The 72,089-nt window shown below is 43.3% G+C and overlaps 2 protein-coding genes across 2 annotated transcripts; both read left to right on the forward strand.

Annotated features, from left to right (window-relative positions):
* The first annotated feature begins 31,736 nt into the window (after positions 1–31,736).
* Positions 31,737–33,439, forward strand: LOC123450863 (luminal-binding protein 5-like). Its single transcript, XM_045127918.1, has 4 exons — positions 31,737–31,788; positions 31,872–32,197; positions 32,280–32,787; positions 32,854–33,439. The coding sequence occupies exons 1-4, from the start codon at positions 31,737–31,739 to the stop codon at positions 33,381–33,383; spliced, it is 1,416 nt and encodes a 471-aa protein (XP_044983853.1). The 3' UTR covers positions 33,384–33,439.
* A 19,553-nt stretch (positions 33,440–52,992) lies between these two features.
* On the forward strand, positions 52,993–56,583 carry LOC123450864. The gene is made up of 6 exons (XM_045127919.1): positions 52,993–53,135; positions 54,332–54,427; positions 54,529–54,591; positions 55,547–55,887; positions 55,968–56,189; positions 56,284–56,583. The coding sequence occupies exons 1-6, from the start codon at positions 52,993–52,995 to the stop codon at positions 56,340–56,342; spliced, it is 924 nt and encodes a 307-aa protein (XP_044983854.1). The 3' UTR covers positions 56,343–56,583.
* The last annotated feature ends 15,506 nt before the right edge of the window (positions 56,584–72,089 follow it).

Raw genomic sequence — 72,089 nt, forward strand, 5'->3', positions numbered from 1 at the left:
AAGATTCAATAGGAGTCACACCAAGCACTTTAAGATCTTCGTGATTCTCACCACGACAACACGCCTTTTTAAGCCATTCATGTCTAGCACGAATTTTGGCGGTTCTTTCTTGGCTCTCAATCATGGAAACACGCATAGCTTTCAAAGTTTCATCCACGTTGATTTTGGGAGGAGCGCATCTAACTTCCAAAGCATCAACATCACAAGAAATTCTATAAACGCTCTTAGCGAAATCGTCAAATTTGAGTAGTTTTTCCTCTATGGACGCATTGAAAATATTTTGAGAGTTGATGAACTCTTTGATATTACTCTCTAGATCAGAGGGTAATCTATTGTAATTTCCATGAGTATTTTTGTAGGAATTGCCAAAGTTATTAGAGGAGTTACTAGGAAAAGGCTTAGGAACATAGTTTCCTCTAAAAGCATTGTTGTTGCCAAAGTTATTCCTACCAACAAAATTAACGTCCAAGCTAGCGTTGCTACTCTCAATCAAGTAAGAAAAGGGCATATCATTAGGATCCAAAGGAGCACTTCTATTAGCAACCAAATTCATTAACTCATCCATCTTAGCACTGAGCGAGTTAATTTCTTCTATAGCGTGTACCTTCTTACTAGTAGGCGACCTTTCAGTGTGCCACTGAGAGTAGTTTGTCATGATGTTGTCTAAGAGCTTTGTGGCTTCCCCTAACATGATTTCCATGAACGTTCCATCTGAAGCGGAGTCCAAGATATTTCTAGAAGCGAAATTCAAGCCAGCGTAAAAGATTTGAATAATCATCCAAGTCTCAAGCCATGAGTGGGACAATTTCTAATCATTAATTTCATTCTCTCCCAAGATTGTGCAACATGTTCATGATCAAGTTGCTTGAAATTCATGATATTACGGAGAGAGATGAGCTTAGCCGGCGGAAAAACACTTGGATATATAAGCATCTTTGCACTTATCCCAAGAATCGATACTATTTTTGGGCAAAGAAGAAAACCAAGTTTTTGCACGATCTCGCAACGAGAAAGGAAAAAGCTTCAATTTAATCACGTCATTATCCACATATTTTTTTTGTTTTGCATATCGCAAACCTCAATGAAGGTATTGAGATGGGATGCGGCATCTTCACTAGGAAGGCCAGAGAATTGCTCTTTCATAACAAGATTCTGCAAAGCGGCATTGATTTCGTATGACTCCGCACTAGTGGCGGGAGCAATCGGAGTACTAATAAAATCATTATTATTAGTATTCAAGAAGTCACAAAGTTTGGTGTTTTCGTTCATGGTGACTTCGGCAAGCAAGCAAGCACACAAGCAAACAAAGAGCAGGCGAGAAAAAGGGCAAACGAAAAGGCAAACGAAAAAGAAAATTGGTGAAGTGGGGGAGAGGAAAACGAGAGGCAACTAGCAAACAAAGTAAATGCAAGAGATAAGTTTGCGACACCTACTTGGATGAGTTCTTGACTTGATCTACCTCCCCCGCAACGGCGCGAGAAATTCTTCTGCTATCCCATGATACGTCCATTTTGCATCATGCTTTCTTGTTGATATTTATTGCTTTTTGGGCTGTTATATTACTTGTGGTACCATATTTATGCCTTTTCTCTCTTATTTTGCAAGGTTTATTTGAAGAAGGAGAATTCAGGCAGCTGGAATTCTCGACTGGAAAAGGAGCAAATCCTAGTCCACTACTCTGCACATCTCAAAATGCCCTGAAAAGTTACGTGGATTTTTTTGGGATTATATAAAAAATACTGGGCGAAAGAACTACCGGAGGGGGGCTGCCAGGGCACCACAATCCCTGACACCGCCACCCCCCATGGTGGCGGAGTGGGGGCTTGTGGGCTCCCTGACGGCCCACTAGCCCCCCTCTTTTGCTATATGAAGCGTCCTGGTCCAGAAAAAAAATCAGAAGGGAGCTTTTTCGTGGTTTCGCCGCCGCTACGAGGCGGAACTTGAGCAGATCCAATCTAGAGCTCCGACAGGACGATCCTGCCGGGGAAACTTCCCTCCCGGAGGGGGAAATCGTCGCCATCGTCATCACCAACACTCCTCTCGTCGGAGGGGAGGCATCTTTATCAACATCTTCATCAACACCATTTCTTCTCCAATCCCTAGTTCATCTCTTGTAACCAATCTTCGTCTCATGACTCCGATTGGTACTTGTAAGGTTACTAGTAGTGTTGTTTACTCTTTGTAGTTGATGCTAGTTGGATTACTTGGTGGAAGAGATTATGTTCATATCCTTGATGCTATTCATTACACCTCTGATCATGATTATGATTATGCTTTGTGAGTAGTTACTTTTGTTCCTGAGGACATGGGATAAGTCATGTTAATAATAGTCATGTGAATTTGATATTCATTCGGTATTTCGATATGTTGTCTGTTGTCTTTTCCTCTAGTGGTGTTATGTGAACGTCGACTACATAACACTTCACCATATTTGGGCCTAGAGGAAGGCATTGGGAAGTAGTAAGTAGATGATGGGTTGCTTGAGTGACAGAAGCTTAAACCCCAGTCTATGTGTTGCTTCGTGAGGGGTTGATTTGGATCCACTAGTTTAATGCTATGGTTAGACTTTGTCTTAATTCTTCTTTTGTAGTTGCGGATACTTGCGAGAGAGGTTAATCATACGTGGGATGCTTGTCCAAGTAAGGGCAGTACCCAAGCGCTGGTCCACCCACATATCAAACTATCAAAGTAACGAACGCGAACTATATGAACATGATGAAACTAGCATGACAGAAATTCCCGTGTGTCCTCGGGAGCGTTTTTCCTCTTATAATACTTTGTTCACGCTTGTCCCTTGCTACAAAAGGAATTGGGCCACTTGCTGTACCGTTGCTACTACTTGTTACTTGTTACTTTTTGCTTGCTACGTTTCACCTCGCTACACAATCACTTGTTAACGCTACTTTCAGTGCTTGAAGTTATTACCTTGGTGAAATCCGTTTATCAGAGCCTTCTGCTCCTCGTTGGGTTCGACACTCTTACTTATCGAAATGACTACGATTGATCCCCTACACTTGTGGGTCATCAAGACTCTTTTCTGGCGCCGTTGCCGGGGAGTGAAGTGCCTTTGGTAAGTGGAAATTGGTAAGGAAACATTTATATGTTGTACTGAAATTTATTGTCACTTGTCACTATGGAAACTGTTCCTTTCAGGAGTTTGTTCGGGGTATCTTCACCACGAACGGAAGCACGAGGAGTTGCTCCTCAACCTGAGGTACCTACTGAAAATATATTTTATGAGATTCCTTCGGGTATGCTTGAGAAACTGCTGGCTAATCCTTTCACAGGAGATGGATCTTCACATCCAGACTTGCATCTGATCTATGTAGATGAAGTTTGTGGTTTATTTAAGCTTGCAGGTTTGCCCGAGGATGAGGTAAAGAAGAAAGTCTTTCCTTTATCTTTGAAGGATAAGGCATTGACATGGTATAGGCTATGTGATGATACTGGATTATGGGAGCTAGTGTTAGTGCAATACCCCGTTCTCTATATGATGAAATCAAAGATGGGATTGCACCTGCTGAGTTAGAACCCATTGATGTCACTATTACGCTAGCTAATAGAGACACTATCTGCCCTCTGGGAATTGTGAGAGATGTAGAAGTCCTGTGTGGTAAGACGAAGTACCCTACTGATTTCCTCGTCCTTGGTACTGCACAAGATAGCTTTTGTCCCATCATATTTGGTAGACCCTTTCTCAACACTGTCAATGCTCACATTGATTGCATTAAGTAGACCATCACAGTTAGTTTCGAGGGTGTGTCTCATGAGTTCAACTTCTCCAAGTTTGGAAGACAACCCCATGAAAGAGAGTCGTCTGGTAGGGATGAAATTATTGCTCTTGCCTCTATTGTCGTACCTCCTACGGATCCTTTAGAGCAATATCTTCTTGAGCATGAAAATGATATGCATATGGAGGAGAGAGATGAGATAGATATAATTGTCTTAGAACAATATCCTATTCTCAAGAATAATCTACCTATTGAACTGCTTGGGGATCCTCCCCCGCCAAAGGGTGATCCTGTGTTCGAGCTTAAACAGTTGCCTGATACTATTAAGTATGCCTATCTTGATGAGAAGGAGATATATCCTGTCATTATTAGCGCTCTCCTCTCACAGCACGAAGAGAAGAAGTTACTATGGACTCTGAGGAAGCACCGCGCTGCTATTGGATATACTCTTGATGATCTTGAGGGTATTAGTCCTACTCTATGTCAGCACAAGATTAAAACCAATCTTGTCTTTAAACCAGTTGCTGATCATCAAAGGAGATTAAATCCTAAGATGAAAGAGGTCGTTAGAAAAGAAATATTAAAGCTTCTGGAAGCATGAATCATTTATCCTGTTGCTCATAGTGATTGGGTAAGTCCAGTACATTGCGTACCTAAGAAGGGAGGTATCACCGTCGTTCCTAATGATAAGGATGAACTAATCCCACAAAGGATTATTACTGGCTATAGGATGGTGATAGACTTCCGGAAACTGAACAAGGGAACCAGGAAAGATCATTATCCTTTGTCGTTTATCGACCAAATGCTAGAAAGGCTATCAAAACACACGGACTTCTGCTTTCTAGACGGTTATTCAGGTTTCTCGCAAATACCTGTTGCACAATCTGATCAAGAGAAAACCACTTTCACCTGCCCTTTCGGTACTTTTGCCTATAGACGTATGCCTTTTGGCTTATGTAATGCACCTGCCACCTTTCAAAGATGTATGATGGCTATATTCTCTGACTTCTGTGAAAAGATCGTCGAGGTTTTCATGGATGACTTCTCTGTTTATGGGTCTTCCTTTGATGGTTGCATCAGCAACCTTGATCGAGTCTTACAGATATGCGAAGAAAACAACCTCGTCTTGAATTGGGAGAAGTGCCACTTTATGGTTAATGAAGGTATCGTCTTAGGACACAAAATCTCTGAAAGAGGCACTGAAGTTGATAAGGCTAAGGTTGATGCAATTGAGAAAATGCCTTGCCCCACAGATATCAGAGGTATACGAAGTTTCCTAGGTCATGCTGGTTTCCATAGAAGGTTCATTAAAGACTTCTCTAAGATTTCTAGGCCTCTTACCAACCTCTTGCAGAAGGATGTTCCTTTTGTTTTTGATGAGGATTGTGAGGAAGCCTTCGAAATACTTAAGAAGGCTTTGATAACCGCACCAATTGTTCAACCACCTGACTGGAACTTGCCGTTTGAAATCATGTGTGACGCTAGTGATTATGCTGTTGGTGCTGTTCTAGGATAAAGAGTTGACAAGAAGTTTAATGTCATTCACTACGCTAGTAAAACTCTAGACAGTGCCCAAAGAAACTATGCCACTACGGAGAAGGAATTTTTAGCAGTCGCGTTTGCATGTGAAAAGTTTAGATCTTACATAGTGGACTCCAAAGTCACTATTCACTCTGATCATGCTGCTATGGAGTACCTCATGGAGAAGAAGGACGCTAAGCCTAGGCTGATCAAATGGTTTCTCCTGCTACATGAATTTGATTTGCACGTTGTTGACCGAAAGGGTGCTGATAACGCTGTAGCAGATAACTTGTCTAGGCTAGAGAATGTCCTTGATGACCCACTACCTATTGATGATAGCTTTCCTGATGAGCAATTAAATGTCATCCGCACTTCACATAGTGCACCGTGGTATGCAGATTATGCAAACTATATCGTAGCCAAATACATACCACCCAGTTTCACCTATCAGCAAAAGAAGAAATTCTTCTTTCATTTGAGACATTACTTTTGGGATGATCCTCACCTTTATAAGGAATGAGTAGATGGTGTTATTAGACGTTGTGTGCCTGAACATGAACAGGGACATATCTTGCACAAGTGTCATTCCGAAGCCTACGGAGGACACCACGTTGGAGATAGAACTGCCCATAAGGTATTGCAATCAGGTTTCTATTGGCCCACTCTCTTCAAGGATTCCCGTAAGTTTGTCTTGTCTTGTGAAGAATGCCAAAGAATAGGGAACATCAGTAAGCGTCAGGAAATGCCTATGAACTATTCACTTGTCATTGAACCATTTGATCTCTCGGGCTCTGATTATATGGGACCCTTCCCGAGTTCCAATGGGTACACTCACATCTTAGTTGTTGTGGATTACGTTACTAAGTGGGTAGAGGCTATCCCCACTAAATATGTTGATCACCACACCTCTATTAAGATGCTTAAAGAAGTCATATTCCCAAGATTTGGAGTCCCTAGATACTTGATGACTGATGGCGGTTCACACTTCATTCATGGTGTTTTCCGCAAGATGCTCGCTAAGTATGATGTCAACCATAGAGTTGCATCTCCTTATCATCCTCAGTCTAGCGGTCAAGTGGAGTTGAGTAATAGGGAGATCAAGTTGATCCTACAAAAGACCGTCAATAGATCTCGAAAGAACTGGTCTAGCAAACTTGACGATGCACTATGGGCTTATAGGACTGCTTATAAGAATCCCATGGGCATGTTACCGTATAAAATGGTTTACGGTAAAGCCTGCCATTTACCTCTTGAGCTGGAACACAAAGCTTATTGGGCAATCAAAGAGCTCAACTTTGATTTCAAACTTGCCGGTGAGAAGCGGTTGTTTGATATTAGCTCGTTAGATGAAAGGAGAACCCATGCATACGAGAATGCCAAGTTGTTCAAGGAAAAGGTTAAGAGATGGCACGACAAATGAAGACAGAAACGAGAGTTCAATGTAGGTGATTACGTCTTGCTATATAATTCTTGTTTGAGATTCTTTGGAGGCAAGCTTCTCTCTAAATAGGAAGGTCCCTATGTAATAGAGGAAGTATATCGTTCCGGTGCCATCAAAATCAATAACATGGAAGGAAATTTTCCTAGAGTGGTAAATGGGCAAAGAATCAAGCATTACATCTCTGGTACTCCCTTAAATGTTGAGACCAATATCATCAATGTCATAACTCCAGAGGAGTACATAAGGGATGTTTATCAGCCTGTTTCAGACCTTGAAAACGAAGATGTGTCTGTTTCGGTAAGAAATTGGACTCCGATTGTTTTCCAATAGGAAATTTCTTCCGTTTTGGAATTTTTGGAAAATTAGAAAAATAAAAGGCAGTCCGGAGAGCGAACGAGGCGGCCACAAGCCCTGCCACCGCCCCCTACCCCCTGGTGGTGGAGGGAAAGCTTGTGGGCACCTCGTGTGCCTCCCAGAATCCGTTTACTTGCGGAGGAATCCTTCTGGGCTAGAAAAAATCAATATATACTCGCCCGAAGGTTTTGATCTCCGTATCGCGTAGTTTTCCTCTGTTTTCGTCTCGAGCTTGTTATCTGCCGCAGATTTGGAGCAAAGATGTCTCAGGAATCTGTTGGGGAGAATGATCTTCACCAAGTTCATGAGGAAGTCGATGCTGATCTAAAAAGAGTAGAAGTCACGGAAGCCAGGGACCAAGCTAAGGAGAAAACCCAAGCTAGGGAGGAAGTTGAACCTATGTTCAACATTGAAGACGTTGAAGGAGTAGATTTTATCCAACCCTTCCTCCACGTGTTGTCTCCATCCTTGATTGAACTCTTGAGGTTTTGCAAAACAACTCGTGCTCGCAATATTTCTCTTTCTCGTGAAGTTGTTTTGCTGGAAAACCATGTCACATATCTCAAAGGTATAAATCAAAGATTGATAGCTCTCTTGGAATCAAAGGCGACAATAACACCACCATCCCCATCGAAGGAAGACAACTAAGCATTGGTATGGGCAATCCCCTTGGCTTCGGCCAAGCTTGGGGGAGTTGCCCTGGTATCGTATCACCTTTATATCTTTTGCTTTTACCTTTGTTTCAGTTATTTCCTTTTCAGTTTTTATTTCTTCTCTTAGAGGAATAAGTCTTTAGTGTTTAGTTTGAGTCTTTTGCTTTTCTCTCTCTCCCGATGTATTCAAGCTTACGAGCTATATAATAAAGAGTGTCTTAGTCAAGGGCTTTGCTTTGTGCCATGATCAAAAGTATGAAAAGAACGATAGCATGAAAGATCATCAGATGATCTTATGGAAAGAGATAACTTCACGTATGACACGTATGATGATTGAAACTTGTTGAGAATAAATCAACATAGACCTCAGTCATTGTTGCAATTAATAAGAAGTAATAAGGAAAGAGAGGTTCACATATAAATATATCCTCTTAGACACTTTTTACAATTGTGAGCACTCACCAAACTATTACATGCCTAGGAGTAGATGTTGGACAAGGAAGACAACATAATGAATTGTGTTTGCTTGGTTCCAAACAATGTTCTATGATTAGAGATCCCTTAGCATGTGACGGTTGCTTCCATCTCATATTAGCCAAAACTCCCGAACCAAGTAGAGATACTACTTGTGCATTGATACGTCTCAAACGTATCTATAATTTTTGATGTTTTCACGCTATTATCTTGCCTTCTTTGCATGTTTTATGTACCTTTTTATATCTTTTTGGGACTAACTTATTAATTCAGTGCCAAGTGCCAGTTCTTGTTTTTTCCGTGTTTTTGACTCTTTTCAGATCTGATTTTGGAACGGAGTCCAAACGGAAGAAAAACCCCGAAATGATTTTTTCCCGAACGGAAGAAGTCCATGGGGTTTTTGGGCCAAGCCAGGTGGGCTCCACGGAGCCCACAAGCCCCACTCCGCCACCAGGGAGGAGGCGGCGGTGGGCAGGCTTGTGGCCTCCCTGGTCGGCCCCTGTCCTAGGTCTTTGGCCTATAAATTCCCAAATATTCCACAAAAAATCAGGGGAGCCTCGAAAATACTTTTCCGCCGCCGCAAGCTTCCGTTTCCGTGAGATCTCATCTGGAGACCCTTCCCGGCGCCCTGCCGGAGGGGACTTTGGAGTTGGAGGGCTTCTTCATCATCATCATCGCCCCTCCAATGACTCGTGAGTAGTTCACTTCAGACCTACGGGTCCGTAGTTAGTAGCTAGATGGCTTCTTCTCTCTCTTGGATCTTCAAGACAAAGTTCCCCATGATCTTCATGGAGATCTATCCGATGTAATCTTCTTTGGCGGTGTGTTTGTCGAGATCCGATGAATTGTGGACTTGTGATCATATTATCTATGATATATATTTGAGTCTTTGTTGATTTCTTATATGCATGATTTGATATCCTTGTAAGTCTCTCCGAGTCTTGAGTTTTGTTTGGCCAACTAGATCTATGATTCTTGCAATGGGAGAAGTGCTTGGTTTTGGGTTCTGCCATGTGGTGACCTTTCCCAGTGACAGTAGGGGCAGCAAGGCACACATCAAGCAGTTGCCATCAAGGGTAAAAAGATGGGTTTTTTATCATTGGTTTGAGGTTATCCCTCTACATCATGTCATCTTGCTTAAGGCATTACTCTGTTCTTATGGACTTAATACACTAGATGCATGCTGGATAGCGGTCGACGTGTGGAGTAATAGTAGTGATGCAGAAAGTATCGGTCTACTTGTTTCGGACGTGATGCCTATAGAAATAATCATTGCATAGATATCGTCACGACTCTGCACAGTTCTATCAATTGCTCGACAGTAATTTGTTCACCCACCGTCTACTTGCTTTCATGAGAGAAGCCACTAGTAAACACTACGGCCCCCGGGTCTATTCACATCCATCGTTTACAACTCCGCTTTTACTTTGCTTTTTTTACTTTGTTGCTTTCAGTTCTCACTTGGCAAACAATCTATAAGGGATTGACAACCCCTTTATAGCGTTGGGTGCAAGTTTTTGTGTTTGTGCAGGATCTTGAGATACTCCACCGCCGGATTGATACCTTGGTTATCAAACTGAGGGAAATACTTACCTCCGCTGTGATACATCATCCTCTCCGCTTCGAGGGAATACCAACGCAGAAGGATTCCTGGTGCCGTCAACGTGCCCATTTCTGGCGCCACCAGAAGGTCTCTTGTGAAGTAGCATAACGGACATCAGAAGCATTTCTGGCGCTGTTGCCGGGGAGGAGAAATAAAGATCTATCCAAGTAGGTCTCACAAACTCTTCTCTTGCATTTACTTTTGTTGCCAGTTGCCTCTCGTTTTCCTCTCCCCCACTTCACATTTACCGTTTTCATTCGCCTTTCTCCTTCGCCGTTTTCTCTTGCCCTTGCTGTTTTCCTTTGCCGGTTTCTTGCTTGCTTGTGTGCTTGTTTGTTTGTTTGTTGAAGACATCATGTCTGAAAACACCAAAGTTTGCGACTTCTCGAGCATTAATAATAATGAATTTATTAGTACTCCGATTGCTCCCACCACTAGTGCGGAATCGTATGAAATCAACACAGCTTTGCTGAATCTTGTTATGAAAGAGCAATAATCTGGCCTTCCTAGTGAAGATGTCGCATCCCATCTTAATACCTTCATTGAGCTTTGTGATATGCAAAAGAAAAGAGATGTGGATAATAACGTGATTAAGTTGAAACTTTTTCCTTTCTCGTTGCGAGATCACGCAAAAACTTGGTTTTCTTCTTTGCCTAAAAATAGTATCGATTGTTGGGATAGGTGAAAGGATGCTTACATATCCAAGTATTTTCCGCCGGCTAAGATCATCTCCTTACGTAATGATATCATGAATTTCAAGCAACTTGATCATGAACACGTTGCACAATCTTGGGAGAGGATGAAGCTTATGATTAGAAATTGTCCTGCTCATGGCTTGAGTTTGTGGATGATTATACAAATCTTTTACGTTGGCTTGAATTTCGCTTCTCGCAATATCTTGGACTCCGCCTCAGGTGGAACGTTCATGAAAATCACGTTAGGAGACGTTACAAAACTCCTAGACAATATCATGACCAACTACTCTCAGTGGCACACTGAAAGGTCGCCTGCTAGCAAAAAGGTGCACGATATAGAAGAGATTAACTCGCTTAGTGCTAAGATGGACGAGTTGATGAATTTGGTTGCTAGTAGAAATGCTACCGTAGATCCTAATGACATGCCACTATCTTCTTTGATTGAGAGTAGCAACGCTAGTTTGGACGTGAATTTTGTTGGTAGGAACAATTTTGGCAACAACAATGCTTTTAGAGGAAACTATGTTCCTAGGCCTTTTCCTAGTAACTCCTGTAACAATTATGGCAATTCCTACGACAACACTTATGGAAATCACAACAAATTACCCTCTGATCTAGAGAGTAATATCAAAGAGTTCATCAACTCTAAACAGATTTTCAATGCGTCCATAGAGGAAAAACTACTCAAAATAGACGATTTGGCTAAGATCGTTGATAGGATGTCTTGTGATATTGATGCTTTGAAAGTTAGATGCGCTCCTCCCAAGATCAACTTGGATGAAACTTTGAAAGCTATGCGTATCTCCATGAATGAGAGCAAAGAAAGAACCGCCCAAATTCGCGCTAGACATGAATGGTTTAAAAGGGTGCGTTCTAGTGATGCAAATCACGAAGATCTTAAAGTGCTTGGTGTGTCTCCTCTTGAATCTTTGTTTTCGCTTGTCAAACCTATTTATGGAGGGGCTGGATATGAATCCACTTTGGGTGAAAAACGCCCCGATGATTCGGAGTCCACCTATCTTGATGATAAAGGTGTGGAGAGTGGAGTAGAAGTCAAAATTTTGGGTAGTAATGAAACTCCCACTTTGGATTTCAAGGATTCAATTATGATAATTGCTCCTTGTTTGAATGCACTTCTTTGATGCAATCCATTGCAAACTCTCCACATGCTTATAGCCAAAGTAAAGCCTTTACCGCACATATCGTAGATGTTATGATGAAATCTCTTGAAGGGAAGCTCGAACTAGAAGTCTCTATACCTAGAAAACTTCATGATGAGTGGGAACCTACTATCAAAATCAAGATCAAAAACTATGAGTGCAATGCTTTGTGTGATTTGGGTGCTAGTGTTTCCGCGATTCCAAAGTCTTTATGTGATATTCTTGGTTTTCATGAGATTGAACAGTGTTCTCTTAATTTGCATCTTGCGGATTCTACTGTCAAGAAACCCATGGGGAGGATCGATGATGTTCTTATTGTTGCGAATAAGAACTATGTACCCGTGGATTTCATTGTACTTGACATAGATTGCAATCCTTCATGTCCCATTATTCTTGGTAGACCTTTCCTAAGGACTATTGGTGCTATCATCGATATGAAGGAAGGGAATATTAGATTTCAATTTCCCTTAAAGAAGGGCATGGAGCACTTTCCTAGAAAGAAAATAAGATTGCCTTATGAATCTATGATGAGGGCTACTTATGGTTTGAGCACCAAAGATGACTATACGTGATTCCATCACTTGCGCCTAGCTAAGGGCGTTAAACAAAAGCGCTTGTTGGGAGGCAACCCAACAAATCTATCCTTTTTCTTTCCGTTTTGTGTTTTCCACACTTTCAAAATTATGTTATTATTGTGTTTTTTATGCTTCTTTTTGCGTTTGTGCCAAGCAAAACCATTATGATTAGTCTTGAGGATGATCGTTTGGTCATGCTGGAAAAGACAGAAACTTTCTGCTCACGAAAAGAATTTTCATTTTTTTCTGTAAGAGCTTTTGAGTTTATTCTTTTTTGCTTATGATTTCTATGCAAATTCTTCAGATTGTAGTAACTTTTCAGAATTTTTGAAGTACCATAGGTATACGAAATATACAGATTGCTACAGACTAGTCTGCTGTTAACAGATTCTGTTTTTGTTGTGTTGGTTGCTTATTTTGATGAAACTATGGATAGAATCGGGGGGTATTAGCCATGGAAGATTGAAAGTACAGTAACCCAACATCAGCACAAGTAGAATTTAAGTTTGCTACAGTACCTAAGGAAGTGGTGGTTTGCTTTCTTGTACTAATGTTATCACGAGTTTCTGTTTAAGTTTCGTGTTGTGAAGTTTTCTAGTTTTGGATGAAGTTCTTATGGACAAAGAGATAAAGAGTGGCAAGAGCTCAAGCTTGGGGATTCCGAAGGAACCCCAAGAGATTCAAGGATGTCGTAATAGCCTAAGCTTGGGGATGCCCCGGGAAGGCATCCCCTCTCTCGTCTTCAATCCATCGGTAACGTTACTTGGGGCTATATTTTTATTCACCACATGTTATGTGTTTTTGCTTGGAGCATCTTGTATCGTAAGAGTCTTTTATTTTTGTTGTGACACAATCATCCTTGCTGCACGCCTAGAGAGACAGACATGCACACACTGTGATTGTGTCGAGCTTCACTTATATCTTTTGGTAGACAATTCAGCTTACATGTGCTTCACTTATATCTTTTGAGCTAAATACTTTTGCTCTATGTGCTTAACTTATATATTTTAGAGCATAGCGGTGCGTGGCTTGGTAGTTGATCTATGCTTTGAAAGTAGTCTCAAAAGGGGTAGTTATCCAAAGGGATACGAAAACTTCCACCTTCATGTGCATTGAATAGTTAGAGAAGTTTGATTCATGTCAATTAGTTTTGAGTTGTGGTTATGGTAATATTGAAGTCATGCTAGTAAGGTGCTGTGGATCTAGAAATACTTGTGTTGAAGTTAGTGATTCCCGTAGCATGCACGTATGGTGAACCGCTATGTGATGAAATCTGAGCATGATTAGTACATTGATTGTCATCCTTTGTGTGGCGGTCGGGATCGCGCGATGGTTTATACCTACCAACCCTTCCCCTAGGAGTATGCGTTGAATGTTTTGTTTCGATTACTAATAAAACTTTTGCAACAAGTATATGAGTTATTCATGACTAATGTTGAGTCCATGGTTTAGATGCACTTTCATCTACCACCATCACTATCTTCTTAGTGTCGTGCAACTTTCGCCGGTGCACAAAACCCACCATTAGCCTCCCTCAAAACAGCCACCATACCTACCTACTATGGCTTTTTCAAAAGTCATTCCGAGATATATTGCCATGCAACTACCACCATGACATGTGCCACCACGTCTACTTTGCCTTTGCATGATTGTAAGATAGATAGCATGATGTTTCCATTGATGTCTATGCCATGCTAGATCATTGCCACGGTACACTACCGAAGGCATTCCATATAGAGTCATAGTTGCTCTAAGTTTTGAGTTGAAAGTGTGATGATCATCATTATTGGAGCATTGTCCCATGTGAGGAAATAAAAGAGGCCAAAGAGCCCACCAAAATAAAATAAAAAAATGAGAGAAAAAGAGAGAAGGGACAATGCTACCACTTTTTCCACACTTGTGCATATTAAGCACCATGATCTTCATGATTGAGAGTCTCTCCTTTTGTCACCACCATATAGCTAGTGGGAAATTTTCATTATATAACTTGGCTTGTATATTCCAATGATAGGCTTCCTCAAAATTGCCTTAGGTCTTCGTGAGCAAGCAAGTTGGATGCACACCCACTAGTTTTCTTTAAGAGCTTTCACATACTTGTACCTCTAGTGCATCATTTGTATGGCAATCCCTACTCATTCACATTGATATCTATTGATGAGCATCTCCACAGCTCATTGATATGCCTAGTTAATGTGACTATCTTCTCCTTTTTGTCTTGCAACCTCCACCATATTCCACACCATCTATAGTGCTATAACCATGGTTCACGCTCATGTATTGCGTGAGAGTTGAAAATGTTTGAGAAAGTAAAGGTGTGAAACAATTACTTGGCCAATACCGGGGTTGTGCATGATTTAAATTCGTTGTGCAATGATGATAGAGCATAGCCAGACTATATGCTTTTGTGGGGATAACTTTCTTTTGGCCTTGTTATTTTGAAAGTTCATGATTACTTAGCTAGTTTGCTTGAATTATTATTGTTTCCACGTCAATAGCCAACTATTGTTTTGAATCTAATGGATATGAAAATTCACGTCACATAAGAGGAATTACAAAGGACACCCATGCTAGGTAGCATGAAAGCATAAAAAAATCATTCTTATCACTTCCCTACTCGAGGACGAGCAGGAGTTAAGCTTGGGGATGCTTGATACGTCTCAAACGTATCTATAATTTTTGATGTTTTCACGCTGTTATCTTGCCTTCTTTGTATGTTTTATGTACCTTTTTATATCTTTTTGGGACTAACTTATTAATTCAGTGCCAAGTGCCACTTCCTGTTTTTTCTGTGTTTTTGACTCTTTTCAGATCTAATTTTGGAACGGAGTCCAAACGGAAGAAAAACCCCGAAATGTTTTTTCCCGAACGAAAGAAGTCCAGGGGGCTTTTGGGCCAAGCCAGGTGGGCTCGAGGGATCCCACAAGCCCCCACTCTGCCACCAGGGGGGAGGCGGCGGTGGGCAGGATTGTGGCCTCCCTGGCCGCCCCCTGACCTAGGTCTTTGGCCTATAAATTCCCAAATATTCTGCAAAAAATCAGGGGAGCCTCGAAAATACTTTTCCGGCGCCGCAAGCTTCCATTTCCGCGAGATCTCATGTGGAGACCCTTCCCGGCGCCCTGTCGGACGGGACTTTAGAGTTGGAGGGCTTCTTCATCATCATCGTCGCCCCTCAATGACTCGTGAGTAGTTCACTTCAGACCTACGGGTCCGTAGTTAGTAGCTAGATGGCTTCTTCTCTCTCTTGGATCTTCAATATACAAAGTTCTCCATGATCTTCATGGAGATCTATCCGATGTAATCTTCTTTGGCGGTGTGTTTGTCGAGATCCGATGAATTGTGGACTTGTGATCAAATTATCTATGATATATATTTGAGTCTTTGCTGATTTCTTATATGCATGATTTGATATCCTTGTAAGTCTCTCCGAGTCTTGGGTTTTGTTTGGCCAACTAGATCTATGATTCTTGCAATGGGAGAAGTGCTTGTTTTTGGGTTCTGCCATGTGGTGACCTTTCCCAGTGACAGTAGGGGCAGCAAGGCACACATCAAGTAGATGCCATCAAGGGTAAAAAGATGGGGTTTTATCATTGGTTTGAGGTTATCCCTCTACATCATGTCATCTTGCTTAAGGCGTTACTCTGTTCTTATGGACTTAATACACTAGATGCATGCTAGATAGCGGTCGACGAGTGGAGTAATAGTAGTGATGCAGAAAGTATCGGTCTACTTGTTTCGGACGTGATGCCTATAGAAATAATCATTGCACAGATATCGTCACGACTCTGCACAGTTCTATCAATTGCTCGACAGTAATTTGTTCACCCACCGTCTACTTGCTTTCATGAGAGAAGCCACTAGTAAACACTACGACCCCGGGTCTATTCACATCCATCATTTACAACTCCGCTTTTACTTTGCTTTGTTACTTTGTTGCTTTCAGTTCTGACTTGGCAAACAATCTATAAGGGATTGACAACCCCTTCATAGCGTTGGGTGCAAGTTTTTGTGTTTGTGCAGGATCTTGAGATACTCCTCCGCCGGATTGATACCTTGGTTCTCAAACTGACGGAAATACTTACCTCCGTTGTGCTACATAATCCTCTCCGCTTCGACGGAATACCAACGCAGAAGGATTCCTGGTGCCGTCAACATGCCCATTTCTGGCGCCCCCGAAAGTTCTTTTGTGCAGTAGCATAACGGACATCATGCATCCATAAACCTCCAACCAGTTTTTCCATGAGAGTCCACCATACCTACCTATGGCTTGAATAAGATCCTTCAAGTAAGTTGTCATCGGTGCAAGCAATAAAAATTGCTCTCTAATATGTATGATCTATTAGTGTGTGGAAAATAAACTTTGTACGAACCTGTGATGAGGAAGACATAAAAGCGAAAGACTGCATAATAAAGTTCTTTATCACAGGAGGCAATATAAAGTGACGTTCCTCCGCACTAAGAGGACACGCATTCAAACCTCAAAAGCGCATGAAAACCTTTGCTTCCCTTTATGAAGGGCCTATGTTGCACCTTTACTTTTTTTCCTTGTAAGAGTCATGGTGATCATCACCAATTCCCTACTTTTGCCTTTGCCATCACTACCGTCACATGCTTGGGAAAGATCTATATTCTTATACCAACTTGGAGTTGAGTACTTATGCTTTATTGTTGTTGACTTTACCTTTGAGGTAAATGGTTGGGAGGAAAAACTATAAGCCCCTATCTTCCTCTGTGTCCAGCTGGAACTTTGACACCATGAGTACCACGTGAGTTGTAACAATTGTGGAAAACAAAAGAGATGATTGAGTATGTGGGTTTGCCTTACAAGCTCTTATTTGACTCTTTCTGATGTTGTGATAAATTGCAATTGCTTCAATGACTATGGTTTATTGTTGGTTACTTCTTGGTAAGGTTTTTGCTTCATGCTTTGCTTTGTGAAGGTATTGTTACTTTACCATAAGAATCTTTATGATGTATTGTTGTCCTATGTGTGATCATGATGCCATCATGTCCGTATTATGTTTTATCGACACCTTCGTCCCTCAACATGTGGACAAGCGAGGTCTAAGCTTGGGGGAGTTGATACGTCAATTTTGCATCATGCTTTCATGTTGATATTTATTGCTTTTTTGGGATGTTATATTATTTGTGGTACCATATTTATGCCTTTTGTCTCTTATTTTGCAAGGTTTATTTGAAGAAGGAGAATTCAGGCACTTGGAATTCTGGACTGGAAAAGGAGCAAATCCTAGTCCACTATTCTGCACATCTCCAAATGCCGTGAAAAGTTACATGGATTTTTTTGGGATTGTATAAAAAATACTGGGCGAAAGAACTACCGGAGGGGGGCTGCCAGGGCGCCACAAGCCCTGACACCGCCACCCACTGGTGGCGGAGTGGGGGCTTGTGGGCTCCCTGATGGCCCACTAGCCCCCCTCTTTTGCTATATGAAGCGTCCCCGTCCATAAAAAATCAGAAGGGAGCTTTTTCGTGGTTTCACCACCGCCACGAGGCAGAACTTGAGCAGATCCAATCTAGAGCTCCGGCAGGACGATCCTGCCAGGGAAACTTCCCTCCCGGAGGTGGGAATCGTCGCCATCGTCATCACCAACACTCCTCTCGTCGGAGGGGAGGCATCTTCATCAACATCTTCATCAGCACCATCTCTTCTCCAATCCCTAGTTCATCTCTTGTAACCAATCTTCGTCTCATGACTCCGATTGGTACTTGTAAGGTTACTAGTAGTGTTGATTACTCTTTGTAGTTGATGCTAGTTGGATTACTTGGTTGAAGAGTTTATGTTCAGATCCTTGATGCTATTCATTACACCTTTGATCATGATTATGATTAGGCTTTGTGAGTAGTTACTTTCGTTCCTGAGGACATGGGATAAGTCATGTTAATAATAGTCATGTGAATTTGATATTCGTTCGGTATTTTGATAGGCTGTATGTTGTCTTTTCCTCTAGTGGTGTTATGTGAACGTCGACTACATAACACTTCACCATATTTGGGCCTAGAGGAAGGCATTGGGAACTAGTAAGTAGATGATGGGTTGCTGGAGTGATAGAAGCTTAAACTCGAGTCTATGCGTTGCTTCGTGAGGGGCTGATTTGGATCCACTACTTTAATGTTATGGTTAGACTTTGTCTTAATTCTTCTTTTGTAGTTGCGGATGCTTATGAGAGAGGTTAATCATAAGTGGGATGCTTCTCCAAGTAAGGGCAGTACCCAAGCGCTGGTCCACCCACATATCAAACTATCAAAGTAACGAACACGAATCATATGAACATGACGAAACTAGCATGACAGAAATTCCCGTGTGTCCTCTGGAGCGTTTTTCCTCCTATAAGACTTTGTTCAGGCTTGTCCCTTGCTACAAAAGGGATTGGGCCACTTGCTGCACCGTTGCTACTACTTGTTACTTGTTACTTTCTTCTTGCTACGTTTCACCTCGCTACACAATCACTTATTACCGCTACTTTCAGTGCTTGCAGTTATTACCTTGCTGAAATCCGTTTATCAGAGCCTTCTACTCCTCGTTGGGTTTGACACTCTTACTTATCGAAAGGACTATGATTGATCCCCTATACTTGTGGGTCATCATCCCACAGACAACAGCGCCAGAAATTGACACGTTGACAAAGGCTGGGCTTGCGTTGGTTTTTCCTTTGAAGAGGAAAGGGTGATGCAGCACAGGAGCAGTAAGTATTTCCCTCAGTTTGGGAACCAAGGTATCGATCCAGAAGGAGGGTCTAGTCAATTCCAGAGTACCTGCGCAAACACAAACATCTTGCACCCAACACTTCAAAGGGGTTGTCAATCCCTTCAAGATTGTTTGCAAAGTGAGATCTGAAGGCGGAAAGTGCAACGAAGTAAAAAGTGTAAGGCTGAAAATATGGTGTGGAGTAGACCCTGGGGTAGTGTTCACTAGAGGCTTCTCCCAAAATAGCAAGTATTATGGTGGGTGAACAAATTACTGTCGAGCAATTGATAGAACCGCGCAAAGTCATGATGATATCTAAGGCAATGATCATGCATATAGGCATCACGTCCGAGACAAGTAGACCGATACTTTCTGCATCTACTACTATTACTCCACACATCGACCGCTATCCAGCATGCATCTAGTGTATTGAGTTCATGACGAACATAGTAACGCTTTAAGCAAGATGACATGATGTAGAGGGATAATCTCAAACCAATGATGAAAACCCCATCATTTTACCCTTGATGACAACAACACGATGCGTGCCTCGCTACCCCTTCTGTCACTGGGTAAGGTCACCGCACGGTATGAACCCAAAACCAAGAACTTCTCCCATTGCAAGAATCATAGATCTAGTTGGCCAGACAAAACCCACAACTCAAAGAGAATTACAAGGATATGAAATCATGCATAAGAGAGATCAGAAGAAACTCAAATAAGATTCATAGATAATCTGATCATAAATCCACAATTCATCGGATCTCGACAAACACACCGCAAAAGAAGATTACATCGGATAGATCTCCATGAAGATCACGGAGAACTTTGTATTGAAGATCCAAGAGAGAGAAGAAGCCATCTAGTTACTAGCTATGGACCCGTAGGTCTATGGTGAACTACTCACGCATCATCGGAGAGGTCATGGTGTTGATGAAGAAGTCCTCCGTGTCCGAATCCCCTCTCCGGCAGGGCACCAGGACGTGCCCTAGATGGGATCTTGGGGAGACAGAAGCTTGCGGCAGCGGAAAAGTACTTTCGATGATCTCCTGATTTTTTCTGGAATTTATGGGAATATATAGGCGAAAGACCTAGGGCAAAGGGCGTCCAGGGGGCCCACAAGCCTGGATGGCACGGCCTCCCCCCTGGCCGCGGGGTGGGGGCTTGTGGGCCCCCTAAGGCTCCCCTGCCTTGGCTCCCAAGCTTCCCGATCTTCTTCCGTTCCAAAAAAAATATTTTCGGGGATTTTCTTCCGTTTGGACTCCGTTTCAAAATCTCCTCTGAAAGGGGTCAAAAACATGGAAAAAACAGGAACTGGCACTTGGCACTGAGTTAAAAAGTTAGTCCCAAAAAATATATAAAAGGCATACAAAACATCCAAAGTTTGACAAGATAATAGCATGAAACCATCAAAAATTATAGATACGTTGGAGACGTATCAGCTGTCTTGCGGGACGCATCTGAAAATAAGATTGTCGGATGCCAAATGAATGTGTGCGTAATATATATTCAAAAGAACAGAGTAGATAGTCCAGCGCTCCGGGTCGATGTGATCACGAGAACCTAATGTTAGAGTTAGTAAAATCTTTAACCAGAAAGAGAAGAGAGAGTAGAACCGAGATTATAGAAAAGGAGTAAAAGATGCTAATACCACCCAATTGAGATGTGGACCTGTAAGCCACAACATTAGTGTTAGTAAAGTTTGTCAAACACTAGACTCAACTTCGGCCAAGGAGTTGGAAAGGGGGCGACCTACAGGCAGTCGGCTCTGATACCAACTTATGACGCCCTCGATTTAATCATACGCTAATCATACATGCAAATGCGTACGATCAAACTCAAGGACTCACGGGAAGATATCATGACACAACTCTAGACACAAATAAAACAATATCAACTTCATATTACAAGCCAGGGGCCTCAAGGGCTAGAATACGGAAGCTCGATAAAAACACGAGTCAGCGGAAGCAACAATATCTGAGTAGAGACATAAAGCATGGGGTGCCTTAGACAAGGCTAGCACAAAAGATACAACGATCGAACGAGGCGAGGCCTCCTTCCTGGGAACCTCCTAACTACTCCTGGTCTTCAGTAGCCTCCACGTAGTAGTAGGCACCGTCGGGGTAGCAGTCGTCGTCGGCGGGGACCTCCATCTCCTAGGCTCCATCATCTGGTCATAGCAACGGATCAAGGGGGCAAAGGGGGAGCAAAACAACGGTGAGTACTCATCCAAAGTACTCGCAAGTCTTACATCAGAACTATTCTAAGTATGCGATAGTATCAAAGAAGGGGGTGGTTATATGTGGACTGACTGCAGCAATGCGAGAATAGAGAGAGAAGGCCTAGTCCTATCGAAGACTAGCATCTCCAGGGTCTTGCAGCAATAGACGAGAGTAGAACAGGTGTAACACAATTAATAGTCATATTGTTGCAGCAATATTAATATGAGGTCACGCCCAGAGATCCTCCCTCGACTCCCTGCGAGGAAGCAATCCCGAGGCAACTAAATCGAGTTAAGTAACAGTTGTAGTTGTATAAGATCAGGGCACAACTCCAAGTCGTCCTGTAACCATGGACACGGCTATTCGAATAGATAAGTTCTTCCCTGCAGGGGTGCACAACATATTCCCCGACGCGCTCGATAACACACTCTGGACGGACACACTTTTCTGGGTCATGCCCGGCCTCGGAATATCGACACGTCGCAGCCCCACCTAAGACTCAACAGAGAGGTCATGCCGATCTAACTCCTAAGCACAAAGGGTTCATGGGCCCACTTGCCCTCCACACTCCTGCATGATGCGTGGGCGACCGAGGTCAGTCCTAGCACCCCTTAATACAAGAGCGATGCATCTCGGGACTACTCGGGCGCGCGCCGCTACATTGCTGACATCTGAAAAGCTTCGGCTGATACCGCGACGTCGAGTACCCATAATTCCTCCCACGCAAACGGTTAGTGCGTAATAAGGCCTTCTGACCAACCCAGATCAAATACCCAAATCCATTAGCATTTTAATTAGGCCATCGACACAAACACGCGGGGATCCACCCGCCTAACATGTAAACACCAATGATCCCAGTAACATGGTCGAGTAACTGTGTGGTTGTAACATCGGGGGGAATCCGAGGTATCACCCTCGTTGGATTCCGAACGATGTATTCGTCAAGGTGGGCTTAGAGGAATCACCCTCGGGGGTCCCACACTTGAGGGGTTGCACGGCAGAGGCATCGTTGGGAATGGCGAAAGAGGAATCACCCTCGATAACCACGACCGACTAGTTGTACTATAGAGATATCATCAGGGGTACTTCGCGAGGTGTCATCCTCGGTACCCGATAGTATCTGTGTCTCGTCGCACAACTAAGGGGGCCGGGATGTAAGTGTTGTGTCGGGTCTGGCTCGTCGATCAGGGATCGAGATTTGAAAACAAAGCGGGGCAACTGGACTACGGGTCACAGGGGAAGACTGCTCCACCTATACTAAGCAGATTTAAAGTACAATACTGAAAGTAGTAGTTCATCAAAAATAGGCTATGCATCAGATATAGGAGCTAACTACAACAGTAGAAAAATACTAATGCAAGCATGAGGGAGAAATACATAGGCGATATAGGAATGATCAAGGGGGTTTGCTTGCCTTGCTGCTCCGCGGCAAAAGGCTGGTCCGAAGGGTCGTAGATGTACCCGGCAACAACGTCAGTCTCGGGGTCTACCGGTAAAAAGAGGGGGAAGAAACAATAAATAATAGCAACACGTGCAACACTAAGCATGACATGGCAATATGGAGACTAGACATGAGCTAACGCAGCAACATCCGTCATAGACGGGTCGGAAGAATATCTCACGGTATTTTCCGGGTCTCGGGCTACTATCGGTTAGACTGAAAACGATGGAAAAGTTCCATCTTTGCTGTGCTAGGGACGCGTGACACACGAATGGATCGTGTATCCTCGTTCGTCTCGTTTTGCTCATCAACTTTCGTGTTGAAAATATTTTGATCTGACTTACGGATTATTTTATATTAATTTTTAAAGTTCTATTCAATATTTAGGAACTAAAAAGAGATTTAATTAATTTGATTAAATGCAGTTATGACATCAGCATGATGTCACGCTGACATCAGTAGTTGACTGGTCAACTGACGAGTGGGTCCCGTGCGTCATAGACTCAGTTTTTAATTAGGGTTAATTATTAATTAATCAGATTAATTTAGTGGGGGACCCACGTGTCATATTCTAATTATCCTAACTACTTAATTATCTATTCAATTAATTAACTAATTAATTAAATAATATATCTATTTATTTATTTATTAAAAACATATTTTTATTTTCATATTTTTATTTTTATTATCATTTTTATTTAACAACGCGTGGGGCCTCCGTGTCATAGACAATGGCCACACACACACAACCACATATATCTATACATAATGCATTATTTTATATACATGCATACATACATAATAATACATACATACATATCTAATACATACACACATGCAGATCTATAAATACACATTTTTATTTTTATTTTCTCTCTTTTCTCACTAACATCTCTCACATTTTCCTCTCAGTCAACATCTCTCTGCTATCTCCCTCACCTCTCTCAACACAAAGAAATGAGACAAGTCCAACTACACCCACACGAGCACAACAACGCTGGAACGAAGCTTTGATTTCCGAAACGGAACCGTGACGGTGAAAGGAAGAAGACGATGGGAGGAGCACGAAAAAGGGCTCACCGGCGTTGACGGGAAGGCCCGGTGTAGCCGGAGTTCTTGAGGAGTGGCGGAGGAGACGACGAGGAGGAGCCCGAGATGATGGTGGTGGCGCAGTTCCGGCGACGTTGATGACGAGGAGGGTCGGACGAGGTGTGGTTGACGGGGTCGCTCCGGTGATGGGGCGGCACGGCGGAGGGCCGCCATGGGGAGCTCCGATGGGGAGGGGCCCTAGGGACGGGGCCGCCGTGGGGAGCTCCGGCCGGCGGGATGGAGGGGTCGCCGTGACGGGGGCTTCCAGGGGAGGGGATCGCGGTGGCCAGGGGCGACGAGCGGGATGGCGGGGGCCGACGGGAGGGGAGGGCCAGCGGCGCGAGCGAGAGGATGGGGGCGATGCGGCAGGTGGGGGAGCGAGTGAGAGGGGTAGGTGGGGGATGAGGCATCGGTGCAGTTGGTGGGCGCGGGCGGTAGGCGGGATCTGATTTTGGTCGGGCCAGGGGGTGGGTCGAGAGAGGGAGCCAGGGCATGGCGCTGACGAGGGGAGTCCCCCTGGCGGCGGGGCAGGGAGGAAAGGAAGTGGGGGTGGAGGTATTTTAGGGTTAGATGGGGCCTTATATAGGGTAGGTTAGGTGGGCCGACTAGGGGAGGAGAGGGCCGGCCTAGGGGAGAAAATGGGGGTTTTATTTTCCTTTTTGTTATTATTTATTTAATTTATTTACTTTCTCTTATTTATTTTTCTAGATAGCCTCCTATTTTAATTACATAGGGTTTGTGATAATTTTAAAATGCCCCGATTCACCTTTATAAATTATTAGGGAATTTCTATAACTTCCCCGAAAGTTTTTATTTTAAACATTATAAAACTTTTCCCGTTTGATTTATTCTTAAACTTTGAACTTTGACTCGGTTTCAATTAACACGAGATCAACGTTATAATTTATGATGTCGTGGAATTCATTGAATATATTTATTGTAGCTTAATTACATCCAACACTGTAGCAAAAGCTGAGGATGTCACACACACTATGGTGTCCTAGGTGGCACGAATTGCGAAACAATTTCCACATTGTCTTAACTGTGTACGAAACCTCGCAACTCAGATATTCATCTCTATGATCATATCGTAGACAATTTATCCTCTTGTCACGACGATCTTCATTCTGAAATAGATTTGAACCTTTCAATATTTCAGACTTGTGATTCATCAAGTAAGTACTCCTGTATCTACTCAAATCGGTAGTGAAGTAAGAACATAACGATATCCACTGCATGTCTCAGCACTCATTGAACTGCACACATCAAAAATGTATTACTTCCAACAAGTTACTTTCTTGTTCCATCTCACTGGAAAACGAGGCATGCAGTCATCTTGCCCATGTAGTATGATTTGCATATCTCAAGTGATTCAAAATCAAGTGAGTCCAAGCGATCCGTTTGCATGGAGTTTCTTCATGCGTTAATACCAATAGGTATGGTTTGCATGTTACAAACGTTTCAAAAATGACTGAGTACAAAGATCCATCACTATGGAGCTTCTACATGCATTTTATACCGACATGACTCAAGCGGTAGTGTCACAAGTAAGTGGTACTATCATTACTACTTTGTATCTTTTGGCATCAATATTATGAACATGTGTATCACTACGATCGAGATTCAACAAACCATTGAAGGTAATTATTCAATCAAATAGAATAACCATTATTCTCTTTAAATGAATAATCGTATTGCAATAAACACGATCCAATTATGTTCATGCTCAAGGCAAACACCAAATAACAATTATTTAGGTTTAACACCAATCCCGATGATAGAGGGAGCGTGCGATGTTTGATCACATCAACATTAGAATTACTTCCAACACACATCGTCACCTCACCCTTCTAGTATCATTTTAATTCGTAGCTATAACTTCGAGTTACTAACACTTAGCAACTGAACCGGTATCTAATACCCTGGTGCTACTAGGAATAATAGTAAGGTACACATCAATATAAGGTATATCCAATATACTTTAGTCGACTTTGCCAACCTTCTCATCTACCAAGTATCTAGGGTAGTTCCGCCTCAGTGACCGTTCCACTCATAACATAAGCACTTAGTGTCGGGTTTGGGTTCAACCTTGGGTTTCTTCATTAGAGCAGCAACTGGTTTGCCGTTTCATGAGGTACCCCTTCTAGCCCTTGCCCTTCTTGAAACTAGTGGTTTTACTAACCATCAACAATTGATGCTCCTACTTGATTTCTACTTTCGCAGTGTCAAACATTGCGAATCGCTCAAGGATCATCATATCTATCCTTGATATGTTATAGTTCATCACGAAGCTCTAGCAGCTTGGTGGCAGTGACTTTAGAGAACCATCACTATCTCATCTGTAAGATTAACTCCCACTTGATTCAAGCGACTGTTGCACTCAGACAATCTGAGCACAAGCTCAACGATTGAGCTTTTCTCCTTTTACTTTGTAGACAAAGAATCTTGTCGGAGGTCTCATACCTCTCCACAAGGGCACGAGAATGAAATCCCAATTTCATCTCTTAGAACATCTCATATGTTCCGTGACGTTAAAAATGTCTTCAGCGCCTCAATTCTAAGTCGTTAAGTATTACACACTCAACTATCACGTAGTCATCAAAAACATGTATGTCAGATGTTCGCAACATCCTAAGACGACTCTCGAGGTACAACACATCGAGCGGTGCATTAAGGACATAAGCCTTCTGCGCAGCAATGAGGACAATCCTAAGTTCACGGACTCAGTCCGCAAAGTTGCTACTATCATCTTTTAACTAAATTTTCTCTAGGAACATATAAAAACAGTAGAGCTACAGCGCAAGCTACAACATAATTTGCAAAGACCTTTTGACTATGTTCATGATAATTAGTTCAGTTAATCATATTACTTAAGAACTCCCACTCAAATAGACATCCCTCTAGTCATTCGAGTGGCGCATGATCCAAATCCACTAACTCAAGTCCGATCATCACGTGAGTTGAGTATAGACTCAGTAGTAAACATCTCTATGTTAATCATATCAACCATACGATTCATGCTTGACCTTTCGGTCTCTTGTGTTCCGAGGCCATGTCTGTACATGCTAGGCTCGCCATGTTTAACCCGAGTGTTCCGCGTATGCAACTGTTTTGCACCCGTTGTATGTGAACGTTGAGTCTATTACACCCGATCATCACGTGGTGTCTCGAAACGATGAACTGTCGCAACGGTGCACAGTCGGGGAGAACACAATTTTATCTTGAAATTTTAGTGAGGGGTCACCTTATAATGCGACCGTTGTTCTAAGCAAGATAAGGTGCATAAAAGGATTAACATCACATGCAATTAACTGACATGATATGGCCATGATCTTGTGCTTCTTGATCTCCATCACCAAAGCACCGGCATGACATTCATCGTCACCGGCGCCACACCATGATCTCCATCATCATGGTCTCCATCATCGTGCCGCCATCGAGGTTGTCGTGCTTTCTATGCTATTACTACTAAAGCTACAACCTAGCAATATAGTAAACGCATCTACAAACACAAACTTTAGTTTAAAGACAACCCTATGGCTCCTGCCGGTTGTCGTAGCATCGACGTGCAAGTCGTTATTTAACTATTACAACATGATCACTTATACATCAAATATATCAGATCATGTCTTTGGCCATATCACATCACATGCATACCCTGCAAAAACAAGTTAGACGTCCTCTAATTTTTTGTTGCATGTTTTGCGTGGCTGCTATGGGTATCTAGTATGATCGCATCTTACTTACGCAAAACCACAACGGTGATGTGCAAATTGTTATTTAATCTCTCTCCAAGGACCGCCTCGGTAAAATCCGATTCAACTAAAGTTGAAGAAATAGACACCCGCCAGTCATCTTATCCAACAAGTTGCATGTTAGTCGATCAAACCGGTCTCTCATAAGCGTACGAGTAAGGTTGGTCCAGGCCGCTTCAATCCAACAATACCGTCGAATCGATAAAAGACTAAGGAGGGCAGCAAATCGAACATCAACGCGAACAAAAACTTTTGTGCTCTACTCGAGATTACATCTACGCATGAACCTAGCTCATGATGCCAGTGTTGGGGAACGTTGCATGGGAAACAAAAAATTTCGTACGCACACGAAGACCTATCATGGTGATGATCATCTACCAGAGGGAGATCGGATCCACATAACCTTGTAGATCGCTAAGCGTAAGCGTTAATAAACACGGTTGATGTAGTAGTACGTCTTCACGATCCGTCCCACGAACTGTTCCACGATCTGTCTCACGAACAGTCTCACGATCCGTTCCACGATCCGTCCACATCAAGTGCCGAACGGACGGCACCTCCACATTCCGCACACGTACAACTCGATGATGATCTCCGCCTTCTTGATCAAGCAAGAGGGGCAGGGAAGTAGAGGAGTTCTCCGGTAGCATGACGGCGTGCCGGTGATGGTGATGATCTATTCCTGCAGGGCTTCGCCCGAGCTCCACAGAAAATCGATCTAGAGGAAGAACTATGATCTAGGGGAGAGGGCAGCACGTGGCAAAGTTGTGTCTCAAAATCCCTAAACCTCTAGTATATATAGGAGGAGGGGGGAGGCAGCCTTGGAGCGCCAAGGAAGGCCTCCTTGGGTCGGCCGAACTGGGGAAGGGAGAAGTCCTCCTCCAATCCCACTTGGATTAGGACTCCTTCCTTATTTTCCCAGCTCTTTTGGATTTTCCACTTTTTCCTCATGGGCTTTCCTTGGATGAATTTGTCAGCCCGTTATACCTTACTGCACATCCAATAAACCCACGTGGACCCCTTGGGGCGTGGTGGGCCCACCCAGTGGGCCCCCGGAACCCATTCGTCACTCCCGGTACACTACCGGCAATGCCCGAAAACCTTCCGGAATCCAAACACCAACTTCCTATATATCAATCTTCATTTCCGTACCATTCCGGAACTCCTCGTGACGTCCAGGATCTCATCCGGGACTCCGAACAAAACTTCGGTCACCAACACATATAACTCAACTATACCGAAACATCACCGAACCTTAAGTGTGCAGACCCTGCGGGTTCGAAAACTATGCAGACATGACCTGAGACACTCTCTTGTTAATAACCAACAGCGGGACCTGGATGTCCATATTGGCTTCTACATATTCTACGAAGATCTCTATCGGTTGAACCTCTATGTCAAGGATTCATATAATCCTGTATGCTATTCCCTTTGTCCTTCGGTATGTTACTTGCCCGTGATTCGGTCATCGGTATCACCATACCTAGTTCAACCTCGTTACCGGCAAGTATCTTTACTCGTTACGTAATACAAGATCACATAACTAACTCCTTAGCCACATTGCTTGCAAGGCTTGTTGTGATGTTGTATTACCGAGTGGGCCCCGAGACACCTCTCCGTCACACGAAGTGATAAATCCCAGTCTTGATCCATGCCAACCCAATAGACACCTTTGGAGATACCTGTAGAGCACCTTTATAGTCACCCAGTTACGTTGCGACCTTTGATAACCCACAAGGTATTCCTACGGTGTCCGGGAGTTGCATGATCTCATGGTCATAGGAACAGATACATTGCCATGCAGAAAACAGTAACAATAAACTCACACGATCATATGCTACATTTATAGTTTGGGTCTTGTCCATTACATCATTCTCCAAATGATGTGATCTCGTTATCAAGTGACAACACTTGCCTCTAGCCAAGAAACCTTGATTATATTTGATCAACGAGCTAGTCAACTAGAGGCTCACTAGGGAGAGTGCATTGTCTATGTATCCACGCATGTATTTGAGTTTCCAATCAATACAATTCTAGCATGGATAATAAACGATTATTATGAACAAGGAAATATAATAATAACCAATTTATTATTGCCTCTAGGGCATATTTCCAACAGTGCCCTCTTCTATTCAATCTAGTGGGTGATGTCTTCTCTAAGATGCTGGTTAAAGCCTCCAATCATGGTCTGATTTCAGGGCTGCTAACACATGCAATACCGGGTGGTGTAATTAGCCTTTAGTATGGAGATGATACTCTCCTCTTTCTAGATGATTCCTACGAGAAAGCTAGGAATTTTAAATGGATTTTATTCCTCTTTGAGAGCTTATCGGGTATGAAAGTCAACTTTCATAAAAGTGACATGCTTACCATTAATGTAGATGAAGAGAGAGCGAACTTGTTTGCCCAAATTTTTGGCTTTAACTTAGGTTCCTTCCCTATTAAATATCTGGGAGTGCCTCTGCACTATGACAAACTAAAGAGGGAGGATCTGCAGCCTATAATTGACAGAATTATTAAGAATATTTCGGGATGGCTCGGGAGGTACCTTACATATAAAGGCAAAATAATTCTGATTTGTACTTGCATTGTAAGTATCCCTACTTACCTGATGGCAGTGATGACATTTCCCAAGTGGGCGATTAATGCTATTAACTCTGAAATGGCCCAGTTTTTGTGGGGGATTTGGGAGGTCAACATAAGTACCATTTAGCGCATTGGGGGCTGGTCTCAAGGAAGAAAAAAATTGGAGGCCTAGGTGTACCCAATTTGGGGGAATTTAATATGGCCCTCCTGGCATTGTGCGAGAGGCGGTTCTTTGACAATAACAATAGTGATCGGAAAAAACTGATCGCTTATAGATATAATATGCATGTCCCAAATATTCTGTGCTCTAGACAACATGTAGGCTCTCCCTTCTGCCAAAAAAATTTATTCCTGGAAAATTGGTAATGGCAATAATATTAGCTTTTCGCATGATACCTGGGTTGGGGATTGTTCCCTTAAAGTCGGATTTTGGGAGTTGTTTGATATCTGCAACCAGCAGGAGTGCTCAGTGTCCCAGGTTTGGGATGGGACAACTCTTAAACTTTCCTTTAGGAGGTGTGTTGAACACATGGGTATGGTGAGATGGGAACAACTTATCGAACATATAAAAGATTTTTCTTTGTCGGAATCCCAGGACTTGCCTGCTTGGCTTCTAGAACATAATGGTAAGTATTCCGTGAAATATTTTTACAACTGCATCAACTTTGGTAGTGTGGTTTCTCCTTTTGGAGATACTCTTTGGAAAACCTTGTGTCCTCCGAGTATGCATGTCTTCCTGTGGCTGTGTTTATACAATAAAATCTTAAATATAGATAATGTTGCTAAAAGGAAGATAGTTGATGACCTATCCTGCTTATTTTGTAATGAAGCTGAATCTATTCAACATCTGTTCTTTGAGTGTATCAATGCTGGTAGTATATGGTCGTTAATACCTGAATTTTTTCATCTTTGAAAAATTAAGTGCTTTGATGATATCTCTTCTTCTGGAAATTTAACAAAAAGAAATTGTCCTTAACCTGTTAACTGCTGTCTCCTTATGGAGCATATGAAGATTGAGGAATGAATTTTATTTCCAGAGGCGCACATGGAGAGGTCTGGGCTGCGGCCTTGTCAATCTAAAAGGGATCTTGCAGCAATGGATGGTTATTTACGACACTGCATAGGCGGACAAAAATAGAATATGTTCTGGAGTTTACGTAGGCTGTTTGGGTGTTTATTACTGCCGATTTCGCTGTCATTTTAGCCTCTCCACCAAACATTACCTGAGTGTTGTTCCTGGGCTGGTTGATTTTTTTGTTTAGATGGTGGTATACGTTTGTTCTGTAAATCGCTTTGCTTTGCTGCTTCATTGATAAAAATGAGGGAGGGGGTAACCCCCTTCTTTAAAAAAAATTAATCATGGCAAATTTCCCATGTGTCTATGGCAATTTCATTATATGCACTATGTCAGTTTTATTGAACATAACATGCCAATTTTGGTCTTTCTGACCCGGGGGGGGGGGGGGGGGGGGGGGGGGCTTGTGTCCTCTCCCGGTGATACAGATCCTAGATTAATACGATTAGGTCTGTATTTGAACGTGCCTTGTTTTGCTTGCACTAACGCATTGATAATTGATTACAGATTGGTATTTTGGAGTATAACGCGGCCTGCAAAGATCCTACGGTCCTGGATGACTCGGTGTCATGGATCAATGGACTGGTCACGCACAATCGCTGGCGCTGCTAGTGGCATTGATAACTCCGCCAAAACACGCCGAGAAACAGCAACTCCAATGGCGGCGATAAGTCGGATCTACCTCGGCGTTGTACTGCTCCTGGCCGTTGGTCTGCCTCATCTCCCTCTAACATCGATTGAACTCCTGTTGCGCACTCGCCTAATTCGTTAATTTGATTTTCTTGACATGCAGCAGCATCGACGACGTCGCGAGTGGCGGCGTTTGGCCTACCGCGGGGCCTGAGGCCCGGGCATTGCGCCTCCGTGTTCCGGACGTATGACACGGCCTCTCCGTTCATGTCGGGCAACACGACGGCCATCCACATCGGCAACACCAAGTCCTGCGTCGCCGGCTACGGGGGTCGGCTGGATCCCCACACCGCGTACCAGTTCTGCATCCCCTCCTGGGTCGCCTTCACAGACAACGGTACCCTCGTCGGCGAGGCCGCCATGAACCACGCGGCCGTCAGGCCCGGCACGGCCGTCTCCGGCTTCAAGCGCCTCTTTGGCATCAGGCAAGTTGTTTTCTTACTTGGTTTGGTTGATTCTAGATTTTAATTAGCTTGCATGGTATGATTGGACTGGTTTATCGAGGTTGTAGGATGGACGTTTTAGCATGGTTGTCGATCTTGATTCTTTTGTTGATAGGATGTACAACAAGATGGTAAAGAGAGAGGCGGAGCTAGTTCCGTACCACTTCACCGAGCAGCTGGGAAGATGCGGCATTGAGATCGAGGAAGGCAACGTCAAGAGTTTCCTCCCCGAAGATGTCGCCAGCATCCTTGTAGCCGAGCTGAAGCGAACGGCGGAAGCGCATCTGGGCCGCGAGATCAGGTACGCCATGGTCACTGTCCCCGGACACTTGAACGCTGCTCAACGGAGTTGGCTTGTCATGGAAGCTGCCCAGTGGCGTGGTGGCTTCCGTACTGCCAAGCTTGTTGACGAGCAGGTCGCGGCGGCGGCTGCCTACCGCCTTCATGAGAAGAGGGGCGACCGCAAGGTCATCCTAGTCTTCCATCTCGGCGGCCGCACGTGCCACGCCACCAAGTTTCGGTTCAAGGATGGCTCGGCCCGTCTCCTGGACGAATACCATGATCCCTATCTAGGCGGTACGTACTAATACAATACACATCTAAGGCAACAAATAATAAGAGAAACTAATTCGTTCTGTGCAGGTGACGACTTCACCGGCAGGGTTGTGGACTATTTCTTGGAGCTGATCCAGGAGAAGCATGACCGGGACATCCGTGGGGATGATGGCGCTCTCAGGAAGCTGAGGGCAGACTGTGAGAGTGCCAAAAAGTTACTGAGCGACCGAGAAGGCGTTCTTATGAACATCGGATCGGTTCTCGGCGAGGCCGCAGATGTGTACGAAGAGCTCACACGGGCCAAGTTCGAGGAGCTGAACCGTGACCTCATGGAGCGAGCGATGGAAATCGTGGAGACGGTGGTGATGGGAGGTGCTCCCAGTTCCCACACGCAGAGCCGCAAGGACGCCATCGACGAGGTCATTCTCGTCGGTGGAAGTGTGAGGATCCCCATGGTTGGGCAGCTCCTGGAGGACTACTTTGATGGCAGGGGGCTAATCAGAGACGAGGACGCAGTGATCCGCGGAGCTGCTCTTCTGTCCCGCCCCGAGTCTGCTAGGTACGTGGACGAATGCTACAATGGAGGTGTCTCGGGGCCTCTCTGGTTGGCAAAATAAACACACAAATAGGATATGAAGGCATATGCACCTAGATATATACTAGCAAATATGCCCGTGCGTTGCAACGGGAAAAAACTATTAGATTATGCAGGTGTGATAGATATAAAAAAGTATGATTTCATAAACAAAAGATTTGATGCTCATCGCGACTTGATTTCTTAAGGCGTCACAACATAATACAAAACACGAAAACCTTTTTTTGCCTAACGCGAGGGACTAAAAAAAATCATAAAACGACCTCCAGAGATCTCGTAATAAAACATGTATGTAAGCGACATTTAGTTTTGTTCATTATTTAAGGATGTGTTTTAATTTTTGTGAACATTTTCTAAAAATAGATGGAGATGTTTTTCAAATTCCTGAATATGCCTTGAATACCGGATCATTTTTAAATTTTTGAACATTTCTTACTTCATGAAAAATTATTTGAAATTGTGATTTTTTTTATAATGTGTGAGCAATTTCTGAACTCATGAACTTTTTATGATTTTCTGAATATTTTTCTGAATTCACAAACTCGCAACTTTTTGATATGCAAAGGTCTAAATAAAATCATAAAATGACCTTTACAGATCTCCTAATAAAATCTTTATGTAAGCGACACTTCGTCTTGTTCATTATTTATGGATGTGTATTAATTTTTATGAAGATTTTCTAAAAGATGATGGACAAGCTATTCAAATTCATGAATATGTTTTGATTACTGGATAATTTTATACAAAAATCATGATCATTTAGTATTTCATTACAATTTATTTGAAATCGTGATTTGTTTTATAATATGTGAGCAATTTTCGAACTCATGAATATTTTATGATTTTTTGAATATATTTTTCGAATAAACAAACAGTTTTTGCTTTTTCCTACATTTTTTATACTCATAATTTTTTGATACTTTGTTCTTTTAAAATCTGGTATTAATTTAGAGAAGAAAAAGAAATGAATATTTTCAAACTCATTAATATTTTATGACTTTTTGAATATATTTTTCGAATACACAAACAGTTTTTGCTTTTTCGTACATTTTTTATACTCATAATTTTTTTATACTTTGTTATTTTGAAATCTGGAATTAATTTAGAGAAGGAAAAAAAGAAAAAACAGGGGCGCCCCGACCTGGAATCGAACGCTGGTCTCGAGTGTGGAGGTTTGAAGCATTAGCCATCGCGCTACTCGTCGGTTCTTGTATTGCTAATGTATCGGACGATATAACAACAAAGAACTGCGCCGACTTCTTAAATCTAAAAAACAAACATTTTTTTCACTTACGAGTGGCATTGGTGGGTAATTTTAGCCAACTATGAGGGTAATTTAAATGAAGGACGACCAGAAACCGTATTTGCTTTATTAATAGGGAGAGATATAAAAAATGCTACATCTACTTACAGAGCCTACGAGTTGTTATGTATTGTTTCTTAACTAATTTTTTCTGCCCCCTGATTTCAACCGGATGGGGCCCAACCACTAATCTTTATCCAATTACTTACCTCCACATCACTGTTTACGTAAAACCTTCACGTAATTTTACGTAGGTCTAGCATTCCTCGTATATATATAGGGCTTAAAGTACGGGAAAGTAGTGGCTGAACTCCAACTAGGTGCACCCACCCTACATCCATGCAAGAAAATATATCAAAATATTTTGAAAATATCTGAAATTTTGTGAGAATGATGACAAGCAAATCTAATAGATGGGTGTAAAATTTGGTGGTCAAATGACATCCGAACAACATTCTATAAAAAGATACAAGTTGTGCTCAAACAGTGCACGCACAATTTTAGTAATTTTCAATAATTTTGTTTTCTTTTGTGCAGACCTCCTCAGAATGTCATTTGACCACCATACTTGGCAAGCACCTATAACATTTGTTCATCATCAATCTCACAAAATTTAGTTTTTTTTTAATATTTTGCTATTCTTTTGCATGGATGTAGCATGCGTGCATCGAGCTGAGGTGTAGAACAACCACTTCACCCAAAACGAGCGACACAGGGGCTGTTTCTACGAGAGCCATGTTCTCAATTACTAGATCTTTGATGGCACACATTGTTGCACCCAACCATTTTGACAATAGAATAATAGGAATTTTCCTAAATATGTTGATGCACAAAACATATACTCATTTGTGCAAACTTACATACATTTTGGATGCATGGAACTTTTTGTTTTGTCAAAGAAACATGCATTTACGCTTACTATTATTACATCTTTAAATTATCATATTATGGGAGGAAAAGATGCAAAAACCAATAATTGCATAAAAGGACAAGTCATATTCAACATCAGCCGGGGAAGTAGTAATGCGATACATTAAAATCTGGAACAGAAAATTATATTAAGGGCACAAATTCACAAAGGAATTAATGAATGATTGCATATCAGATTTATTAGCTATGCCGCTTATTAGTAGTTTATTTACTAAAAGCAATGATGATCGATGCCGTCTATCATGGTTTAAAAATGTGACGCCCTCCGCCTTAATCGTACGTTAATCATACACCGAAATGCGTAAAATAAAGATCAGGGACTCACAGGAAGATATCACAAGACAACTCTAGACACAAATAAAATAATTCAAATTTTATATTACAAGCCACGGGCCTCGAGGGCTCGAATACATAAGCTCATGTACATACGAGTCAACGAAAGAAATATTATCAAAGTACACACATAGCAAACAAGTTTTGACTTAAGAAGGCTAGCAAAAAAGATATATAGATCAAAAAGGCAAGACCTCCTCGCTGGGAGCCTCCTAACTACTCCTAGTCGTCAGTGGCCTCAACGTAGTAGTAGGCTTCATCGGGGTAGTAGTAGTTGTCAGCGGGATCAACTGTCTCCTGGGCTCCTTCATCTGTTCGCGGCAATCGTATCTAGAGGGAAAAGGGAAGCAAAGCAGCAGTGAGTACTCATCCATAGTACTCGCAAGACTTACATTAGAATTATGGTAAATATGCATTGATTTCAAATGAATGGGGCTATATCATTGGACCGAACTACAGAAATGCCAGAATAGAGAGGAAAGACCTAGCCCTATCGAAGACTAGCATCTTCAATGTCTTGCAGCATTAAATGAGTTTAGATTAGTAAAACATATACAAGCATGTTGTAACAAGGCCTAGAGATTCCTCCTCGACTCCTTGCAAGGAAGCAATCCCGGAGCCAACATTTGAATTTAATATCACAAGTATCTTGTTCTAACTATAAGCGTCCGTCACCGTAGACACAACTATTCGAATAGATATACTTCCCTGCATGGGTGCGCCAACTTAGCCAACACGATCGATTAACTCCGCCCGGACACACTTTCCTGGGTCATGCCCGGCCTCGGCTGATCGACACGTCATAGTCCTACCTACGCTCAACAGAGAGGCCAACATGTTGGTCTACTCCTAAGTGCTCAGGGGTCTTGGGCCCATCGCCCTTTGCACTCTTGCGCGTTACATGGATGGCCGGTGTCAGTCCTCGCACCTCTTAATACAAAGATGGTGCTTACGCAGGCCACCCGGACGTGTGCCCCTCATTGTTGCATCTGAAGAGCTTTCGGGTGAATGTATGACGAAGAGTGCCCATACTTATTCTCGCGTGGTGGTTAGTACGAGAAAGGCTAGAGGCCTACTCAAATCACATATCTAAACCCATTAATGACTTTTTTAAGTCGTGTCAATGATCATTGCTCCCGTCGTCCCGTATCGAGGACTTACGACAAGGTTCACGCGCATCCCTCTCCTGGGCAGTCTGCCTGCCCGACCGCGCCTCGTAATTATCTCGTGGATACTTTCCCGGTCAACCCTTCTACACATCACTCGCACGTACCCCTCTGGGACGACCCGTCTTTCTCGCAAATCAAGAGGGAAATCAATGTAACCGTGTCTCCATAACATCAAGGGGAGATCGAAGAATCACCTTCGATGGATTCCAATTCATATAACTGTCCAGGCGACAAGTGAGGAATCACCCTCGAGGGTCACACTTGATGAGTTGCACAACAGAGGCGTTATGGGGAGTGGTGAAGGAGGAATAACCCTTGAAGTCCACGACCGGCTAGCTATGCTACAAAGTTAACACATCAGGAATGCTTTACGAGGTTTCACCCTCGGCACTCGATAGTAACTCTACAGAGTCGTACAACTAAGGCGGTGTGATGTGATATGTCAGGTTCAGGACGTCGATCAGGGGGATCGAGTCATCAATGATGAAGCGGGGGCAACAAGGATAAGTGTGGGGTTCATTGATGGTTCACTAACCAACCTATCCTAAGCATATAGGATAAGCACGCAGGTATCAATAGAAGGATACAAAATAAGTCTATGCCTCAGAATAGGATCTACCAAATACAATAGTAAAATTCTAATGCAAGCATGAGGGAGAAAGAATTGGAAGATATCAGAATTATCAAGGGGGATTGCTTACCTTGTGGCTCTGGTGCAAAAGGTTGATCGTCACGGGCGTAGTCGTACATGGCAGCAGAGTCAGCGTCAGGTCCACAGAAGAGAAGAGGGAGAAGAAACAATAAATATAAAGAGGACAAATGTATCACAATGGATGACATGACGACTGTTAGAGAACGTCGCATGGGAAAAAAAAATTCCTATGCGCACGAAGACCTATCATGGTGATGTCCATCTACGAGAGGAGATTTGGATCTACGTACCCTTGCAGATCGCACAACACGAAGCGTTAATAAACGCGGTTTATGTAGTGGAACGTCTTCACGTCCCTCGAACCGCCCCACGAACCGTCCCACGAACCGTCCCACGATCCGTCCCACGATCTGTCCCGCGATCCGTCCCATGAACCGTCTCGCGATCCGTTGCACGAACCGTCTCATGATCCGTTCCGATCTAGTGCCGAACGGACGTCACCTCCGCGTTCAGCACACGTACAGCTCGATGACGATCTCCACCTTCTTGATCCAGCAAGAGGGGGTGGAGAGGTAGAAGAATTCTCCGGCAGCGTGACGGCGCGCCGGTGGTGGTGATGATCTACTCCGGCAGGGCTTCGCCTAAGCTCCGCAGAAATATGATCTAGAGGAAAAACTGCGTGGTATAGGCTCGAGCAGCACGTGGCAAAGTTGTGTCTCAAAAACCCTTAATACCTCTAGTATATATAGGAGGGAGGGAGGGGAGGAGGCAGCCTCAAACCCTCAAGGTTTGTCCGAAATTGGAGGTGGAGGAGTCCTACTCCAATCCTACTTGGAGTAGGATTCCACCTTCCCACTTGGAAACTCTTTCCACCTTGTGTTTTTTTCCTTCTCAAACCTTATGGGCCTTAGTGGGAACTTATTCCAGCCCACTAGGGGCTGGTTTATCTCTTACCATAGCCCATGAGACCCCTTGGGGCTTGACACCCCTCCCGATGGTCCCCGGCACCCCTCCCGGCACTCCCGGTACACTACCGATGAGCCCGAAACTTTTCCGGTGACCAAAACAGGACTTCCTATATATCACTCTTTACCTCCGGACCATTCCGGACCTCCTCGCGACGTCCTGGATCTCATCTGGGACTCCGAACAACTTTCGGTTACCAACACCTATAACTCAACTATACTGAAACGTCACCGAACCTTAAGTGTGCAGACCATGCGGGTTCGAGAACTATGTAGACATGACCCGAGACACTCCTCGGTCAATATCCAATAGCGGGACCTGGATGCCCATATTGGATCCTACATATTCTTCGAAGATCTTATCGGTTGAACCTCAATCTCAAGGATTCATATAATCCCGTATGTCATTCCCTTTGTCCTTCGGTATATTACTTGCCCGAGATTTGATCGTCGGTATCCGCATACCTATTTCAATCTCGTTACCGGCAAGTCTCTTTACTCGTTCTGTAATACAAGATCCCATGACTTACACTTAGTCACATTGCTTGCAAGGCTTGTGTGTGATGTTGTATTACCGAGTGGGCCCCGAGATACCTCTCCGTCACACGGAGTGACCAAACCCAAGTCTGATCCATACTAACTCAACGGACACCTTCGGAGATACCTGTAGAGCACCTTTATAGTCACCCAGTTACGTTGCGATGTTTGATGCACACAAGGTATTTCTCCGGTGCCAGTGAGTTATATGATCTCATGGTCATAGGAACAAATACTTGACACGCAGAAAATAATAGCAATAAAACGACACGATCAATATGCTACGTTCATAGTTTGGGTCTTGTCCATCACATGATTCTCCTAATGATGTGATCCCGTTATCAAGTGACAACACTTGCCTATGGCCAGGAAACCTTGACCATCTTTGATCAATGACCTAGTCAACTAGAGGCTCACTAGGGACAGTGTGTTGTCTATGTATCCACCCATGTATTTGAGTTTCCAATCAACACAATTCTAGCATGGATAATAAACGATTATTATGAACAAGGAAATATAATAATAACTAATTTATTATTGCCTCTAGGGCATATTTCCAACAGTCTCCCACTTGCACTAGAGTCAATAATCTAGTTCACATCACCATGTGATTTTAATGAATGCAACACCCATATAGTCCTGGGGTCTGATCACGTCTTGCTCATGAGAGAGGTTTTAGTCAACGGTTCTGAATCTTTCAGATCCGTGTGTGCTTTACAAATCTTTATGTCATCTTATAGATGGTGCTACTACATGCTATTGGGAAATACCCCAAATATCTAATGTACTATACGAATCCGTTTTACTACTCATAGTTATTCGGATTAGTGTCAAAGCTTGCATCAACGTAATACTTTACGACGAACTCTTGAACCACCTCCATAATCGAGAAAATTCCTTAGTCTATTAGTTACTAAGGATAACTTTGACCGTTGTTCTGTGATTCAATCCTGGATCACTCTCTGTACCTCTTAACACACTTGTGGCAAGGCACACATCAGGTATGGTACACAGCATGGCATACTGTAGAGTTTATGGCTAAGTCATAAGGGACGACCTTCGTCCTTTCTCTTTCTTCTGCCGTGGTCGGGCTTTTGAGTCTTACTCATATTCACACCATACAACACAACCAAGAACTCCTTCTTCGTTGATATATTTTGAACTCCTTCAAAAACTTGTCAAGGCATGCATTTCATTTGAAAGTTCTGTTTAGCATTTTTGATCTATCTCCATAGATCTTGATGCTCAATGTTCAAGCAGCTCTATCCAGGTCTTCCTTTGAAAAAACCCCTTTCAATCAACCTTTATGCTTTACAGAAATTCTACATTACTTCTGATCACCAATATGTCAACCACATATACTTATGAGAAATTCTATAGTGCTCCCACTCACTTCTTTGGAAATACAAGTTTCTCATAAACCTTGTACAAACCCAAAATCTTTGATCATCTCATCAAAGTGTATATTCCAACTACGAGATGCTTGCACCAGTCCATTGAAGGATCGTTGGAGCTTGCATACTTGTTAGTATCTTTAGGATCGACAAAACCTTCTGGTTGTATCACATACAATCTTTCCTCAAGGAAACCGTCGAGGAAACAATGTTTTGACATCCTATGTGCAATATTTCATAAATAATGCAACAACTACTAACATAATTCTAACAGACTTTTAGCATCGCTACGAGTGACAAAGTCTCATCATAGTCAACTGTTTGATCTTGTCGGAAACATCTTTGCAACAAGTCGAGCTTTTCTTAATAGTGACTTATCACCATCATCGTCTGTCTTCCTTTTAAAGATCCATCTTTACTCAATAGTCCTACGACCATCAAGTAGTTCTTCCAATGTCTACACTTTGTTTTCATACATGGATCCTCTCTCGGATTTCATGGCCTCCAGCCATTTGTCGGAATCCGGGCTCACCGTCGCTTCTCCATAGCTCGTTGGTTCATTGTTGTTCAACAACATGACCTCCAAGACAGGGTTACCGTACCACTCTACAGTAGTACGCGACCTTGTCGACCTACGAGGTTTGTAGTAACTTGATCCGAAGATCAATGATCACCATCATCAGTTTCCACTTCAATTGGTGTAGGCGCCACAGGAACATCTTCCTGCGCCCTGCTACACACTGGTTGAAGTGACGGTTCACTAACCTCATCAAGTTCCACCACCCTCCCACTCAATTCTTTCGAGAGAAACCTTTCCTCGAGAAAGGACTCGTTTCTAGAAACAAACACTTTGCTTCCGGATATGAGATAGGAGATGTATCCAACTGTTTTGGATATCCTATGAAGATGCATTTATCCGCTTTGGGTTCGAGCTTATCAGACTGAAACTTTTTCACATAAGCATCGCAACCCCAAACTTTCAAGAAATGACAACTTAGGTTTCTCCAAACCATAGTCTATACCGTGTCATCTCAACGGAAATACGCGGTGCCCTATTTAAAGTGAATGCGGTTGTCTCTAATGCATAACCCATACACGATAGTGGTAATTTGATAAGAGACGTCATAGTATGCGCTATATCCAATAGGGCGCGACTATGACGTTTAGACACATCATCACACTATGGTGTTCCAGGTGGCATGAACTGCGAAACAATTTCCACATTGTCTTAACTGCGTACCAAAACTCGTAACTCGGATATTCATCTCTATGATCACATCGTAGACAGTTTATCATCTTGTCACGACGATCTTCACTCTGAAACAGCTTTGAACTTTTCAATATTTCAGACTTGTGATTCATCAAGTAAATACTCCCGTATCTACTCAAATCGTCAGTGAAGTAAGAACATAACGATATCCACTGCGTGCCTCGGCACTCATTGGACTGCAGACATCCAAAAATGTATTACTCCCAACAAGTTACTCTCTTGTTTCATGTGGCATGATTTGCATGTCTCAAGTGATTCAAAATCAAGTGAGTCCAAACGATCCATCTCTATGGAGCTTCATGCATTTATACCAACAGGTATGGTTTGCATGTCTCAAGCGTTTCAAAAATGAGTGAGTACAAAGATCCATCAGCATGGAGCTTCTTCATGCATTTTATACCAACATGACTCAAGTGGCAGTGCCACAACTAAGTGGTACTATCATTATTACTTTGTATCTTTTGGCACCAATATTATGAACATGTGTAACACTACGATTGAGATTCAATAAACCATTGAAGGTAATTATTAAAGAAAATAGAACAACTATTATTCCATTTCAATGAATAATTGTATTGCAACAAACATGATCCAATCATGTTCATGCTCAACGTAAACACCAAATAACAATTATTTAGGTTCAACACCAATCCCGATGGTAGAGGAAGTGTGCGATGTTTGATCACATCAACCTTGGAAACACTTCCAACACTTATCGTCACCTCGTCTTTAGCTAGTCTCCGTTTATTCCGTAGCTTTCATTTCTAGTTACTAATCACTTAGCAATCGAACTGGTATCTAATACCCTCGTGCTACTAGGAGTACTAGTAAAGTATACATCAATATTATGTATATCAAATATACTTCTGTCGACTTTGCCAGCCTTCTTATCTACCAAGTATCTAGGGTAGCTCTGCCTCAGTGTCGTTCCCCTCATAAGAGAAGCACTTAGTCTCGGGTTTGGGTTCAATCTTGGGTTTCTTCATTAGAGCAGCAACTGGTTTGCCGTTTCATGAAGTATCCCTTCTAGCCCTTGCCCTTCTTGAAACTAGTGGTTTTACTAACCATCAACAATTGATGCTCCTTCTTGATTTCTACTTTCGCAGTGTCAAATAGTGCGAATCGCTCAAGGATCATCATCTCTATCCTTCATATGTTATAGTTCATCACGAAGCTCTAGCAACTTAGTGGCAGTGACTTTGGAGAACCATCACTATCTCATCTGGAAGATAAACTCCCACTTGATTCAAGCGATTGTTGTACTCAGAAAATCTGAGAACATGCTCAACGATTTGAGCTTTTCTCTTTTACTTTGTAGACAAAGAATCTTGTCGGAAGTCTCATACCTCTCAACAAGGGCACGAGCATGAAATCTCAATTTCATCTCTTAGAACATCTCATATGTTCCGCCACGTTTCAAAACGTCTTCAGCACCATGCTTCTAAGCTATTAAGTTTTCTGCACTGAACTATCACGTAGTCATCAAAAACGTGTATGTCAGATGTTCGCAACATCCACAGACGATGCTCGAGGTGCAGCACACCGAGTAGTGCATTAAGGACATAAGCCTTCTGTGCAGCAATGAGGACAATCCTCAGTTTTACGGACTTAGTCCGCGAAGTTGCTACTATCAACTTTCAACTAAATTTTCTCTAGGAACATATAAAAATAGTAGACCTATAGCGCAAGCTACATCGTAATTCGCAAAGACCATTAGACTATGTTCATGATAATTAGTTCAATTAATCATATTACTTAAGAACTCCCACTCAAAAAGTACATCTCTCTAGTCATTTGAGTGGTACATGATCCAAATCCACTAACTCAAGTCCGATCATCACGTGAGTTGAGAATAGTTTCAGTGGTAAGCATCTCTATGCTAATCATATCAACTATACGATTCATGCTCGACCTTTCCGTTTCTTGTGTTCCGAGGCCATGTCTGCACATGCAATGCTCGTCAAGTTTAACCCGAGTGTTCCGCGTGTGCAACTGTTTTGCACCCGTTGTATGTGAACGTTGAGTCTATCACACCCGATCATCACGTGGTGTCTCGAAACGACGAACTGTAGCAACGGTGCATAGTCGGGGAGAACACAATTTGGTCTTGAAATTTTAGTGAGAGATCACCTCATAATGCTACCGTCGTTCTAAGCAAAATAAGGTGCATAAAAGGATTAGCATCACATGTAATTCATAAGTGACATGATATGGCCATCATCATGTGCTTCTTGATCTCCATCACCAAAGCACCGGCACGATCTTCTTGTCACCGGTGCCACACCATGATCTTCATCAACGTGTCGCCATCGGGGTTGTCGTGCTACTTATACTATTACTACTAAAGCTACGTCCTAGCAATATAGTAAACACATCTGCAAACACAAATGTTAGTTTAAAGACAACCCTATGGCTCCTACCGGTTGCCGTACCATCGACGTGCAAGTCGATGTTAACTATTACAACATGATGATCTCATACATCCAATATATCACATCACGTCATTGGCCATATCATATCACAAGCATACCTTGCAAAAACAAGTTAGACGTCCTCTAATTGTTGTTGCATGTTTTACGTGGCTTTTATGGGTATCTAGTAGATCGCATCTTACTTATGCAAAAACCACAACGGAGATGTGCAAATTGCTATTTAACCTCTCCAAGGACCGCCTCGGTCAAAACAATTCAACTAAAGTTGAAGAAACCAACACCCGCCAATCATCTTTATGCAACGAGGTTGCATGTCAATCAATGAAACCAGTCTTTCATAAGCGTACGAATAATGTCGGTCCGGGCCGCTTCAATCCAACAATACCGCCGAATCGAGAAAAGACTAAGGAGGGCAGCAAATCGAACATCACCGTCCACAAAACCCTTTGTGTTCTACTCGAGATAACATCTACGCATGAACCTAGCTCATGATGCCACTGTTGGGGAACGTCGCATGGGAAACAAAAAATTTCCTACGCGCACGAAGACCTATCATGGTGATGTCCATCTACGAGAGGAGATTTGGATCTACGTACCCTTGTAGATCGCACAGCAGGAAGCATTAAGAAACGCGGTTGATGTAGTGGAACGTTTTCACGTCCCTCCAACCGCCCCATGAACCGCCCCACGAACCGTCCCGCGATCCATCCCACGATCCGTCCCGCGATCCGTCCCGCGATCCGTCCCACGAACCGTCTCGCGATCCGTTGCACGAACCGTCTTGCGATCCGTCTCATGATCCGTTCCGATCTAGTGCCGAACGGACGTCACCTCCGCGTTCAGCACACGTACAGCTCGATGACGATCTCCACCTTCTTGATCCAGCAAGAGGGGGTGGAGAGGTAGAAGAGTTCTCCGGCAGCGTGACAGCGCGCCGGTGGTGGTGATGATCTACTCCGGCAGGGCTTCGCCTAAGCTCCGCAGAAATACGATCTAGAGGAAAAACTGCGTGGTATAGGCTCGAGCAGCACGTGGCAAAGTTGTGTCTCAAAAAACCTCAATACCTCTAGTATATATAGGAGGGAGGGAGGGGAGGAGGCAGCCTCAAACCCTCAAGATTTGGCCAAAATTGGAGGTGGAGGAGTCCTACTCCAATACTACTTGGAGTAGGATTCCACCTTCCCACTTGGAAACTCTTTCCACCTTGTGTTTTTTCCTTCTCAAACCTTGTGGGCCTTAGTGGGAACTTATTCCAGCCCACTAGGGGCTGGTTTATCTCTTACCATAGCCCATGAGACCCCTTGGGGCGTGACACCCCTCCCGATGGTCCCCTGCACCCCTCCCGGCACTCCCGGTACACTACCGATGAGCCCGAAACTTTTCCGGTGACCAAAACAGGACTTCCTATATATCAATCTTTACCTCCGGACCATTCCGGAGCTCCTCGTGACGTCCTGGATCTCATCTGGGACTCCGAACAACTTTCGGTTACCAACACCTATAACTCAACTATACCGAAACGTCACTGAACCTTAAGTGTGCAGACCATGCGGGTTCGAGAACTATGTAGACATGACCCGAGACACTCCTTGGTCAATATCCAATAGCGGGACCTTGATGCCCATATTGGATCCTACATATTCTCCGAAGATCTTATCGGTTGAACCTCAGTGTCAAGGATTCATATAATCCTGTATGTCATTCCCTTTGTCCTTCGGCATGTTACTTGCCCGAGATTTGATCGTCGGTATCCGCATACCTATTTCAATCTCGTTACCGGCAAGTCTCTTTACTTGTTCTGTAATACAAGATCCCGTGACTTACACTTAGTCACATTGCTTGCAAGCCTTGTGTGTGATGTTGTATTACCGAGTGGGCCCCAAGATACCTCTCCATCACACGGAGTGACAAATCCCAGTCTTGATCCATACTAACTCAACGGACACCTTCGGAGATACCTGTAGAGCACATTTATAGTCACCCAGTTACATTGCGACATTTGATGCACACAAGGTATTCCTCCGGTGCCTGTGAGTTATATGATCTCATGGTCATAGGAACAAATACTTGACACCCAGAAAACAATAGCAATAAAACGACACGATCAATATGCTACGTTCATAGTTTGGGTCTTGTCCATCACATGATTCTCCTAATGATGTGATCCCATTATCAAGTGACAACACTTGCCTATGGCCAGGAAACCTTGACCATCTTTGATCAACAAACTAGTCAATTAGAGGCTCACTAGGGACAGTATGTTGTCTATGTATCCACACATGTATTTGAGTTTCCAATCAACACAATTCTAGCATGGATAATAAACGGTTATTATGAACAAGGAAATATAATAATAACTAATTTATTATTGCCTCTAGGACATATTTCCAACAATGACATGCAGAGCTAAGGGCGATCTAACGCAATACTACACGTTGCAGGCAGAGTGGAAAAATATCCGGGGATATCTCCGTGGTCTTAGGTTTTTATCGGACGGATGATCCTAACGCAAAATGTCCATGTTCATTATGCTAGAGGCACGTGACAAATGAACGGACAACGTATTTAGATTCGTTGGATTTTTGAGCAACTTTCATATATAAAATATTTTCATTCGAGTTATAAATTATTTTATATGACTTTTCAAAGATTTAATAATTTTTTGGAATTTATTTAATTTTGAAATAAATAGTCAAAATGCTAAGTGCACCTAGAAATAAGGCCACACGGTGGCATACTCGTGGGCCGTGTTGGCTGGGTCAACAACCCAGCGAGCATAGTGTGACTCGTGGGCCCAGCTGCTCACTCAGTAGCTGACTAGGTCGAACAAATCCACTCGAACAGTGGTAGGGCCCCACCTCTGAGTGAGAGGGAACCTAATCCAGTGTTTAATTCAAATAAGGTTAATTAATGGTGTGCGGCCCACTCTAAGCGAGTGATCTAGGTAAGAGAGTGGATTTACATTAACTACTTAGTTAACTAACTAGGTGGCCCCACTCGTTAGTGGGCCATTCGTGCTTAACTAAGCGGCCTCGCATGAGGGACCCACCTCGCAGTGTCACACCGGCATTAAAACGTGGTGGCGTGTCGGCGGTGAGCCCCGAGACGATGACGTGGTGCGGGATTTGGCCCCCGACGACCAACCGAGCGGCGGAGCACAAAGATCGAAAGCGGGGACTTGCGCGCGTCTAATGGGACAAGTAGGATGAGGTGGGGGTGCTCGCCGGAGTTGAGCTCGTGGTGGCTGCTGGAGTACGGGATCCGAGCAGAACACGCCCTTGGGCTCAACCTCGACCATCGGATGGGTCAGGCGGATCCGCGGGGAAACCCTGAGCACACCCACGTGCTCAGCTAGTCCTGAGATAGTCAGCTGCCACGACGATGAGCTTCAGCCGAACTAAAACGAGGACGATGGCAATGCTACGGCTACCGATTGAGAGCGGGGACAAAGGGGGAAGGTAGGCGGCCTCACACCGATCCTGTAGGAAGGTAAAGTGGGATCCATGGGGACTCAAGGTCACCCGAATTGACGACGACATGCGGCGGCGACCCAAGGAAGCCGTCGACATGGGGCGCGTTCTGGAGGCTCCGGGATTGTCCTTGTCGCCGTAATAGATATAGGCAATGACGACGAGTCTTGCGGGCGTGGTCCTATGACGTAGGATAGTCAAAGAGCATGCGGTTGACGGCAGTGGCACGATGGGAAGAGCATAGAGCGATCTAGGGTTCAGGGGAGGAGAGGAGGTGGATGGTCGGGGATGATCTTATCCACTCCCACGGTGTTGTAGCAGCGGGGAAACGAGGTGGTGCATCGACAATGATCGTGCACGGCCTTGGTGGGCCCACTATAGCGAGGTGGGGGCGACGGGGGGGAGCTGGGCTTGGCTTGTGCAGTGGTCCCCAGGCCAAGGGGAGCTGGGGTGGGGGGCTCTTCTTTTCCTTTATTTTTATTTCAGTATTAGTTTTAGTTTTATTTATCATATTTGTATTACTCCTAAGGCCAAAATGAATTTTGTTAATTATGGGATCTAGCCCAATATTTACAGAGCAATAATTAGAATTGGCACAAAAGTTTGAGGACCATTTGAAAATGTTTGGAAAATCTATAATTAGAAAGTCATTTAATTAATTATTTTGGCCTCTATTGTAATTTTTTAGGCGCTAAAATACTTTATATAATTTGGTTCATATTTTATAAATACTGAAGGAGTATTTGGAACCCAACTATGATTTTAGTTTTCATGTTGAATTTTGAATTTTAAAAGGAATTTGAAATGAGCTATGCTTTCAAAAAGGATCAATATCTCTTTAACAAAAAAGGATTAGCTTAATCTTGATAATCACGGCAGCTGTACATTGATTACTGTAGCTGATACCAGGGGTGTTACAACTCTCCTCCTCTAAAAGAAATTATCGTTCCGAGAATTAAGAGATAGAAATAAGGAGAAAAGTTTGTTTATGAAATTCCAACGAGTCTTCTTGTGTTGCTCTTCTCGAAGAGTTGATCCCTTTTGTTGATGTGCCACGCAGCTCCTAGCCTAGCTACGTCCCAAGGCTAGCGCGACGACGCGAGGATAAGTCCATGTCGTCGTCCCGATTCATTCAGTTCACCATTAGCCCCCATGCTTTCTCCTTCTACCCTTGCTCGCCATGGCCACCGCACCCGCAAATCTCGTCGTCGCCTCAGTCGCTCCCTCACCTACCTGATCAGCCCATCACCTCCGCCTCGAGCTGTTGCTTCTTCTCGCCAAAGGAATCGCCACCAGGAGCTCCGCAACGTCGACCCTGAGATCTTCTCCAACTTCGGCCATCACAGATCGCCATCGTCGTTCGCCGTCTTTAGGTCGTACCCGAGCAAGCTCTCAACGGCTACGAGATACTCGTGAGCCCGTGGATCCATTCCCTCTCTTCTCGCCATTGATTACTAGCTATAGCCGATGATTTCATCGACGCCTGAAGAGCTCCGCCGCGGGAGCTCATCGTCGGCGATGCTCCGGTGCTCCTCAGGTCCACCCGAGGCCACCGTTAGTTTCGCGACGACGCGTAGATGCCAGAGGTGCTTAGTTTTAGCTTGTTTGTGCCCTGTGCCATCGATCCCGACGACGCCCGACCACCGGCCGTCGCACAGCTCAACGCCGGTGCGGATTCTAGCATGCTCGCGGCCACCTGACCCCTAGTATGATGCAGCCGAGCGTGGGCTACACTTTGGTAGCCCCGCGTCCACATCAGCCCTCTGTAGCGCAACTCCGGCAACGCGCCGCCGTCACTTTGGTCGCCGCCGGCAGGATTCCGATGGGGGCCGATGTGGAATGTCATTATTGACTAATCCCACTAATTAAAACTCCTAAAAGCCACTGACAGTTGGCGCTAGGTGGAGTCAAAGCTGGGGTCAACGTGGGATTTGACCCTGTGTCAAAGACAGGCGGGTCCCAACAGTCAATGAGACCAGCCAGTCCTGAAAGGGTGACATGAGGATCCCACATGTCAGGTTTGACCTCGCAACGGCCAGTTCACTTGCTGTGGTCATGTCGACGCAATGCTGAAGCATTTAATCTATTTTCCTAACTAGAGATAATTCCGGAAATTCCAGAAAATAGTTAAAACTTTGAAAAATCTTAGAAAATAATGTGTCACTCACATTGAAATAAATCATATATAAAAAATTATCAAAAATCTAAGGAAACCATTGGTGATATTTTCATGCAGGTTAGAACAAGTTATGCTTTCTGATTATGTAAAATCAATTAAAAGGTATTTGAAATACCATATGTGGAGTTTGAATTTGAACTCTAGGTTCAAACCAACTTCAATTAAATCTAATGCTAGTGCATTACATCATCGAGTTCATGTTGTCTTGTCATGATCATGCATCATATCGTTGAACTTGTTGTTTATTGATAGTTACCTTATTTGTATTGCGGTAGGCACTGCTCCATACGATACTTACAAGCTAGTATCCGAACGAAGAAGAGATTCCCATCGTTGATCAACAAGGCAAGCACCCCTTTTGAACATTCCAATACAATCCCATGCGCCCGCTCCTGCTCTCATTTATTGCATTAGGACACAACGTTTCAACGGTTACCTATTTCGGTAGTTGAACCCATTCCTCTGGATGATCCATCATTGTTACAGTAAATAACTAAACCAAACAACCTAACATACCTGGTAGATGCTTGAGCCATGATGTGCCTTTACTTGCTGTGTTTGCTATGCTTAGGGTTGCGTCAGGTCGGATTCATCTGGGTGATGAACCGGAGTGAAATGAATGTGTTCTGGGGAGAAAGGATAAACGCGGAACCTGATTTGGTAAAGGTATCGATGAGAGGCTGTGTAGGAGTACATGACGGGTTGTTTCATTGGAACCATTCTTAGGAACTGAGTTCCGTATATGTGATCCAAGACTAGCTACTACCACACATTGGGCTCCGGGCGCTCCAAGCCATCTCGTCATATTAATCACCTTGTACTCTCTCGAGGAGTTGCAAATAGTTTCTGATTTTTGTAGCTTATGCTGAGGGCTATGCATAGCGTTGACCTTAGGGGTGGGCTATGACGCGGTAGGCATGTGGCATGGTGTACCAAGTGACACCCGAAAGACGGATTTGGAAATCCTGCGCACATCGTTTGAGACGGGCTTCGGGCTGATATTTTCAGAAGTTTGAAGTGGAAGGAGATCAGAACAGGGCCTTCGTGTGTTCAAAAATGAAAAAGAAAAGAACATGCCATGTGTCTGTTCATAAATGGAAAAAAACTGCGATGTATAATTGATGCCAAGAAACGCTTGAGCCAGAAGTCACAACATGCGAAGTAGAAGTGTCCAGTCCCCGCAAACAAAAATAAGTAAAAGAGTCAACGAAGCTATTGCCATAAACAAACAAATGCAGGCTCATAATCTCATCCACGAGTCTCGTTAAATTTGCTTGCAATTTAGGTATAGAGAGGCATGTTTGGTTAGGCGCTTCCTCATGACCCAAACCGTGTACCTGTGAATATCCAGGACAATCGATAAATTGACTAGTTCTACTTAAAAAACAAATGCAGCCGGGGCAGGACAAATGTTTAGGCAACGCGTATCTCTTACCTTCATCCTAATATAATACTCGCATACAGCAGCTGTTGCACGTGAAGAACGCCAATCTGAAGATGGAAATATTGCTCCTCTCATCCATCCTTGGAGAAGAAGATGGATCATTCGTTGCAAGCTGGGGGAGAACCGGAGAAGAGAACACTTGTTTTTGAAGTTGTGGGAGATATTTCGGAGCCAACCACACCAGCTTCATGGAATCATCATATCACCGGATGCAACAGGACAGAGCTCCACTCCTTCGCAGCTAGCAAGCTAGCCTAGCTGCCCCCGCAGCGCCTACGGCTGTCTTGGACTCTGGAGTTCTGCACCGCATTCATCACAATCTATATACGGGTTCTGTCAAACCATGATCCGCTCCAGTCTGACTCTCTCTTCTCCTTCTCACTCTCATCTTGAGTCTGGACTCTGGCGACAAGGCAATGGCATGCATGGAGCGTGGTACTCTACGGTTGTCAAGTGTGCGCTTGCACGACAGGAGCAAAATATTTTCTCCCTGCTGGCCTGCTTCAATGCGTGCACAGCGAGGGTAGACCAGTAGAGTTAACGCGCTCTCTCTCCCTATTCACCCACTCCTCCTACTTCAGTGTTCAATGCTTCAGCGATGCATGTGAGATCGATCTCCCAGCGCGTTGTGGGTCATGGCTCCGACCATATATCCTGATTAAATCATTACGACCACCCTTTCCTGAGACTGTGATCGCTTGTTTCATTCTACTCTTCTCCATGGATGTGTCTCCGGAATTATGCAGTATTGTCGTGTTTTTTCCTGCTAGGAGCACTGGAGGAGCATCAACCTCCCCAAAGCCAGGCGAAGCGGAGGGGTCGAACGGCAAAGTACAGTGATAGTAATGGCGATCCAGTCAGAAGGTACACCGGCTATAGATGTGCATTGTAAGACCATCTCCAGCCGGACATGGCAAATCCGGTCTCCTATATGCCCGCGGACGCGTTCCACCTCTCATATGTTGTGTTGTACATCAGTATATCTCAAATGCAAATTCTTAAATTCATGTAATTCACACATGTCGATCATCCGATACTAATTGTTTGAATTCAATAATTTAAAATAGAATTAAATAAAATCATAGTTCAACAAACCGGACATTCCGGACAGGAGCAAACAAAACGTACTCGGTCTTGTTCTGTCATTCCGTCGAACATGTGGACTGCAACGTGGGCGGTGACGGTGCTCGTGTTCATCCACTCCCGAACGAGCGGCAGCGACTCACATTGGTCGACCGCCAGTTTCTGCATGGGCAGAAAGCTATCCAAAATAGCCAAGCCGTCCGTCGCATCCTCCTCCATTCCAAGGATGCCGGATGGCATAATCCACGTCGACGCTTGGATGGATGGGGTGCGGGGAGCCGGGCGTGGCGTGAGAGACATCTTCTCGACCATGTCCGCACCTACCGGCGACACCACATCTTCCGGGCGACGTTCTCCGACTCCTAAGACGAAGTGGAGGAAGGGACGCGACGGACGAGGCACTCTGTGTCTCCGTCCTGGTGGTCAGGGACGGGCTGAAAGGAAGATATCACGGTGGCGGATTGGGACCGATGGTGGGGATGGGGGAAAGGGTGCCGGACGACGAGGGGTCGGCGCGGGAAATGTTGGAGGGTGGCGAGAGGAGGAGGAACTGTTTGAAGAATTTGGGGCAATTTGCGGTAGCATGGTCCAACGTGATGGGCTTGCCCGGACTGTATAATATAAGTCTCATATTTAGACTGAATATAAGGGATGTTGGTCAGTTCGGTTGTTGAAGGTCCCTTCAAGAATTCCGTCTCGATCGAAATTTTCGGACCATTCACCGATCGGGCGATCTTTCTGGGGGTATGCGACGAATTTGAGACAGCTATATATATGCTCTATATTGTCACTTGGACGAGAAAGATTCATTTGATGAAGAAATACTAGTACAACGACAAAAACGAAAGAGAGTGCACAGAAGTAGTACTGCCTCTAAAACTATTTATAGAGATAATTCAACTTATTTAGATGCACATAATACTATCCCGCTAAAACTATTTGACATATCTGGAAAAAAATATCTGACTAAAAAACTTTATTTATCTCTGTTCTGTTTAGTATCATCTGCTAATACTCTTTTTTGGGAAATATTTGGTTTTAACTGTGCAGTCAATTAAGGTTGAAGAATCAAGATTTTCTTTTTTGGATTGGCAATACTAAAGCAATGAAGTACTCATTCTTATATTTCTTTACGGATGAAATATGTGTTATGTAAGATGGCTTGTCATTTGTGTATGATATTGGATCCACGAACCTAAAGTCTGGATCATGAATTAATCAATTTACATACGTTTATATTGGTGATGATTTATTATTTATATGTGTATGGTAGACAAGTTCACGTAATTAAGGTTCGGATCACAAACTAACAAGTGATCTACTCCCTCCGTTCCTAAATATAAGTCTTTATAGAGATTTCACTAATAGACTACATACGGATGTATATAGACATACTTTAAAGTGCACATTCAATCATTTTGCTCTGTATGTAGACACATAGTAAAATCGCTTAAAACACTTGTATTTAGGAACGGAGGGAGTATGTACAAGTGCATGTAACAAGAGGTAGAGGTGGCGACGACAGATTAAGCATGGAGACTCGGAATACCAGTCCGACACGGCAGAAAATCTATTTTTTTGCACGGACTGTTGAAATAATATATTTTTGTGACCAGGCATGTAATTACTATGAATAGTTGGCCTTTATGGTTGTGATCGGGGAGATGTGATCAGAAACTGGTGTGATCGCCACGCATTATGTGATCAGATGGATTTAAATTTAAAATTAACCATACTGACAAACATTTAAGGGATAAAGGTGGTGCTTGTGTTGGCCTATGCTCTCTCAATCTCTCTCTCTTTTTGGAGAGAGTGGCCTTTGGGTGCATATTTGGCCACACCTCCCCTCCACTGTATAAGAACAGCTGCAGCAGCCCAAAAGTTTACACAAGAAGAACTGAACAAGTGAGCTCCTCTTCTTTTTTCCACCTCCCATTTTCATTTCCTCGGATCAAGTTTCGTTGAATCGACACTACTGCTTGAATCACGTGTACCTTGTATTGCAGGCTGCAGCTGGAGAAGGGCGAAGGAGAAAAAGCTAGGGACGAGAACACCGATCAAACCAGAAGGTAAAAGCTCAACGATCCTTTCATTGAACTTTCCTACTGTATCTGTAGTGTACACTGTAGTAGTAGCAGGAGTCGTACTGTTCTTCTGTTCATCTTTCGTTCGGTCACACTACCACCGCTTCAGCGGCTGCGTGGATCCTTGACATGTCTCTTTCCTCGCTATCCTTTCCCCCGAGTTGTTTTCCTTTGCTTCCTCCACGACCTTCTTTTTCCTTGCATTCCTCCACCACGAACGCCTCGCTCTCTGTGCTCTTCACCACCACCGCACCGCCGCATTTGCGTTGGGTTCGCCATGCCGACGAAGGTGATGGCAGCGCTGTTCCGGTTAGGCTGCCTAGCAGCTAGTCACTGGCAGGGGCGGACCCAGAGAGGAAACGATCCGGTGTCCTAGTGTCAAATGACACATACTTTACATCTGAAAACAGGGTGTCACACCCTATACTATACACAAAATTACCAAGAAAACAATTCTGCACCCGATGTCCTGTGCACCCGGGAAGCTGAACCGCGGAGCGGCCAGGTGGTGTGCCGAGGCAGCTGCAGCAAGCCGGCAAGGCGAGTGGCGTTGGGGACTGTGGAGCGGGCATTTTCTCCCATTGGTTTTTAGATTTCCTTTTCTTGAGAAGTGTTTGTTCAATTGTTCAGATCCTGGTTGGAACGAGTTCAATTGCTTTGATTGTTTGTTTCAGTTTGATTTCTATGATTTCCTTCACAAGTTGTTGTTCTAACAAGTCAAGTTGCAAGTTGAATAAAACGGACCGGATATGTGCTGCATTCGTGCTTGCAAGGATTCTTTGGTGTTGGTAGAATATATTTGGTTTGACTAGGATGACTGGATGCATGAGAGCTGATGGGTGATCTTTTTGCTAAACCAAGAGTATCTTCTTTGTTGCTACTCGTAAATATCAGTTCTGTTGTTTATCTTTGCTCACTTGTACTTAATTACCTTCTTTAGGAAAATGTCGCTTCTCCTCCTTGTGCTCGTGTATTTTGTGTCGGCCACACCTTCGGCGACTTTGGCTGCGCCAAAGAACACGTGCAAGTTTGAACTTGCTAGTATGGCCGTGATCTCCTGCCAAGAGTCTGTGCAGTCTCCTACACCGTCGTGCTGCGATGCTCTCATTTATGCGGTGGATCTCGAGCCGGAGTTTGAGTTAGACAAGGGTTCTTGTTGCCTGTGCAAATTTATGGCTGCACGGGATATTCCCTTTGATCTTCCATCCGTGTATCGTTCTTGTCATGGCAAAGACTCCAACATAGTTGTGGCGTGGCCACCGTACATGAAAAATTGCAATGGTACGTCGAGCTAACATTTCTACAAGTTTTCCTTTTCGTTTTCACACAACACACGCTAATGATGAAAACTATATATGCAGATGTTTGCCATGAGGACGATGTCGACGGGCAAACACCAGTCCCGCCTACCCCTTTTGCTAAGGGCAAACAAACAGGGAAGTCGATGGACTTAAGAGTTGTTGTTGCAATAATAATTGGAGCCATTTTGATTATTATTGTGGTGTTGTGTTGTGTTTACTACAAGTGCCCACGTGGCAAGGCACGTGAGTCTCCTGCCACTAGTGATGACGAGTCTATGAGAGGTACTCTTGGCAGTTCTTAATTAGTTAATACACATGCTATTATACTACAGAAAAACCAGTTATCTCATTGCTAATGATGTGTAAATGTGTACAGGTACTGGTGTGGAGATGGGGGAGATTGACCGAAGCTTGTCGTCCAGGAATCTGCTGTAGAAGCAGAACCTCGAAGCACCGCGGTGACCATAGCAACAACATTATGTGGTTGGCCTTAGTTGTGTCTTTTGGCTTGCATGCCATCTGTGCTTTGGCTTTATGCCATATAATCAGTATGCTAGGAGTTAGGTGTCAAATCGATCATTAACAACTAGTTGTAGAGAGTACTTTTTAATTAAGACATTTGCTGCCCAACTATTGTAGTGAGATGTTCTTCAAATTTATGCTCTGCTACCTACAATGAGATGTCAAATCGATGCAATGCCACCCACCCAACAGTTCACTCCAATCGACCTCTTCATTTACCAGTACTTATTTCTTTAGTCAACCAGAATTGCTGTGCACAAGAGCTGGATATAGTGCAAAGTATGGAAGAGGCCTAGCTGGCCAATCAGAGGCCTTTAATTCGAGAACTATGATGTATATCTTCCAGCTCGGTAGACTAATCCTCATGCTAAAAAAACACTCGTTTAGTGTTCACATGTGTAAGCCATCTTTAGCCACACACAGTGACGAATCTAACATGATATTGAAGGGTGGGCTCAAAACATCAAGTTTCTAAGTCTAACTAGCAAATGCATTACAATATATTCCCTCCATTTCAAAATAAATGACTTAAAAATGATTAAACTTTACACTAATTTAGTAGACAGTTGAATTAATTTTAAGTCACTTATTTTAAGACCAAAGAAGTACATGTTAAACACCTTAGTATAATTGTCAAGTGGTATGTTTAGTTAAAATAGGATTTTTTAAGGTAGGCTTAAGCCTATTGAAGCCTACCTAGTGGAATCATCACTGCCCACACACTATTCGGTAGGTGACTACCTAAGAGAAAGATTAGACCCTGTTTGGTTCCAAATAAGTCATCAACTTATAAGTTGAAAAGTATAAAAAGTGACTTATTTTGCTAAACAGACCCAACTTATAAGTCACCCCAACTTATAAGTCATAAGTTGCTCCACCCCAACTTAAAACTTATAAGTCACCCACTTTTACATGAAAAGGTGACTTATAAGTCAGATGACAACCAAACATGCATGACTTATAAGTCACTGGTTTTAAGCCACCTGACTTATTGAAACCAAACAGGGTCTTAGTACATCATGGTGGATGACTAGCAAGCTAGTACTCCTTTTGTACCTAAATACTTGTAGTTAAGAAGAACATTCTAGTTTTTAACAACTACAAGTATTTAGATACAGAGGGACTAACAAGTATGCGGAGAAAGGGAGACTCTTCTGACTAAACTGTGATTAAGCATGCACGCATACTTGAACATGAGCAAAGGTAAAATCATGAATGCGCACGATCTTGGTTTCAAAGCTTTTTTAATAACTTGCTCGGGCATGCATGTCAAAGTGGTAATACGAACTAGCGCAAATTTGATGGGGCACGCAGGTGCGGGCGTATGCACCTGTCATGCCCTGCCCGGCCACTCGATTGCATGGCTATTCGCAAATTAAGTAGGCAGACCCCGCTTGAGGGCATACTAAGTTTTAAGTTTCAATCATTGAAAGTTGCTATTTTTTTATCAAAAAATTAAGATTTTCTCACTCGTTTTTATCAAGCTTCATAGAATATATTTTAACATATTTTTTTGTCGGACATAAGCATAAGCAACAATATAGTGATTTTATTGTTTGCGTGCACTAAGTTTGAAGAGTTGAAATTTAATATTTATTTTTAAAATCATCAAAATGGATCCTATTTAAAGCCCTAGTCATGAGACACATGAATACTAAGACCATAACTTAGGTTGGACTTTTCGTTCAAAAGATCTTAAAGTTTGAAAATCGAAAGGCAAAAATAAAGGACCCCAATAAATTTAGTTGTTACACATGACGATTTGGTCTCAGTTCATTTTTTGTCAGAAAATTCCCATATTTGTCAACCAAATTTTCCACCTCATGTTAACTTAAGTTGCCATAAAAATGCGTGGGTTGTCATGTTCCGAAAGTAAAAGCACACCCGAGACACTGCGTGTCCCGAGACCTGCATGCCACAAATCCTGTCCTCACGAACTAGTACATATGTATTCCCTCAGTCCCAAAATTCTTGTCTTAGATTTGTCTAAAGATGAATGCATCTAGTCACATTTTAGTATTTAGATACATTCATTTCTAGACAAATCTAAAACAAAAAAAATTGGGGCAAAGGGAGTACATGGGTGAGGTTGCCTGCAAACAAAACAACAGGTAAGCAGAGGTTGACAAAACGCTTTGACGCCATAGACTGCCATGATCTGCCTGCTGGTGGTCTACCATAGAGCTTTCACGCAATCGTCTTGGATTGCTCACCTAGTTCAGAGAATACTCAGGCTGTAGATTTTACCCGGATCCAATGTCACTCTCTTTTGCGATCAAATGCACTTGAGCTAGTCACTAAGTAAGGTGACAGCCCATGGCAGAGGTGGACCTAGGAAAAAATTTGAGAAAGGGCAAGCATGTACGGCCATATTCATGAATTATTAATGTAAGTATCCATATAAAATAAAATTTGAGTACAATCACTTCATTATTCACAAGATTACCATGTTCATTGCAAAGTGGCCAAGAATTATAACAATGCAGAAGATAAGGACTTACATCAATATGTCGATATCTTATTCCAAAGTTGCAAAATAGAACATTGACACGCCATTCTAAAAATCTAACCTACAACCTACAACAAAAAATCATTATCAAATTGAGAGAGAATTAGAACATTGAAGGATGTCGGTATCACCAAAAAAGTGCTTTACCACATTACATTTTGTTTCATACCACAATGATCTTTCACCTCATGAAAGTGTTTAACTCTAACCTCATTAGAAATTGTGTTCAACAATTGATCTTAACTATCATACGCATAATCATCTGAATAATCATTTGTGTTTTGTTGGACCAGCGCAAGCAGTTTATCAGGGTGATAAATATCAAAATAAGAGTAAAAATATCAAAATAAGAGTAAAGAAAAATATCAGGGCGGTTCGCAGGATAGTTCATATATGGCTTGAGGGACTTCATCAACGATCTACACCAACTCATCTTCTTCAGCTATAACTTAGAGTTGATAACGATCCGATCCCAACCATTTGTATCTTAGTGTTCCTGGTTGATCGTATTGTGATTTTTTTTTGTTTTCGACTATGTTTCCCAACCGAAATTCCATTGAAGCTACAATGAAAACGCCATGCACTGGGGCAGCAAGTAGGGCCCAAAACAGGCCAGACATCATTTGAAACCCCATCGACAACACCTGCAGAAACAGGGTCTCCGCCGGCACGAAACCTCACCGGAGCCTCGGTGGTGGAAAGACGACCTTCACCCAACTCCATAACATCACGAACAACTAAATCTGACAAACCTTGAGAAACAATCCTCGAATCTTGAAAGCTCACATCACAGATGCTCTCAGTTGCACAAGCAGGGAAGGATGATTTGTATTTTGCAAGACGAAATACCTTACCCAAATCCGGTCGGACCTCGCTGCGATCCCCTGGCCATGGAGGTTGCTCTCCCACCCGGCAGCGCCACGAGCCCCCGCAACATGCTCCAGGCCCACGCCCGCGAGAAATCCCCGTCTCAGGGAAGGTGGGGAGGGCTGACCCTTGGGGGGGGGGATGCCCAATGGGATGTTGGCGAGCTAGGCAAACGACGACGGCCTGATGTTGAGTCTGGAAGGGCTTGCCGTCTTGAATCGGTGCCACTTCGCCGCATGCGTCGGATCGTCTGATTCCCTTCCTGGATGGCCCAGAAAATCAGATCGAAATCCATACCGTTGTCACCGCCGGTGAAGGGACAAAGTTCTGCAAACGCGATTTTGTGGATGACCTCGATGCAAATCTCGGGCCACACGTCCCGATTCGGAAATCGCCCGCGCACCACCCGAAAGATTTCCGCCCTCGCCGCCGGTGAGTGCGAGTCGATCAGCGGCAGCGACTCCACCGGGACAAGCGGCGCATCCGGAATCGGTAAGCCACCACCTGCATCGATGGCCGCACGTGACGCGCCCTGCTACTGCAACAAAAGACCTTCCAACGGCGCCAGAAATAGGTGTGTTGACGGGAGACTATTCTTGTCTTGATACTCCTCAGCAACGGCGCCAGGAATCCTTCTGCTACGGCTACGCCTTTAGGGACTTCCTTGGCAAATATGCAAAGGATTCCCCCGTGGACTTGGAGCCTTGCGTTGGTGTTCCCTCGAAGTGGAAAGGGTAATGTAGCACAGCAGCGGTAAGTATTTCCCTCAGTTTTGAGAACCAAGGTATCGATCCAGAGGGAGGATCGCATCAAGTCACAAGTACCTGCACAAACACAAAGAGCTTGCACCCAACGCTATAAAGGGGTTGTCAATACCTTATAGATTGTTTGCAAAGTGAGAACTGAAAGCAAAAAGTAAACAAAGCAAAGTAAAAGTGAAAGTGAGACGGTAGTTGTGAATAGACCCGGGGGCCGTAGTGTTCACTAGTGGCTTCTCTCATGAAAGCAAGTAGACGGTGGGTGAACGAATTAATGTCGAGCAATTGATAGAACCGCGCAAAGTCGTGACGTTATCTAAGGAAATGATTATATCTATAGGCATCACGTCCAAAACAAGTAGACCGATACTTTCTACATCTACTACTATTACTCCACACGTCGACCGCTATCCAGCATGCATCTAGTGTATTAAGTTCATAAGAACAGAGTAACGCCTTAAGCAAGATGACATGATGTAGATGGACAATCTCATATCTATGATAAAAGCCCATCTTGTTACCCTTGATGGCAACAACACGATGCGTGCCTTGTTGCCCCTTCTGTCACTAGGAAAGGTCACCACACGGTATGAACCCAAAACCAAGCACTTCTCCCATTACAAGAATCATAGATCTAGTTGGCCAAACAAAACCCAAGACTCGGAGAGACTTACAAGGATATCAAATCATGCATATAAGAAATCATCAAAGACTCAAATATAATTCATAGATAATCTGATCACAAATCCACAATTCATCGGATCTCGACAAACACACCGCCAAAGAGGATTACATCGGATAGATCTCCATGAAGATCATGGAGAACTTTATATTGAAGATCCAAGAGAGAGAAGAAGCCATCTAGCTACTAACTACGGACCCGTCGGTCTGAAGTGGACTACTCACGAGTCATTGGAAAGGCAATGATGTTGATGTAGAAGCCCTCCAACTCCAAAGTCCCCTCCGGCATGGCACCGGGAAGGGTCGCCAGATGAGATCTCGCGGAAACGGAAGCTTGCAGCGGTGGAAAAGTGTTTTCGTGGATGCCCTGATTTTTTCTGGGATTTTAGGGAATTTATAGGCCAAAGAGCTAGGGCAGGGGAGCGCCAGGGAGGCCACAAGGCCTGGTAGCCGCCGGCCCCCTAGTGGCGGCTACAGGCCTCGTGGGCCCCCTGTGGCTCTCCTGCCTTGGCCCTCAAGTCCCCCGATCTTCTTCTGTTTTGAAAAAAATTATTTCGGGGATTTTATTCCGTTTGGACTCCGTTCCAAAATCAGATCTGAAAAGAGTCAAAAACACAGAAAAAACAAGAACTGGCACTTGGCACTAAATTAATAAGTTAGTCCCAAAAAGATATAAAAGGTATATAAAACATCCAAAGTTGACAAGATAACAACATGAAACCATCAAAAATTATAGATACCTTTGAGACGTATCAAGCATCCCCAAGCTTAACTCCTGCTCGTCCTCGAGTAGGGAAGTGATAAAGAATAAATTTTTGATGCTTTCATGCTACCTAGCATAGATGTACTTTGTAACTCCTCTTATGTGACGTGAATGTTCAGATCCATTAGATTCAAAACAATCGTTTGATATTGATGTGGAGATAATAATACTTCAAGCAAACTAGCAAGGTAGTCATGAACTTTCAAAATAACAAGGCCAAAAGAAAGTTATCCCTACAAAATCATATAGTCTGGCTATGCTCTATCATCCTTGCACAACGAATTTAAATCATGCACAACCCCGTTATTGGCCAAGTAATTGTTTTCACACTTTTACTTTCTCAAACCTTTTCAACTCTCACGCAATACATGAGCGTGAGCCATGGTTTTAGCACTATAAGTGGAATGGAGTGTGGTGGAGGTTGCAAGACAAACAAGGATAAGATGGTCACATTAACTAGGCATATCAATGAGCTATGGAGATGCTCATCAATAGATATCAATGTGAATGAGTAGGGATTGCCATACAAATGTTGCATTAGAGCTAAGAGTATGTGAAAGCTCTTAACGAAACTTAGTGGGTGTGCATCCAACTTGCTTGCTCACGAAGACCTAAGGCAATTTTGAGGAAGCCTATCATTGGAATATACAAGCCAAGTTATATAATGAAAAATTCCCACTAGCTATATGGTGGTGAAAAAACGAGAAACTGTCAATCATGAATATCATGGTGCTTAATAAGCACAAGTGTGGAAGGATAGTAGCATTGTCCCTTCTCTCTTTTTCTCTCATTTTTTTGGTGGGCTCTTTGGCCTCTCTTTTTTGGTGGGCATCTTTGGCCTCTTTTTGTAAATGGGCTTCGCTGGCCTCTTTTATTTCCTCACATGGGACAATGCTCCATCAATGATGATCATCACACTTACAACTCAAATCTTAGAGCAATGATGACTCTATATGGAATGCCTTCGGTAGTGTACCGTGACAATGATCTAGCATGGCATAGACATCAATGGAAACATCATGCTAGCTATCTTACGATCATGCAATGGCAATGTAGAAGTGGTGGCACATGTCATGGTGGTAGTTGCATGGCAATATATCTCGGAATAGCTTTGAAAAAGCCATAGTAGGTAGGTATGGTGGCTGTTTTCAGGGAGGCTATATGGTGGGTTTTGTGTACCGGCGAAAGTTGCATGACACTAAAGAAGATAGTGATGGTGGAAGGTGAAAGTGCACATAAACCATGGACTCAACATTAGTCATGAAGAACTCATATACTTGTTGCAAAAGTTTTAGTAGTAATCGAAACAAAGCATTCAACGCATACTCATAGGGGAAGGGTTGGTAGGTATAAACCATCGCGCGATCCCGACCGCTACACAAAGGATGACAATCAATAAACTAATCATGCTCAAACTTCATCACATAGCGGTTCACCATACGTGCATGCTACGGGAATCACTAACTTTAACACAAGTATTTCTAGATCCACAACACCATACTAACATAACTTCAATATTACCACAACCACAACTCAAAACTAATTGAGATGAATCAAACTTCTCTAACTATTCAATGCACATGAAGGTGGAAGTTTTCATATCCCTTTGGATAACTACCCCTTTTGAGACTACTTTCATAGCATAGATCAACTACCAAGCCACGCGCTTCCGTGCTCTAAAATATATAAGTGAAGTACATAGAGCAAAATCAACTAGCTCAAAAGATATAAGTGAAGCACATGTGAGCTAAATTGTCTAACCAAAGGATATAAGTGAAGCTCGACAAAATCACGGTGAGTGCATGTCTCTCTCTCTCTAGGTGTGCAGCAAGGAAGATTGTGACACAACAAAAATAAAAGACTCCTACGATACAAGACGCTCCAAGCAAAACACATAACATGTGGTGAATAAAAATATAGCCCCAAGTAACGTTACCGATGGATTGAAGACGAAAGAGGGATGCCTTCCCGGGGCATCCCCAAGCTTAGGATTGTACGGCATCCTTGAATCAACTTGGGTGCCTTGGGCATCCCCAAGCTTGAGCTCTTGCCACTCTTTATCTCTTTGTCCATAAGAACTTCATCCAAAACTTGAAAACTTCACAACACGAAACTTAAACAGAAACTCGTGATATCATTAGTATAAGAAAGCAAACCACCACTTCTTTAGGTACTGTAGCAAACTTAAATTCTACTTATGTTGATGTTGGGTTACTGTATTTTCAATCTTCCATGGCTAATACCTGATACGTCTCCAACGTATCTACTTTTCCAAACTCTTTTGCCCTTGTTTTGGACTATAATTTGCATGATCTGAATGGAACTAACCTGGACTGACGCTGTTTTCAGCAGAATTATATTGGTGTTATTTTTATGCAAAAAATCAAAGTTCTCCAAACGTCCTGAAAATTTACGGGGAGCAGTTTTGGAAAATACCAGAAATATCTGCGCCAAGTTCCACCTCAGGGGGTGGGCCAGTGGGCCACAAGCCCCTGCTCCGCGACCACCCCCCTGGTGGCGGTGGGCAGGCTTGTGGGCCCCACAGGCACCTGCAGCCCCCAACTCCAGCTCTATAAGTTGTCTTTCGTCCGAGAAAAAATAAAAAGAGAAGTTTTCAACGCTTTTTCGATACGGAGGCGCCGCCACCTCCTGTTCTTCATCTGGAGGGTAGATCTGGAGTCCGTCTTGGGCTCCAGAGAGGGGAAATCATCGCCATCGAACGGGAGTTAGCCACTTATCTCTCCGTGTTATAGCTGTTGCATGATGAATATCATCCAAACAAATCACCGACCCATTGCCTACGAGTTTGTCCTATTGCTGCTTCTACTACTGTTGCTACTACTGTTGTTACTTGTCTTGCTCTGCTGCTGCTTCTACTGTTGCTACTGTTGTTACTTGTCTTGCTCTGCTGCTACTGTTGCTATTACTGTCGCTTGCTACTCTTGCTACTTGCTACTGCTGTCACTACTGTTGTTCCTTGCCACTGCCATTGCTCGTTACACTGTCGTTACTCGCTACTTTGTTGTTACTACTGTGCTTGCAGATACTAATCTTTCAGGTGTGGTTGAATCTGACAAATTCAGCTGCTAATACTTGAGAGTATACTCTCACCTCCTGACTGGTAAACCAACAAATTTGGTCGAATACTCTACCCTCGAAAACTGCTGCGAACCCACGCGCTGGTGGGCCATCAACAACATTCTTGTAGTTCCGTTGCCGGGGAGTGCTAGCAGCATTCTTCTAGTGCCGTTGCAAGGGAAGGATTGTTGTCATAAGCATTCGTCTAGCTAACGCCAAAGATTGCACGATCAACATTTTTCTGGCGCCGTTGCCGGGGAGGTATTGCTATATTCTCTGAGTCACTTGGGATTTATATCTGCTGATCACTATGAAGAATCTGAAGGATCCGAAGACCAAAGTCTTGCCCTCAACTACGAGGGGAGGTAAGGAATTGTCATCTAGCTCTGCACTTGATTCACCTTCAGTTATGAGTAAGTTTGCGACATCACCTCCTGCTAGAAATCTTGATATGTCGCCTGTGCATGATGATGCTTGTGATACTACTGCTAGAGATGCTATGCTTGATACTATGCCTGATGATGCTATGCTTGATACTATGCCTGATACTGCTAGAGATGCTATTTTGCCTGATGATGCTATGCTTGATACTGCTAGAGGTACTCCTTTGCCTGATGTTCCACTAGTAGTGTTCCTTGATGCTCATATTGCTAGAGTTACTGCCAATGCTCGTGATGCTTCTGAAACTACCGATACTATTGAGATAGAACCTGCTTTTGCTCATGTTAGATCTAGCTCTCCTAGATATGAATTGCCTGATATACCCGAGGGTTACATTATGGAGGGAGAGATAGCTGAGGATTTTCTTGCGTGTAAGGATGCCTATGATGCTGAGAAATTAATTCTCAAGTGGAAGGAAAAATCTCGGGAAGCTAGGATGAAAAATGACCCGAAGTTTGCCACTTCGCCTATCTTTGTCACCGATAAGGATTATTAATTCTCTGTCGACCCTGATATAATCTCTCTAGTCGAATCTGATCCTTTTCACGGTTATGAGTCTGAGACGGACATAGCCCATCTTGCCAAACTATCCGAAATAGCCAACCTTTTCACTAATGAGGAGAAGATCTGCCACTACTATATCCTTAGTTGTTTCCTTTCTCTCTAAAGGATAACGCTAAATCCTGGTTCACCTCTCTTGCTCCTGGATGTGTGCGTAGTCCCCAGGAGATGGTCTATTACTTCTGTGAGAAATATTTCCCTGCCCATAAGAAGCAAGCTGCCTTGCAGGAAATATACAACTTTGCTCAACTCCAAGAAGAGAGTCTTCCACAAGCTTGGGGGAGGCTCGTCCAGCTACAGAATGCTTTGCCTGATCACCCTCTTAAAAAGAACGAGATACTTGATATCCTCTATAACGGACTTACCGATGCCTCTAGAGACCACCTAGATAGTTGTGCCGGTTGTGTTTTTAGGGAACGAACTGTAGAACAAGCTGAGACCCTACTGAATAACCTCTTGATCAACGATAATGCTTGGACTATTCTCGAACCACCTCCTAAGCCAACTCCTAAGAAAAGAGGTATTCTATTCCTCAGTCCCGAAGATATGCAAGAAGCCAAGAAATCTATGCAAGAGAAAGGCATTAGATCTGAAGATGTCAAAAATCTACCACCTATCGAAGAGATCCACGGTCTCGATAACCCGATACATGTAGTAGAAGTGAATTCTCTACGTAGGTTTGATGAGAGTGATATTCCTTTTGATAAACCTGCTAGCCTATGCTTTGATGAATTTGACAACTTTGTTGCCAAACAACAGAGTTTCAATGATTATGTTAGCAGACATTTGGAACAAAGTACTCGTATGCTTAGCCATTTAAGTGCTTGTGTAGACAGAAATGTCAATGCTCTAAAGCTCCTGAGTAAACATGCCTCTATGATTACTACTCAGGTAGAACAAGTACTTAAAGCTCAGAATGACTTGCTAAATGAATTAAATGACAACTCTGTCAGAGTCATTACTAGAGGAGGCAAAATGACTCACGAACCTTTGTATCCTGAAGGTCATCCTAAGAGAATTGATCAAGATTCCCAAGGAATCAATGCTGATACACCTTGTCATCCTAAGGAGAAGAAGAAGGATGATAGAAACCTGCACGCCAGTTCACCAAATACTATCACACCTGAAGAACCTAATGATATTTCTGCGTTTGATGCGGAAACACAATCAGGTGATGAACATGAACCTGGTGACAATATGGACAGTGATGTTCATAATAATACTCAACCTAGCCATGATGAGGATGTGGAGATTGAACCTATGGTTAATCCTGATAATCCACAACCTAAGAGATACGACAAGAATGAATTCACTGCTAGGAAGCATGGTAGAGAAACAGAGCCATGGGTTCAGAGACCTATGCCCTTTCCTCCTAAGCCATCCAAGAAAAAGGATGATGAGGATTTTGAGCGCTTCGTTGAGATGATAAGACCCGTCTTTCTGCAGATGCGGTTAACTGATATGCTCAAGATGTCTCTGTATGCCAAGTACATGAAAGATATCGTGACTAATAAATGGAAGATACCTGATCTTGAGATCTCCACCATGCTTGCCAACTACACTTTCAAAGGTGGAACTCCTAAGAAACTTGGTGATCCCGGAGTGCCCACTATACCTTGCTCCATTAAAGGAAACAACGTAAGAACTACCTTATGTGACCTTGGAGCCGGTGTTAGTGTTATGCCGCTCTCTCTTTATCGTAGACTTGAGTTGGATAAGTTGACACCCACTCAAATTTCTCTGCAAATGGCCGACAAATCAACTGCTTTCCCTATCGGCATTTGCGAGGATGTGCCTATTGTGGTTGCTAATACCACTATCTTAACAGACTTTGTTATCTTGGATATCCCCGAGGACGATGCCATGGCTATTATCCTCAAAAGACCCTTTTTAAACACTGCAGGGGCTGTTATAGATTGCAACAAAGGCAATGTCACTTTCCATGTCAACGGTAATGAGCACACCGTGCATATTCCGAAGAAACGATATCCAGTACATTGCATCAATGCTATCGAAAAGACTTCATAGATTCTCATTGGGAGCTTTGAATGCCCTATTCCTCGTGTCAAGGTGAAGTATGATTTTCTTGTTTGGGAGATTCATATCCCCATTGAGGTGACTTAGTGGCTATTCGAAAATTCTCCATTCTCTCTTGCAATTCGAGAAGGTTTTGTCATAAGGACTTGATCAACCCCATTGACGGATTTCTTTCGATGACCATGAAACGGATGAATCAAAGAGTCACATACCTCTGTTTTAAGCTTTCTTTTTCTATTGCTTAGAAGAAAAATGATGGAATTTTTGAAAATTTCTGGGCCTAAGAGCTGGTCAGGGGGCCTGAACAGTGGGCCACAAGCCCCCCCACCGCCACCTACCCCCTGGTGGCGAGGTGCAAGCTTGTGGGGCCCACAGGCACACCCTCCACTCATTCCAGCTCCCAACCTCTTCTTCCACCTCCAGAAAAAATTGTTTCGCAGCTCAAACCCGTGTTCTTGCTCATTTGGCTGTGATTTTCGATCTCCTTGCTCAAAGCACCATTCTCCGAACCATTTTGGGGAAATTGCTCCTTGGTAAGTGACTCCTCCATTGGTCCAATTAGTTTTTGCTCTAGTGCTTTATCCTTCACGAATTCTTTCTACCTTGGTGACCTTGTTCTTGAGCTAGAAATGTTGATTTTAGCTGGTCCCAAGTAGTTTTAGCGTGTGATACGGTCTCTAGGCACTAGTAGGAGTAGTTGCTACAAGTATGGTTGGTCCTCATTCACTTTTCTCTTGAACTTCAAAAATTTCAGCAAAAGGAAATTATGTCCAGGAGGAAGTTTCATGGTGGTTACTCAAGTAAGAAGGGTCCTCGTCTCTCCTTTCGGGAGCCCGAACCTTTTCAACTAAGGGACGCACCGGTGCAACCATGTGAATGGCCTTCCGATGAGTTCATGATCGAAGCAGTCTTCAAGGATGAGTTTGATGCACTTGTCCGCAATGCCGGGTTAGAAGAATTCCTCTCAGATAAATGTGAACAGTATGCTATGCTCACTGCCTCTTTTGTGCGTAGATTTAAATTTTTAGTTGGCCGTGAATCATCCATACTGTTTGATCTGTACGATAAATCCTATATCGTGGGTCTGGAGGATTTCAATAGGATTTGCAAGATACCCAATGGAGGTAGTGTTAATGATCCTCCTAAGTCTGCGATCAGAGACTTTGTCTCCAGTATAACTGTTGGAGAAACCAGAGATATCACGCAAGCCACCATAGGAAGCATCCATTTCCCTGCCTTGCACTACCTTGCCCTCTTCATAGGTAGGTGCGTTAACGACAAGGGTGCACATTGTCACCTATGCGTTTCCGACCTTAGTATCCTTAAGAGCGCAGTAACAGGTGACATGAGATTCAATATGGGAGCTATTGTAGCAAGGAGACTGAATAAAAATGCTAGTGAGGGGGATTTCTTTGGTGGAGTTTATGCTACACGCTTAGCAAATTTTCTTGGAGTATCCACCGTACAGAAGACCCTCCTCTCCGTACAGCCTACCTTGATCGTGTCGCTCTAACACGCTACCAGTTCCTTGAGAGAGATCATGGATCCCTCCTATACCGCTTGATATTTAACCGGCAACGTGTTTTCCATATTACCCTTCCCGCTCCTGCTTTCTTTGACTTTCAGGTTAAACGAAGATACTACATAACCATAGGAGAGGCAGAGGAGTATGATAGGGAGGCGACGGCTGCTCGACTTCGTGAGGCAGCTATTCAGGCAGTGGCTGCAGCACTCCCGTATAACACCCATTATGACTTTGGGTTTCGCCAGGATCATCCATGGGAGTAGACCAAGCTAGGCCAAAAGCCTAAGCTTGGGGGAGTACGTGTTCTCACCGACTTTACATTCATGCTTATGCTTTCACTTTGTTAGCCGGTGTTTACACTTTGCCACTGTATTATCCATGCTAGTTTCTTTTCGTTTTCTTGTTCTCTTGTTCTGTGTCCTTTTGAGAAAACCCAAAAAGATTTTTATTTCTTCTTTTGCTTGTTGGGAGATTTCCCGTGTAAATAGTTTCTTTTTCTTTGTGTCAAGGTAGAAGATATTGGTTACAATGTTTATTGGTTCTTGCATGCTTACCCGTTTAACTTTCAAAGAGCCATATTATTTTGTCTTCTCCTTTGTGTTTGCCTGCAGATTCAGCTTAGTCCAATGCGCTTATTATTGTTCACATCGTTCGATCGTGCAAATGAAAGGCAACACTGATGGTATATGATGAAGTGTCTGAGACTGAAAAGCTCGTATGAACTCTATCTATTTTGTTTTTGTAAATATGACTAGCTTGTCAACCCAGATTTAGCTTTGTTGTGAGAGAACCATGTTTGCAATGACAACTTAGAGATCATAGTTTCTGATGCCATGCTTATTTAGCTGAGAGCTTATAATGGTTTGTCTTGATTGCCAACATAGATTTTGAGATAACTATGATGTAGTATGATAGGATGGTATTCTTCTTTGAATGTTTCAAGTGGCTTGACTTGGCGCATGTTCATGCATGTAGCTGAAACCAAATCAACATAGCCTCTATGATGTTCGTATTCATGGTGATTTATATCCTGCTCATGCTTGCATTCAATGTTAGTCAAACTGATTGCATCTTGATGACTGTTGTCGCTCTCTAGTTGGTCGCTTCCCAGTCTTTTGCTAGCCTTCGCTTGTACTAAGCGGGAATACTGCTTGTGCATCCACTTCCATAAACCCAAAAGTTTTTCCATGAGAGTCCACCATACCTACCTATTTGCGGTATCTACCTGCCGTTCCAAGTAAATTTGCATGTGCCATTCTCTAAACCTTCAAGAAATAATCTGTTTTGCTTGCCCGAACCGCTCATGTGGTGATAGAGGGCTATTGGTATCTTCCATGCTATTGGCCAAGTAATTGTTTTCACACTTTTATTTTCTCAAACCTTTTCAACTCTCACGCAATACATGAGCGTGAGCCATGGTTTTAGCACTATAAGTGGAATGGAGTGTGGTGGAGGTTGCAAGACAAACAAGGATAAGATGGTCGCATTAACTAGGCATATCAATGAGCTATGGAGATGCTCATCAATAGATATAAATGTGAATGAGTAGGGATTGCCATACAAATGTTGCACTAGAGCTAAGAGTATGTGAAAGCTCTTAAAGAAAACTAGTGGGTGTGCATCCAACTTGCTTGCTCACGAAGACCTAAGGCAATTTTGAGGAAGCCTATCATTGGAATATACAAGCCAAGTTATATAATGAAAATTTCCCACTAGCTATATGGTGGTGACAAAACGAGAAACTCTCAATCATGAATATCATGGTGCTTAATAAGTACAAGTGTGGAACGATAGTAGCATTGTCCCTTCTCTCTTTTTCTCTCATTTTTTTTGGTGGGCTCTTTGGCCTCTCTTTTTTTGGTGGGCATCTTTGGCCTCTTTTTGTAAATTGGCTTCGCTGGCCTCTTTTATTTCCTCAAATGGGACAATGCTCCATCAATGATGATCATCACACTTACAACTCAAATCTTAGAGCAATGATGACTCTATATGGAATGCCTTCGGTAGTGTACCGTGACAATGATCTAGCATGGCATAGACATCAATGGAAACATCATGCTAGCTATCTTACGATCATGCAATGGCAATGTAGAAGTGGTGGCACATGTCATGGTGGTAGTTGCATGGCAATATATCTCGGAATAGCTTTGAAAAAGCCATAGTAGGTAGGTATGGTGGCTGTTTTGAGGGAGGCTATATGGTGGTTTTGTGTACCGGCGAAAGTTGCACGCCACTAAAGAAGATAGTGATGGTGGAAGGTGAAAGTGCATCTAAACCATGGACTCAACATTAGTCATGAAGAACTCATATACTTGTTGCAAAAGTTTTAGTAGTAATCTAAACAAAGCATTCAACGCATACTCCTAGGGGAAGGGTTGGTAGGTATAAACCATCGCGCGATCCCAACCGTTACACAAAGGATGACAATCAATAAACTAAT

This window comes from Hordeum vulgare, chromosome 4H (genome assembly GCF_904849725.1).
Source record: "Hordeum vulgare subsp. vulgare chromosome 4H, MorexV3_pseudomolecules_assembly, whole genome shotgun sequence".
NCBI classification, from domain to species: domain Eukaryota; kingdom Viridiplantae; phylum Streptophyta; class Magnoliopsida; order Poales; family Poaceae; genus Hordeum; species Hordeum vulgare.

What these genes read in the sequence shown, in the direction of transcription:
- LOC123450863 (XM_045127918.1), top strand. Translation starts at nt 31,737, where the DNA reads ATGGCGGCGATAAGTCGGATCTACCTCGGCGTTGTACTGCTCCTGGCC. An exon ending in TGTACTGCTCCTGGCCGTTG is followed by an intron (nt 31,789 to 31,871) that starts GTCTGCCTCATC and finishes CTTGACATGCAG; the next exon opens with CAGCATCGACGACGTCGCGA. An exon ending in CCATGATCCCTATCTAGGCG is followed by an intron (nt 32,788 to 32,853) that starts GTACGTACTAAT and finishes CGTTCTGTGCAG; the next exon opens with GTGACGACTTCACCGGCAGG.
- LOC123450864 (XM_045127919.1), top strand. Translation starts at nt 52,993, where the DNA reads ATGGTGGGGATGGGGGAAAGGGTGCCGGACGACGAGGGGTCGGCGCGG. An exon ending in GTACATGAAAAATTGCAATG is followed by an intron (nt 55,888 to 55,967) that starts GTACGTCGAGCT and finishes CTATATATGCAG; the next exon opens with ATGTTTGCCATGAGGACGAT. An exon ending in TGATGACGAGTCTATGAGAG is followed by an intron (nt 56,190 to 56,283) that starts GTACTCTTGGCA and finishes AAATGTGTACAG; the next exon opens with GTACTGGTGTGGAGATGGGG.